The sequence below is a fragment of the Harpia harpyja genome, chromosome 2 (genome assembly GCF_026419915.1).
Source record: "Harpia harpyja isolate bHarHar1 chromosome 2, bHarHar1 primary haplotype, whole genome shotgun sequence".
In the NCBI taxonomy this organism is placed as follows: domain Eukaryota; kingdom Metazoa; phylum Chordata; class Aves; order Accipitriformes; family Accipitridae; genus Harpia; species Harpia harpyja.
In genome coordinates, this window is record NC_068941.1 from 55,578,305 (window position 1) to 55,650,393 (window position 72,089).

Genomic DNA, 72,089 nt, shown 5'->3' on the forward strand with positions numbered 1-72,089 from the left:
AATTTGAAGAGTGTAATGCCGTATTGAGTACAAGCATGAAAATACCTGATTGAGCATTATACAAGGAGAATCATTGAAACATTTATATATAATGAAGTTTTGTTTCTAATGCATAATGATCTGCCCCTCAGACAACTGGCAATTCAAAACTCATTGTTCTTTTCAAGTGCTGTGCAGATTTTTTAAAGTGCATTTTAAATCAATCACCACAGTTTTCACATGAACTGCACTAAATCCTTTCCTCCTAGTCAGTCTGTCTCATTCCTCACAAGTAGCTTAAACTGTAGAAAGTACTTTGCACCTGCTGTTAGGCAGACTGTGTCTTGCAAATAAAACCTTCTAAAATTATATTGTAATAGCCCGCTCTGTAAATTAAGGTTGTTCTGTTGGGCTCAGTGAAGTTTTACTGATTTACAGCAGCTAAGGTTCTGGCCCTGTGGTTTCTCCAATAATTACTGAGATGTTCAGTCTGCAGAGACAGAGATCTTGTTCTGTTTTTCGAGAGTTTATTTGAATGTCTTATCTTCTTGTCATTTCAGAGTGTTCTTGACACATGAACCACAGAGAAACACAGCAATGCAAAATTCAGTGAAAACTGGTGACTGTCTCCTATTTCACAATGATAATATCAAACAATGAACCAGTACAAATTCACTAATATCTCTCAATTTGCATTATTTTTTTGTTGAATTAATCTGTTCTCTACATGTAGGAATAGCCAGTGGCAAATGCCTTAATAAGATCATATTTCCAGAGAAATGTTATTAGGCCAACAGATATCATTGGAAAAACAGACATACAAGCTTTTGTGAAGTAGAAGGTATGTTTAGAAAACTAAATGTAGGGGAGTTATTTGACTGGAATTCAGGGGGGTTTTCCTGCCCATTTTCTCATTCTTCATTTTCCTTCCATTTCTTCTTTGATGATAAGGCCAAATGAAAAGAAGCTTTGTGGTTCTACCAGTATTCAGCTTACCTACAATGGTCACTGTCTAGTTAGTCTTTCAGCTGAATACTAATGAGCATTTTCTGCCATTTTAAAGGTTTCAAGTATTCTCTCACTCTTTAGCATTCTGAGAAAGAAATAACCAAGAAAAGATGCAAAACCAAAAAACATGAAAGAACCAGTCCAGGGTTAATTATATGACAGAACTGAGGTGGCTGATCTCTGTGTAGTCTGTACGCAAATAGACCAATGTATTTTTTCAGTTTGCCCTGTGTAGAAGAAGTTGTCTTGTCCTTGCAGGAGATTTTCTCAGGAACTAAACCTAATCTGACAATTACAGATAAAAATGAAATAGTGAATGAAATGGAAAATTATATGGCAAAACAGTATTTTTGTTGCTATGCTGAAAATACATTTCTTCTCATTAACATGAGATTTTTTTACTATGTTTATAATTCAGTTTACTCTCCTGTTAGGACTACAGCTATTAGATCAGGGTACATGGAAGTAAGGAGAGCTATAAAAAGGGATTCCATATAAAAACACATTAACATATAAACTTCAAGAATAATTAGTACATTATGCTATTACCCTTTTATTTTTAGGATAAGAAAACTTTCTGCTTAGGAAGACACAAACTTCTCTAATCTCAAAAGACTAATAAATCATTGTTTAAAGTACACTGAGGAGTCTCAATTTGGCATCTGAAAAGAAGAAAAATTGCTTTGATTTTTTATCCCTTTTGATCTTTTATTTCTGCTGGTATTTTTCATATGCATTAAACAAACTCCTATTTCTCAGTGAAATGACAGTAACAAAATGTCCAGCCATTTTTCAAAAGTAACACTGTTTCTATTACACCTATCATCGATAATAAGTGTATTGAGAATAGCAGGCAGGCAGAGCGTTAAACTAGCTTAAAGATATATTAAGAAGATGTCAAAGAGAATACAGGGGAGATAAGCTTTCTGAAGCTATACACTAATAAACCCTTGAAAAGAAATGAAAGTAGGGGGAAAAAAATCATTATTACAAAATTCGTTTTAACAGAGGAGGAAATAAAGAGATTGGAATTTAGTAAGTACTAATAAATTGCTATGGGTGTAATTTGCCCATCAGAATAAGAACTGTGAAAGCCTCACCAGTCCCCTGACACAGATGTCTGGGTAAGAAATAAGGAATGGAGTTCTATAACTGTGAAATGCTGTTGAACTGAGTTCTTCACAGTACATCTTTGGGAAGGGTCACTTCAAAGAGAGTACCAGTTTTGGCATACAAAAAATTTGCAAAATATTGTGCTCCCTTTTACCTCGGGGGAACTGAAGAAGAGCTGCAGTATCTGAGAGCCCAAAATCTGATTCCTCTTAGTATTTCTCTGCATGGAAGTATCTTTATTCAGGCTTTGCATATGTTTTAGAGGGAATGTCTCTGAGATCAGCTTAGAAACACAAGTCTGAGAAATCAAGCTTTCAGGAGCAGAGTACATGGTAGCGTCTCCACACCAGACCTGAGAGATGCCAGAATGCTGATGTGGAAGCAGGAAGGCAGTCAACACAAAGAGTGTAGCCCCAGAAGTCCAAAACCAGTGGCAGACTGTGCTTCTGCTACTCTGAAGCTCTAGCAGGTCTGATTTTCCCCTACACTGTAAGGCTCCAATGCCTAAACCATTTTATGTTGCCCTTTTCACACTGGACAGGGGTGGAGAAAGAGGAAATGAGGTTGTTACTAAGCCACTGTAAAACATTACTTTTTGGTTTTAGTTCTTTACTACAAATAATTTCCCAGCTGATCATTAGAAGATTGCTATGCATAAAAAAAAAAAAAAAGAAAAGAGAAGGCGACCAGAAAACTAAAACACAACAGACCTCTTTGCAGACCTCTTTTAAAAATTAAATTGAAAAGGAATATAAATTTACAGGAAGTTTCTCTGTCACTTTGATTAATAATGTTTGTGCTTGTATGTACTACCAATTCATTTGCTGAGGTCAGAGTGTCTACGAGGATGGTATTGTGCATACAGAAAACATCTGCTCAAAAGCATGCTGATGTTTAGAAAACATTTATAAAGATTTGCTCCCCATGGACCTCTGTACTTAACTCCTTATGGATATTTGCAATCCATACTGCAAGATAGTCAGTCCAGTCTGACAGAACCAAAAGTAGTGTGGGAGTCAAATTATGTATGTTCTGTGTAATTATAAAATTTCAGAGTAATTATTACAGTATTGCCAGCTCAGATGATTCAGAATTTATTTCAGGCCACCCCCCATATTGTGTAGGTCTCAAAGACCTACAATCCCAGTGCTTTCAATATTGCATTTGCAAATAATCTTCCTTTCAAAAAGGGCTGCACTACTGCAACTGTGATTTTTATACAAAACTGCTTTTGAACAATTTTCAAGCATGAACTAATAATACTTTTATTATTTGTTATTTAATATTGAAGGATATAAATTGCTAAAATAAATCATCAGATCACATAGATCTAGACTTCTTAGCCTTGCTAATGAATTTACTGTAAGTAAGCAGCACTAAAATAGGGAAAAAAAAGAATGAGATGATAATACCAGATATGAGTTAAAATTCTGAATCTGGTCTTAGTCATAACAAAAATCTGGTGCTCTACTGTTATTTTGGAAATGTAGGTAAATTGCTAAAATAGCCACCCTACATCCAATATCCATGAGTAAAGGCAGAACCTGCCACAGGATTTCTAAAATAGAAAATCTTTATTGGATCTGGAAGCAGTATGGCAAATCTCAGCCTCCTTTGACTTCCACTTTCTTTTACAAGACTGAACTTTGAAGTCACAATATAGAGAAGAAGAATTAGAAAGCTCTCTTTAAAACTTCTAAAGGGTTAAATTACAATTTATTTCCTTTTTAGTTTGAGAGTCAAATGGCATACAAACAATTTGTCTGCCCTCCTCCACTACCAAACTAAATTTCCGTTGTTTCTTCAACAGTATCATTTTCAGTCACATGTTAAAATAATTACAATCAAAATCTCCCATTTTTAACTTGTTCATCTTCATTAATTTATGTCCTGAAAAGGTAATTGAAGTAACTATATGAGGTTCACAAGGCTTTGAGATAGACCCAGACAGAAGCCCATATCTGAGCAGTATAAAACATTTTTCTTTCAATGGACTTAGGAGTACTTGAGCATTAATATTTCCTGTCTTATTTAATCACTGCCTTTAAAGATCCCTAAACTCATATTACATAGGCAAGAAATGTTCTCTGCTAAAATCTTTTATAAGTTCTTATTTTAAATCTCAGTTCACAGAACATGGAATAAAGAATATTTTAGTTCAACCTTTCATACAGACAATTTAATAGCCCTTCTGTCACCAACTTTGTAAAATTGTCTTCCTATGGAGATACCAGTACATAGGTATACTACTCATTATACCTAGAAAATAATAAGTCATAAGTATTTAAGTGTTCTCCATTATATAATTATTTTTATTAGTATAATATCAAGGTCTTGACATTAAAGAGAAAAACACTGCTTCCTAAAAATAAACTCATTCTTTAGTGTCATCCTTACTACTGTATCTGGATGGAGCCAGTGTGTGTAGGATATTATGAGCAATAAAACATCTTTTATGTTGATAAAGTTTATTTTGAGTTACATAGCTTTGTGTTTTCACTTGACTCACCACCATGGACTAATAGGATGTAAAAGTCATTAGCATTTTAGTGGAGCTATGCACTCAATTTGATAATAAATCCTATCATTTTTACTCCAGACTGTCCTTGGCATCACAGTTATTATACCTTTCTGAAAAAATACACAAGACAATATTAAAAAAAAAAAAAAAGAAACAGAAAAATGAAAAGCAAATGTAAAAAGATTTTTAAAGACTCATTATTTATCCACTTCTGTAAATTTGCACATCCTATTAGGTATTGCAGTCATGCATATATATGGATGCATATTTCAGAGTTTGTTATAACTCATGTAGGTGAGATCCTTTTATAAAACATGTAGGTTCAGATTCTGAGGTCAGGAGTTCCCAGTCAGAACTGGGTTTCACTTATTCTCAGTCATTTCACTGTTTCAGCAAAGCCAAAATATTTTGCAGAAAAGTACACATATAGACAAAGATTGTAAGGAGAAGGTTGGTGAAGTCACATACCTCTAAGTCAGAGACACAGAGAAAGGAACAGAGGAATGAAGGAAGGAAAAAAACCCCAGATTTTGAAACTTGAAAGCTATCATGAAGAGAAAAAATCATTCTTAAGCCCTTTCTGCCCATAAAAAAAGCAGTAAAGTATGTAATTAGACCTAAGTGTTTTTGTAGACTGAGCTTTGTTATGTAGAGAGTGGAAGTATAGAACCACGTTGAATGCTGATATCAAAAAAGTAGTCAAGGACAGCTTAAATCTACATCTGAATTATTTCCAATGGTCACTTAAGTGTCAGGGAGGTAAGATAAGTTCATTTATAGCACATCAAAATTGTTCATTCCGAGTCATTATCTAATTAATTTGATCTAATTTGATCTACTTTGATTAATTTGATCTAATTAACATTTTCTGCCAGTTATAGTTTTATTGATTCTTAACTGAATCATTCAAAATATCTTACATGCAATGAAATTTGCCCAGAATTACACCAATTTACTTCCATTCATGCCCTACATTTTATTTTGATGGAATACTGAGATCCCAAGAATTTAGAGCCAAGGCCAGCTAAAGCTAAGATTCCCCAGAGCTTCAAATTAGAAAGAGAAAACTGCACACAGTTTGTGACCCTGGAGGCACAAGATCATGTCTCATTATTCCTGGTAGTGAATCATTTTGCTGATAATTAATATCTGACCTACTGTTTTCTTATATTTGACACATCTAGCTCATTCACTACCTACCAAACTACCACCACAGAAAGATTTGCCATACTACAGTGAGAACAAAAAGCAAATTCTTTTCATTTCAAATATTCCATTGGAGAAAAATATATGTTGCTTGCAAATTCACACCAAGTTTTGCCAGGAATCATGTGGGGTTATACAAGAACAAATTACCAAGCATTTCTTTGAAAATATTTCAGTACTTTGTAGTAAGTCCATATCAACTAGTTTATATTTGTATGGTAGCTGTTACTATCTACATGACAAATACCAGAAAAGAGACTGCAGATTTATTAACCCTTTGAAGATCGATGTATTAAAAATATGGGAAAGGGCAGACAAAAAGTGCATTCAGCACATCTGAGAGCTTTTTTGCAGTTGTGATACTGTAAGGTCATTCAGCCCCCTGAGGTAAAGATCTTCTCCCTGTACCTCACTGTCCATTTACCCCTCCTTGCATTTATGTAATGACTCTGTTACTCAGTTCTCACTTCTACAAGCTTTTGTTCTGCAGAGCTACAGGTTTCCAGCCTCATGTAAACACCATTCATTTAGTGACCCCAGACAAATGCCTTCTCCCACTGCCTTTGTAATGGCATTCAGTACTTTTGCAATGAGCTCATTTGCTTAGATTACTGGGTACAAACTTAGAAGCCTATACCAAGCCATTAAAAGAAAAAATCTGATGAAAATTAATTTGCTTCTTGGCTGATTTAATTTTGCAATTATTTATGCTCACAGTACTTTCATTTACCCCTTAGCTATGAAAGACAATCTAAATAATAGAAAAGTCTGCCTCTCGTAGCAAGTATATATGTGTATTATACACAGACATATGCAAGGCAGCCCACTTACTGAGATAAATATGTAAGTGCTTTACAATGAAAATTTTCTGAAGACCTGTCTGAGCATCAGTAAGAGTCACAGAAAAAGAAGACTGTGCTAAAACAGTGCAACTATTCAAGGGCAAATAAGCATACTTCTATGCCCATGAGCAGGAATCAGAGGTGTGGGTATTACTGGTATAATTGCAGTTGAGCTGGATTAGGAGACTATTTTTCTAGGCTCTTACAGTCCTTGTTCTACTCCTATAACAAAAGAAGAATCTATTGCTTTGCCAAAATAACTGTTTATAAGCAGTGAATCCCTCTGCCAGTTCTGTCAAACTGATTCATCAGGCTAGTGCGAATATTTTAACAGTATGGATGTTCTGGTTTGGATTTAAAATGTTATCATTTTGATAGAACTAGATCAGGGAGCAATTACATGGACAGTTATGCTGAGGTGGGGTCAGATCTGGATAAAGGACAGCAACAATCTGAGGGCAAATAGGGGTGGTAACTTTTTAACACATTTTGGCTGTAGCCACTCCAGAACAATACAGCTTATCAAGTAGTAACATGCAGCTCTGCCAGAACAGTTCACCAGTATTATTAATGCTATGAAGCAAAGTCCTTTTTATCAACCTATTAATCAAAATCTTTACCCTTCACAAACAAGTAGATAATTTATACATGAGCCCTGGAGTAAATTTAAGTCCAAAATTGCCTATATAACCCAGTAAGCCACAAATCCATGTAATTATCCAAAGTGCAAAAACATAAACCTTTATGGAAAATAACAGCCTTTGAACTTCATGCAACACTGCAAAATGAGTAATAGTCTCATGCTAATCTCAAATTCAGCTACTGTTTTACAGTCATCAGGATTTAAAAAAAGAAGCATTTTCATGGCAGGATGGATCTGTTAGGAGGAAGTTTGTGTTTGCCTGATTATAGTCTATATGAATATATTGATACTGTCTTCCGTCCAGTCCTATCACAATCTACAGACATGGAAGACTGATCAAAATCATCCTCCTAGCCAGATGTGGCCATAATTGAGTTTTTAGAGCCAAAAGCTAAGACCAACTCCTTTCCATTAAAAACAGGAGCAGGAATATTATTTAGCTATAAATGATCAATATGTAAATGTAGGTGTCAAATGGTAGGTAGATGAAGAAATTATATTTGGAAAAAAAAAAGATGTGGTTACACTTTGTGAATTAGCTCTAACAGGTTCATGAAGTAATTTGTCTCCTTTTGTTGCACTTTTATTTATTACTTTCTAGTAACATTTAACAAATGCATTTAATTGCATTTTCATCTAGCCAGCTCATAGATTATAGGGCAGAGAAAGGTCTAACCAGCTACAAAGCATATGTTGGGGGTTTTTTTAGGAAACTTTTTTAAGAAACCTGTGAATTTTGGAGTAATATGTATTTCCGATTTTATCATGAATATGTAACGATAATATCTTTCTTTTTTACATAATAGGGGTTTCTACATGTGTCTAGCACACATGAAATCAAACCACTGCTCTGATTTGGATTACATTTTTCACCTAATATAAATCACCCAGGAAAAAAGTAATTATAAGAAGCCTCTGAATTAGAGCATGAACCTGAGATACTTTTAATTTCCTGTAGTGCTGAACATCTGTAGCCATTAACCTAAGATTAAGTTGTGGATGTTCAGCTATTCAGTAACTCTGCGGTATAAGTTCAATTATCTGCATTGAGGTATACTGGATAAAATGCTGCAGCTGACAATGTTGACTTCCTTCTTTCTCTTTCTGCATCAATAACATCAATAAAATATATTTATTGCAGAAGAACATAATAATATATTTCTTGATATCACTGAAGTGCTTTGGTAATAAAATGTGCAATATACAAATGCTATCTAGGGAATATATTTTTATCAATAATAATATACAGTCATTGTACAGTGTAATCAATTTTTATTCCATTTTAAATCATTTATTGTTTTCTGTCTGTTTTTAACAAAAAAAGAAATTGATTCATTAAGTTATTGTCAAAATTTGAAAAGACCTGAAACCTTCCTTTTCTTAGCAAGATAATCAGTGTCCGTGGCTTTTATTAGCATGATCAAAGCCTTTACATTTATTTCCTTTGAGGTATATTTCATGTAAGATGAAGGCTGTCCAGTGACCACATTCAAAACCTATAATATAGTGGAAGTGGCTGAGCATGTAAATTTTCAAGACTGGTTACCATCACAGGTCTGTCAATTCCGCATTATGGGTTTGGCACTCCAACAGAGAGAGCAGAAATGTTAGTTGGAGGTCGGTGAGGCAAGAGGTGGCTTCCCAAATCTTTTCCAAATTTAAGCTTTCATTCAGTAGTGATTATTTCTCCAAATCAGTTCAGCTAGCCATAGTGGTTTCCATGTGATTAAAATATAAGAGAGAATATTTTTTTAAAGAAAAATTTCTCTTGAAATTTAGTTAAGCCATGATGTCCTATTTTTTAGCTTCAGACACAGCAAACTCTTTATTTCTCCCTTGTTTCCTATTCCTGTCACCGATAAATGATCCCACTAGATTAATTTCTGGGTCCTTGACCTTGTTTTAATTGGTAACGTGGAAATTTCCCTCTGCTGCTGACTTGCCACTAGCTTTGTGTGTGACTTCTGCATTTTATCCATTCCCAATCGTATTTCATTATTAATATAATTTTGTTTATTACAATTTACCAGCTATTTACAATGCTGTCTGCTGACTGGGAGTGGCATAAAGAGTTACAACTTTGAAACAGGTTAGGGAAATAAACAAGACTTGTTTGCATACATTAACAGGAAAAAATAAAGAGGATTAAAAAAAGAGTCTTCCTCAATTTATGAAAGTGGATGGAAATTGTTCTTGATCTGTGAACACCCTCTCTTATCCCAGCATAACAAGGTACCTGTCTTGTCAGAAGTAAGTTCCTAAATATGATTTCAAAGACAGGATTTCAAAGGGAGTTAAATTTATTTCTGAACTGTGTATAAAACAAAACCCTGTCAGGGTGAGATATAGCTCTGGTGTTCATGTTAAAGAAAATGGCATAGCATGTGGTACTGGTGGGGCAAGCACAGACAGCAGCTCCATTTTCAGTGAGATCCTATACTCTCCAACATTGTGGCGCAGTTCAGCTGCACAGATGAGGCGAATACATGGGATGGCTCATTTCTCATATTCACCAAAGAGGTGGTTTTCCAGCCTTTCACGTAGCACTGCTAAGTAATCTTCAAACTGGTTTCTGAAGCTGCCAAGTTAATGACATTTCATATGGCTTTTTGGTGGCAAAGATACCTTTTTCTTAATCTGGAAGCATCAACACTTGATATTTTTCATCAGTATTCTCCAAGCATCCTCCTCAGTAATCAGTTCCCATGAAAGCATCTGTTAAACATTGAAACAGAAGTTTCTGGCATCATACATTTTCTTTCATGATGAGACTATGTACTCTGCTGTAAACTATGTGGTACAGCCTGAGAGTAAATAAAAATAAGTGTCTTTCTAGCACACTTAGACACTACTGCTTTGTAAAGGCATATTAAAATACACAGACCAAAGGCAACTTTGCAAAACAGTACATTTTTTTCAAGACTTTTTCTTTTTTGTTTTGTAGTCAGTAGATCATCCACATCTGAGAGAGTGAAGGTGAGGGTGTTTTCTTTTCCTATCATCTAACCATTTTGTTTTCTACCCTATACATGTTTTTTTTTTTTTAATTAGGGCATCAGTAATTCTCATCCCAAGGAGTGGTTTTAATGGTTGAATGCTACTATATGCTTTATAGTTAAAATCACTGATAAGCTAAGACTGACAACCTTCTCTCTGTCTCTTTTTAATGTCAGTTTAGTATTAAAAAAAATCTAATTAAAAGTGGTAATGCATCATTAATATGTTTCTCTTTAACTAGAGCCTGTGATTTGAAGCTGAAATTTGATTTTGAAGCTGTTTGTCTTTTAAATAATTCCTCCTCTTTCCTCTTTTCCCAGTTTGTAGGAAACAGAAATGCATCTGGACCTAAAATAATTCTACCACACCGTGTTTTCAGATAGAGTGTGATATGAAGCCTCTCAAATTTAATTGTGTGTAGAAAGCATCATGCAGTGATCCTTTACTCCGGGTGAAATTAATGAAATGCAGGCTGCCTACAGCCACTGCCCAAAGGAGATGCCCCTGCAATGCCTATGGAGGTGCTGGGAAACCAGAGCCACTGGGTTACAGCTGATGGCTCAGGAGAAACTTGCTCTGGGGAGGTTGGGGCCCTGTGCAAGGCAAGAGGGCTCTGGGATCTGCTGATGGAGGGATTTGATAAACAATGGCCCGATCCTGCTGCTCCAGCAAGGAAGGTGATAATCCCTTGGAGGGAAGAAGATTTGACTTTGTAACGGATGAATATTCAAACTGCTGTAATGTTTTCAGCTGTGTGTTGGGCTGGGACAAGACCTGAAAGTGCCTCTGCTCAAACTTTTTTCAGAAAGGGCAGTAGACATACATAGGCAGGCACAAAGGAGAAACGTGGAAGGGGATGTTGTGGGGAAACAGCTGGAGACACAGTCATGGAAAAAAATTGCACCGCCTCTGGAGGACTGCAGCCCTTGGAGGACCCACACTAGAGCAGGGGAGCAGTAAGAAGCAAGGATCAATGGAGGAAAGTTAGTAAGAAGCAGGGAATGGAAGAAATAAACCATTACACCCTGACTTCAACCTCCTATGCTGCCCATCACTGCACCAAGGGAACTGGGAGGGATGGAGAGTAATGTGGTGAATGAGTGAAGCTGAGACATGGAAGAGGGGATGAAAGGTGTTTCCTTAAATGTTTTTTTTTAATTGTTTGCCTTCTCTTTTTTTCCCCAATACGTGAATCAGTAATTAAAAATATATGTTAATAGACAATAACTTCTATTAAACTATATTCCCTGGGTTGAGGTTCAACACTCAACAGATGTACAAATACAGACTAGATATTATCCCCAGCTATAAAAACAATTAACACAACATATGCAGTGCCCTTGGTGTTAGATTAAAATTTTCAGAAGAGATCAGCCTCTCTCATATCAGCTTTCCATTTTGTCTTTTCTAACTCAGCTTCAATTTGACTTTTCAAAAGTTACCTAAAATTCTCACATATTCACTCTTTCATTTTAATGCATATCACTTTCAAGCAACCACACATTACTTAAGAATTTCAAACCTCTTAAGTGGATAACTTGTGGTAATGTTGATTTGAATTCCTTTACTCCATTATCAGAGAGATGAATTTATCCAAGAGAGCTAGCCTAAAGGAGGAAAAAAAGAAAAAGAAAGGAAAAAAATGGTAAGACAAACAAGATATAACTTCATAGTAAGTGACCTGAAAAGTTCAATTTTTAAGCCAAATCCAAAATAATTTTGTAACAGAAGCAAATATTTCTTTTCATTACATAAAAATGTTCTTTTGAGGGGCACTTATACAACCTTTCGGAGTTAATAAAATTCCTTTAACTGTTTGACTATTACACCATCAGAGAATGTAAAGAACATCTCTAAAGCAGTATGGAAAAATATAGACAGAAGAGGACTTACTGTGTCTACAGAGAAGTGGCCTACATGAAACCTTCATTCCAATTGGCCTAATTCTTGAGTGGAAAATTTGCATTAAAGAAATGCATTTCCCTAATGCTCAGGGTAATTCAAATCAAAGGATTAAAATTTACCATATCAAGCAGGACATTTAGGTAGTTGGACTTTGCACAGTGAGTCAGTGCTCTGTGTTCAAACTTAACTATCTTCAAAGGGGCATTATAAAGATTAACAGATAATTTTTGTACAATGCTTAGTAATGTGCTGGTGACGAGAAATATTAGTTAGTGCTATTTTGCCTAAGTAAATGGTTAAATTAAAATATATCAGTTACACCACAGATGTAGTTTTAGAGTCTTGACAGACCTGTACATATTTGCACAAGATAACATGGGAATTTGCTCCTCAGAATCACCCTCATGGAAGAACAGTCACGGACTCTCTGTAAAGAGACTCAGTTTTCTTTCTGGCTCTAAGCCCAAGCTGCTTATAAAAGGGCCAGGATATAAGAAAATGAAAATCTGGTGCCACAGTTCTCAGGCCTCTCACTTGTGACAGTGCTAGGCAGCCAACTATGACCTTATACTGAGAGCTAATAAAAACGACATAAATTACCCCAGGAATTTTTAGACATTAAGAGTCAGAAGACCTTAACATTTGCATGTTATGTTCCATTTTAAGACATCAGGGTTAGAGTGCTGCACTATTTCATTGGCAAATTTCCATTAAAAATACGTATTTTAAGAACAGTTACCTTTCGGTTTTGTGCCTGATTTTTAACACTCAATAGCTACCCTTAAAAATACTGCAGGCAAAGCCTAAAGCTATTTTTCCACTGATAGTTTTTAATCATTTTCTTTACCAATATGTATTAATGAGCAGGTTGTAAACAAAAGGAATTTTACTTTGTTTCAATTAAAAAAACCAAAGAAACCAAATAGCATGAAAGGTATGCTTTACCATTTTGTTTTTGTGAAACATTTAAAAGGAAGACAAATTCACACAATGCTTCATCTTTGCTGAAAACCCATCTATAAACAAGACATATCTTAGTGTTAGAACTTGGGTAATACTTATAAATCAACTCTGTTTCCCCCTGTGATTCACAAGTATTGTCATTCTGTGGCTCACCTTGAGGAACTTTTTGAAAACCCACTCAGCTATCCAAGAGCAGAAATGTTCTGCAGGGTTATTAAAACCTTCAAAAATAGGATGTGTTGAAATCTTGAAATCTCTGGGGTTTTTCTAGGGTATGTGAACATTTCCCATTAATGTACTTTAACAGGATGGTCACAGCGATCCTCTGCTTAAAATCCAAGCATGGGTATTGTACCTTCAATTATGCAGTCAAAGAAGCTAACAGGGAAGAGAAGAACATACTTTCAATCAGAAACTGAGTATTTCATGCCATCATGAATATCTGAATAAACTAGATGAAATTCATCTGATGTAATCTAATTTTGTTCAAAGCAGTTGTTAATTATTTTAAAACCTATATTTTCTGTGCTTGGTAAAAATATTTTATCATTGTTTGAGGTATCAAAGTGGCCTACAAAAGCCACTTTTACATAAAATATCAAGATTTAAAACAAAACAAAACAAAATAAACCCAAACAAAAAAAATCCAGAACAAATATGGAGTTTTTCTACAACTTTAGGCAGAGGCTTGGATTTAAAAACCAGAACCTCAATAGCTGGAAGATCCTATGGCAGTGTTTGCACAGTGGCATAGAACTATTCCCATGGCAGGTCCAGTGCGAAAGTAGCTACCCTTCCATACTAAGCTCTCCCCAGATAAAGCTCAGATGTCCCCAGTGTTTTGTTTTGAGCACACTTCAAAAGGTATTTAGCTGCCTCGGTTTGGGAGGTTTGGGACCTCCATGAATTCCATTTGTCCTTGTGGTGATTGCACCAAGCAGACAACAAAAGTAATTTGTAAGGGGAGCTCTGGCTGGCTTTGAAGTTGCCCCACGCAAAGGCAGATAGCATTTGTAGGAATTAGTTTGCAGAAAGCAATCTGCACTTTGCAGTTGTAATGGATGGCAAGGTTTCTGTGCAAAGCAGCCTGGCATTTGGAGAACTAGCAAGCAAAAACTGAAAATATTTAAAAGTCACTAATGCTCCATTAGTGAAGCACTCTGTAAATAGCAAGTGACATTCCTCAGCCCCAGAGTACTGTGGTCTAAATAGGTGAAGCAGTCAAAGGGTGCAAGAATGGAAACACTATTATCCTTACTTTAGATATTAGGAATTAAAGTACATAAAGGTCAAGCAACCTGTCAAAGATCCAACAAAAATGGTCTAGCAAAGACATAAACTGGACAGGTTTCATATTCCTGGTCTAACTGTTAACATATAAAGTCATTCTAACTTCTAAAATACTTTAACACAGTAAAGTCAGTTGTAATTTTTGATTACTTTTTTTTTTCTTAAAGGCAAAAGATCTTAAAAACTGTTAGACTTTTGCATGATGTAAGATCACAATATTTAGTGTTTATTATTATTACCAAAAAATACCCCAAAAGCTATGAGAAACAAAAGGAGTCAGGGGTCTGCTAGGTTGTGGGAAAAGAAGGCTTAAGGAAACTGTATGAGTTTTACTCCACAAGTCGAACTGTTGCAGTGGATAACTAGCGTAACGAGGTATGGAAGAAGTGTTCTGCAGGGAATACTGTCACATAAATAATAACAAAGTATTTAATTAGTGTCTAATATGAAACAAACAAGAAAGAGATGAGATCTTGGCCTGACTTTCTGAGTGTAAATAACTTTGCTGATTAATTTATAACAGCTGATTAACCAATCACACTTTTTCTTTTACACACTTAAACTAGGTTGTCTTTCTTTTGGCTTAGTCCCTTGTTTTAAAACTAGAAAATAGATTTGAAGAAAACTAGTTATTTGTTTCATTTTGTTGTGTATCATCAAGACCTGTTTTGATACATGCAGAAGAGCATCATGAAGTTCCTTTATCTAACTCATGCAGGTGACATATTTCCAATTAGAGTCCTGGAGTTAAATAATATGGGAATAATTCCTCTTTGCACCACTGAAATAACACTAACGCAAAGGAGCAGAACTACCATTCAGGCCTGGGTAAATATTACTCAGCTCTATGCTTTGCAAAAGACCCAGTCTTGTATTTCTGTGCATTGTCTGCAATCTCCTCTACTTAAAAATTTTGTTTCAACAGTCAAGGAGATAGAATAGTGAACATACTCTTTTACAGTTCAGAGTATAAAAATAATCTTGCAGTGTTAAAAAATAAATGTGTTCTGTAAGTATAACCTTGCCCTTTTTTACAAAGCAACTTCTCATTTCTTGTAACAGACTCCAAGAGGAATGTAATGGCATTGACTGAATTAAATATTGCCTAGCCCCGAGATGAGAGCAGCACAGGATGCCTTCTCCATTCCTGCAGGCTATAGCACATCATGGCTTGTGGGTTGTTAACATCTCACAGATTCAATCTGTTGCAGAGTGTAGCAAGACACCTTTCTTCAAACTACTGCATGTTTTCTTTTGTCCACCTTCTATTCACTGAATGTTGGGCAGTGAATAACCAAGGTTTCTACTGACATGGAAAAACACAAAACAAATTCTCTGTTTAAGACAAGTCTATTCAGCAGTGCAGTGGATATAAGTCTGAACTAATTTGAATAAAATAAATTGAAAAGCAGACAGATTCGGGTACTACTCACAAAAGCATACTACTCCAAATGAACTAATTTATTGTCTGGAATGTAGAGTCACCCTGAGATGCTGTTTTAGGTTCACTTAAAGCATCTAGCAAGCAGCATGGCAAAGTCACAATGTTGTCTGGCATTACAGAGCTTATGGCCTTGCAATAAAAATCTTGCTCTGATTTCTTCACACCGGAGCCTGCGTGGTGCCTTTGGTGATTTGTAGTAACACTGATCTTGTTCTGCGGGTTTCTTGCTTCTGCCACCCTGTTCACATAAACACAGAGTGAGACTTTTAGATTCATATTAATAATGCAGAATACTGGAGGAAAGGAGCATTCTCTAGACACAGTGTCCCACACCAACACTAGGAAGGATGAAATATGATCAAAGTGTAAAAATGAAAGAGAACAATAACCAGGTAGTGAACATTGTTTCCCACTAATTACAGTCATAAGCAATCTGTGATGTGCCAGGGCAGGAAAATGTCTTCCATGGGACATGTATACTTGTTAGCAAGCAAGCGTTAATCCAGTATAATGAGTCTTGCTCGAAGCTGTTGTGGGAAGCCCCATGCTGTTATCCATATGCTGGATGCCTCCCAGAAAAATGTTGATTGTGAACTTAGTGTTCCAGGAACATTCGGGGTTTTATGGTTTTCTCAGCTATAAGGCACCACTTGGCCTCACTATGGAATTTTCTGAAGCAGACACAAGAGAAGAAGCAACTAAGGACTAAGCCCCAGTGTAATTTTCACGAATGTACATTCAGAGTCATTCCATTGACTTCACTGGGCTTATCTTGGCTAAAACCAGAATTTTATTAGTAGCTTTTACAGACACAGCAATTACTAGTATCTGCAGCACAGATCCTAGTTACAGAGACTAAGATCTACTTCTAGAACACCCCTCTGTTGGTGAAAAATTGGGGTAAATGCTTGATCCCAGTCAAGCCAATAGGCTCTATGCCAGTGGTTTTAGGGGAGCCAAGTTTTTACTTCTGGACTGTAATAAACATTAACATGATTTTAGTTTGCAAAGGAGTAAGAAGTTATTCCATTTAAGTGTTATTATTTTCAAAATGAGATTCTTAACTGTCAGGTCACATTTTATTATTTCTCTGTATTTCTTTTAACTTTATTATTCTTATGTTGTAATGTGAATAAGGCTTTTATTTTTTTGCTTTTCATTCCCTTCAGGTGATATTTGTTCTTTTCTCTAATCACCTACCATAGATACACATATTTACTTATGTAATCTTTCCTCATCAGTCACCACCTCTGTCATATACACATACCATCAGTTCTCTGAACTTCCTGTGTAGTTAAAATGCATGTGCCATAAGAAGACAGCAAAATTTAACTGTAATGTAATATTTTTTCTTGAAATTAAACACATTGCCACCCTGTTCTCTATTCTATAGTTGTAGGATGCACTGTGTTCATCTTAGTTTAGCTTTTTTCTTACTTTTTTTTTTCTTACTTATTTTCAGTCAGCTGGCTTTTAATGTACTTGGCAACACTGAGATCCAGGAAAAATTTAAACCCAAAGCTGGATGGTATGCACAGAAGTAATTCACCTGTTGTAAAATGTTTCTGATTTTCTGCGTTTAATCTCACGTTATGTATCATGATAATAATGTCCATAGCTATGCAGCAAGTACACTCAAAGAGAAATTCTGATATTTAACAGGCTTCAGATCCTGAAAAGTTTTATGTCTTTGTCAGATTAATCAAGTTCAAGTGTGTTTAAATTACTCATTTAAGTATTTGTTGAGAGTAGTTTCTCTTTTTCTATACGAGTACATGTGTAATAATTCTTAATTGTAAAACATTTATCAATTTATGGAAAAAAAGCGCATAGTTTTAACAGTCTATGGACTCTTTGTGGTACATTTCATAGCTGGCCAATTGCCCAATATTGTTCTTCGAGAAACTTTTAAGTGGGAGAATAGCAGATGGTAGCAAGCAAAACTTGTATATCTAGAACTCCTATAGGGAAAACAACAAGTTTAAAAAAATTCTGGTGATGTTGAAATGTTGATCATCAATGTTAATTTCAGAAGCAATATAAGTTACGCTTACTCTTTAATTATTTAGAAAACATGAACCAGACAAGCATGTAAAATAAAAACATTAATTCAGTGTTGTGTTTTCTGCTAGTGTAGGAATTCCTGTGCTTTTAAACTACTTCCATCTACTTGTTGCCCTCCTGAAAAAATGCTTTAGTGGTGAGATGAAGACTACAGTGAGTGTGAAAAAATATTATTTTTACAGAAATATTGCTATAATTTCTATCTTTATTTTTTCCCAGAAAGGCGCACAAGTTTGTGCTGATTTCTTCATACAGAAACAATAATATTGCCAGGCTGGGCACAACACTGATTTCTATGTTCCAATACAATCTCTGTGAGTAACTGGTTTTGCATCAAGTATAAATGGAGATAATGAAATGAACAATTAAATAACTTTTCCAGACTGACTGGTAGCTCTCTGGTACACAGAAGTTGTCCCATTTCATGTGCTGGTTCAAAGCTAAAGGGAATTCTTAAATATATTTTTTCACGAAGGTGTTTTCAGAGAGCTGATGGTTTACCCTGGTACAGCATAAATTGTACCAACCCTTTTGGTTGTACAGGGAGTGCTGTTCTGTCTAGCTCAGTCACCAAGAGACAGATGTCTTGGCTCTGTTTCCCTTGGCTTCTCACTCCAAGCATGCGGCTAAAGCAGAATGCTTATTTACCCAAAACCTTCAGCTTTTTGCCTGGCAAGCCCCAGCAGGCTGCTGCTCTGGATTCACACGTCTGGAGGAATGGACTGGCCACTAACTTTCTGTCCATGCAGATAAGTAGAGATGATTTTGTCACATCACAACTCTCCCTTAAAACCCAAACTGTGAGGTTTCCATCTAGATCCATCAATAACCTACAAAATATACATTTTTGGTATATAATGCCAACAACACACATCTTTCGGATTACATAGCCTAATAAATAATGCCTGATAATGTTTCAGTCACCAGTCAAATCTTCTGTAGGATCCAGGTGAGCCCCACATTTTTCAAAATTTCACTGCTGAGAGCGCACAGCAGAAAAATACGTCACTTCTGTTACAAGAAGCTGCGGAGTAATGTGCCTCCATTGGCCTTACTGACCAGGATATCCATCCAAGATCCAGGTTTATTAGGCTTCTTGAGGGTGCCTGTTTCACCATAACAATGTAACAAAGATTTCAAATTTAATCCAGTAAAAGAGTCTGAGATGGAGTAGGAATGCATAATCCAATACAGAATGTATTTCACCAGTAAAGCCTCCCACACTGTTTGTATATTTTAGCCAATACATTTATTCATTTTATGTAAGACCTTCTAGTAACATGGATCAAAATCTGGAACTCTTTCCTTCTAGGAAGTTTTCTCATAGAGTAACAAAATCTTTTCTTATTTGTTTTCTTCTTTCTCCCTGAAGCTGTGTAGAAAACAATGCAACAGGAATTGCCTTTCTCTTTTCATAGCTCAGGAAGCCAGAGAAATGAGCTTAATCATCTTGCTGAGGAAAGCACAGAAGTCAGCAACCCAACTTTTTGGATGTTAACAGCAAATGTTTGCCTTTTACATATAAGATATCACACAGCCCTCCATCTCCAGCTACGTTTTAACAAAATAAAATAAGGGAAATACTAGGGCGGTGTAGCAGGAAATGCAGTAAACTATGTTCATCTTTGATTTGCAGTTTTACCTAAGCACTAAACCACTCTTTAAAGAGGAGCACTGTGTCACATCACCATACCTTAAAACACTGAACAGCACTAAATCAACACATTTTAAGGGAAAAAAAATGGCATTCTGAATGCAAGTAGGATTTTTAAAAGGCAGCCTGCTTTTTTTGTCTTTGAAAAAGACAAGCTGTTCATCTTGGGACAAGGCACCCTCCAACGATGCTATGGAGGTGAGGTGAAGTCAAGTGAAAGGTGTGTTTCAGGCATGCCTTCCCTCAGGCATCCCCTATGCACCTTTCCCTGGTGTCACAAAACTGGTGCCTTGGCTTCTAGGAAACCCATTCCTAAGTGTTAACTCCCTCCTCTGTGTTCAGGGAACTGAGCTACCCAGCTCTGGTCAGTGTATCCACTTCAAAGCCAGCATATGTTATCCCCTTTCTGCATATGAACTCAAGTAGATAAAAAAAAAAAAATACAGATGCAGAAGCACAACCACGGTGTTGGTTTTGGGGTGTTTTTTTAGTATTGAAGTTTTAGATTCATGTCTTTTTTATGATAACAAACATAAAATAACTTGCTAATTGAAAGAATAAAACAGTTTCCTCCTTGGTGTCTATGTACTTATAGCACATCCTGACCATTGAATTGAGACACAAAAGAAGAGAACAAAAAGACTTACGAAATAAAATGAAAGAAGATAGCAAAAATAAAATAAAAGTTTCTGCATTTTGCCTGAAGGACTATATTCTCCATGCCAGTAAGAGCACTTAGGGGGTCATAGACTATAAATCTTTTTACTTCAGGGAAAGAACCATCTTGAAGTTAACAAGCTCTCTCTATTTTAGAAAGACCTTTGCAAATAGATTCTTCTTGTTCAGTGCTGCAGGGAAGAGAGCATGTTAGTTAGCTATAAAGTCCTCAGGGCTGGGACAGTATTTGTCTTGTGTCTGTATAATGCCTAGCACTATGGTATTCTGGTGCTTGATGGCAGTTTACATTTTCTACCATAACTACTGGTTACTAACTCTGCTTTAGCTTCAACGAGACTGAAAATAAAGAGCTTTTCACTCAGAATGGGATATTTGAATAACATTCTCTGAGTGATAGACTGCCTGGATTCTGTTACTATCCTACACACTTTTGTCAGGCCTTGAAAGTTTTACGGAGACGTTCCTTAATACTAGTGTGAGTTGTGACATAGACACAGTGAACAGGCATTTGCATAGCAAAGGTAAGTCAAGCAGATGGATGCAGAGTGATGGACAATGCAAAGAAACAGCAAGTCATTGTTAGTCAGCAGTGTAGGCAATGAGCTCTATCACTGAATCTTAACCACTGTCAAGTTCATGCATTGTTTACTATTGCTCAAATGACACCAATATAAGCAGGTGTAATACTGAAAAAATTAATCGGTTATACTATGAAAAAAACACCCACATACACTTATCAAATAGATTTTAACATTTCCCCCATGCTGTGCTTTCTGTTAAAAAGAATAATTAGATACATCTTAAATTGTACATTCTGTAGAGTTTATATTTGCATATTTATAGTATATATTTATACATTATTGTTGATATATTAATATAAATAAACTTATAAATTCCGTATAAACATTATTACAGTTATCCTGAGCATTACCCAGAAGGAAAACTTTATCTTCTACAGTCATTATTTAAATCCTTTAAACATTATTAAATGTTACCTAATGGTAAATCTGAAGATTACTAGCTGTATTTAATGGTATCTTTGAAAGTAATTTTACTCAATTGGAGAGATAGTGTTAAACTCCTGTAGAGAGCTGGATCTTTGATCAGGAATTGACAGATGTTGCACTTTCTTAAAGATATTGAGCTTATTTCTATTCCACCCTCATATAAAATAGAGCTATTTATTGTTATAACCTTCACAAAATGTAGCATTAAGAAAATGATACATATTTCAGCCTACTGCATCTGCACTTCAAAATGGTGGTGTTTTGAATAGTATAAGAACCAGGACCAGGACATGTGAATTTGTGTTTGCAAAATCACATTACTTTGGTTTGCTTGTATCTAAGATGGGCTTATGGTGTACAAAGTATTTTAATAAAGAGAGCTGAGCTTTTCTAAACAAACACTTGTTTACTCATGGAAGTGTACTGCAGATAAAGCATAACTTAAAAAAAGTGCCTCTACTACAATCACACTTGGGATGTTTATCTCTTACCCACCAATATATCCGGTCCTTTTTGGCGCCCAACGTGGGGCTCGACAACGGCAGTTTTGCATTAAACGTGCCATAGCTAGTTATTAAGTGGCAAGCTCCTGTGCAGGTCACGGAGCTTGTTGGCTGCTTGCTTATCTCTACCTTGCTGAGTTTGGGAACATGGTAACGCAAATAATGGCTGTGTGCTTTGCCCTGGCACTGATGGCTTTGTTGTGCTGCAGCAGCTATCTTGTGGGGAGAATGAAGGAACTCGGGAACATGCTAATACAAATAATATCTATATGTGCTTTGTCCTGGCACTGATGGCTTTGCTGTGTTGTGGGAGCTATGTTGTGGAGGAGATGAGGGAACACATCTCCCTCTTCCTACCGGGCATTGATGTGAATGGTTTTATTATGCAGGCTCCTGAGGTCCTTGTTCACCCTTATGTGAGTTGTTCAATACTAATAATTAATACTGGTGGTATATTATGGATATTGTGGAATCTGGTCTCCTCCTGGTATAAGAGAAGACAAGTTTCGGGTGAGGCAATACTGAAATGTGCCCTCAAGTGACCGGTCCCTGGGTGGCAGGGTATATGGAAGGATTTGGGCAGATTCCTAGGACGGTTATCACCTCCCATAATCTGGGACTTTACACCTGAACAGGCAAGTAACCCTGGCAAACTGACGCCCCACCTGATAGAAGGGTGCCTTGCCTATCCCAATGAAAACCAGCAGCTTCTCACACTGTACTGGGGCCTGGCCTATGCCTACCGAGCCATAGTTCAACACTCTCAGAGGACCACGGTTGAGGCAGGGACCCAGACTGCATCTGAGGACACCATGCTCGAGATAGGGACCCAAACAACAACAACTACAGTAATTGCCCCAATAGTGAAAAAGAAACAGTGGACAAGGAGATCAACAGGTCCATACCATCGATTAATGAGGGAAGAAGAAGAAGAGGAAAGGCTTAATCTAGAAGCTGGTCCTTCGATAAAGAAATTGGAGGAAGGAGTGAGGGAACTTAAACAGGAAGCGGAAACTACCCGGTCCCGGTCAGAACTTCGGGACTTGCAGAAAGACTACAGCTGCCAGCCAGGTGAGTGGATTGCTGCCTGGCTGCTCCGATGCTGGGATAACGGGGCCGACAGTCTGCAACTGGAAGGCAAGGAAGCCCAACAGCTGGGATCCCTTGCTAGAAACTGGGGAATTGAAAGAGGAATTGGAAAAGAGGCAGCAATTTGCAGTCTCTGGAGCCGGCTCCTCTCAAGTGTGAGGGCAAGATATCCATTCAAGGAAGATCTTGTGAATTCCTCAGAAAAATGGACTACCGCAGATGAAAGCATCCAGTACCTGAGAGAGTTAGCAGTGGTGGAAGTCATCTACAGTGATCTAGATGATGAGGAAGTCTCAAAAGATCCAGAGGATGTCCTGTGCACACGGGCCATGTGCAGAAAGGTGATTCAAGGTGCCCCAGCGTCATATTCTAACAGCTTGGCAGCAATGTATGGCACAGATATGGAAACACCAACTGTGGAGAAAGTGTCGTCTTGGCTCCAAAACTTTGAAGAAAATCTCTGTGTCTCCTCATCCCTACAGGACAGTGCCTTGGCTCTTAGGGACACTCCAAGAAATCAGTCCTCTCCTGTCCCGGTCAGAGGGAAAGGAAGCCCAAGGCGTATGCCACGTGGTACACTCTGGTTCTTCCTGCGTGACCAAGGGGAGGACATGAGGAAGTGGGATGGTGAACCCACCTTTAAGCTGGAAGCCCGCGTACGTGAACTGAGAGGGAAGACAGCTGTTAAGAAGGGGTCACCCAAGAAGAAGGCTGTCAGTGTCATTGCTGTAGAGGCCCAAGAAAGCAATCAGCGATCCTCCAGGCATAGAAGAACTGAAACAACCTCCCTTGATTCTGGTGAGGGGACTTCTGGTCTGGCACCGCAAGGGTCAGACAGTGAATACTCTGATGAGGAACAGCAATAGAGGGTCCCTGCCTTCGGCCAGGAGGAGGAAAGGGATGACCGGATATACTGGACTGTGTGGATTCGATGGCCTGGCACATCAGACCCACAGAAGTATAAGGCTTTGGTAGACACTGGTGCACAGTGTACGCTGGTGCCATCAGTGTACAGGGGCACAGAACCCATCTGGATCTCTGGAGTGATAGGGGGATGCCAAGAATTGACTATATTGGAGGCTGAAGTGAGCTTGACAGGGGACAAGTGGGAAAAGCACCCCATTGTGACTGGCCCAGAGGCCCCTTGTATCCTTGGCATAGACTACCTCAAGAGAGGGTACTTCAAGGACCCAAAGGGGTACCGATGGGCTTTTGGTGTAGCCACTGTAAATGCAGAGAAGATCAAACAGCTATCTACCCTGCCTGGCCTCTTGGAAGATCCCTTCATTGTGGGATTGCTGCAAGTTGAAGAACAGCAGGTGCCAATCGCTACCAGGACGGTGCACTGCCGGCAATATCGGACAAACCGAGACTCCCTGGCTCCCATCCATGAGCTGATTCATCAACTAGAGAGCCAAGGAGTCATCAGCAAGACTCATTCACCTTTTAATAGTCCTATATGGCCAGTGCAAAAGTCTGATGGAGGCTGGAGGTTAACAGTAGATTATCGCGGCCTGAATGAAGTGACACCGCCACTGAGTGCTGCTGTACCAGACATGTTAGAGCTCCAATATGAACTGGCATCAAAGGCAGCCACGTGGTATGCTACAACTGATATTGCCAATGCATTTTTCTCCATTCCTTTGGCAGCAGAGTGCAGGCCACAGTTTGCTTTCACGTGGAGAGGTGTCCAATACACCTGGAATCGACTGCCCCAGGGGTGGAAGCACAGCCCTACCATTTGTCACGGACTAATCCAAACGGCACTGGAACAAGGTGATGCCCCTGAACATTTACAATACATAGATGACATCATTGTGTGGGACAACGAGGCAGAAGAAGTGTTTGAGAAGGGAAAAAGAATAATTCAGATTCTTCTGAAAGCTGGTTTCGCCATAAAGAAAAGCAAGGTCAAGGGACCTGCACAGGAGATTCAGTTCTTGGGAATAAAATGGCAGGATGGACGCCGTCATGTCCCTATGGATGTGGTTAACAAGATAGCAACTATGTCTCCACCAGCTAACAAGAAACACAAGCTTTCCTAGTCCTTGTGGGGTTCTGGAGAATGCATATTCCAGGTTATAGTCAGCTTGTGAGCCCTCTCTATCGAGTAACGCGGAAAAAGAACTATTTTGAATGGGGCCCTGAACAACAACAAGCCTTTGAGCATATCAGACAGGAAATAGCTCGTGCAGTAGCTCTTGGGCCTGTCCGGACAGGACCAGATGTACAAAATGTACTCTACACTGCAGCTGGGGAGCATGGTCTCAACTGGAGCCTCTGGCAGAAAACACCAGGAGAAACCCGAGGTCAACCATTAGGGTTGTGGAGCCGGGGGTACCGAGGATCAGAAGCCCACTACACCCCGACTGAAAAAGAGATACTAGCAGCTTATTAGGGGGTTCGAGCTGCTTCAGAAGTTGTTGGTACAGAAGCATATCTTCTCTTGGCACCACGATTGCCCGTGCTACACTGGATGTTCAAAGGAAACATCCCCTCTACACATCATGCAACCAGTGCTACATGGAGTAAGTGGGTAGCATTGATCACGCAACGGGGTCAACTGGGGAAATCTAACCGCCCAGGAATTCTGGAAGAGATCATGGACTGGCCAGAAGGCAGAGATTTTGGAGCATTGCCTGAGTAGGTGGCTCGTGCCCAAGAGGCACCACCATATAATGAGTTATCAGAAGACGAAAGGTGTTATGCTTTGTTTACTGATGGATCCTGTCATGTGGTAGGGAACCATCGGAAGTGGAAAGCTGCTGTGTGGAGTCCCACACGACAAGTCGTTGAGGCCACTGAAGGAGAAGGCGAGTCAAGTCAGTTTGCAGAAGTGAAAGCCATCCAACTAGCCCTAGACATTGCTGAACGAGAAAAGTGGCCGGTATTCTACCTCTATACCGACTCCTGGATGGTGGCTAATGCCCTATGGGGGTGGCTACAGCAGTGGAAGAAGACCAATTGGCAACGCAGGGGTAAACCCATCTGGGCAGCAGCATTGTGGCAGGACATTGCTGCCTGTGTAGAACACATGACTTTAAAGGTACGTCATGTAGATGCTCACATGCCCAAAAGCCATGCCACTGAAGAACATCGAAATAATGAACAGGTAGACAAGGCTGCCAAAATAGAAGTAGCTCAGGTGGACCTGGACTGGGAGAGTAAGGGTGAGCTATTTGTAGCTCGCTGGGCCCATGAGACATCGGGACGTCTAGGGAGAGATGCAACATATAGGTGGGCTCGTGATCGAGGGGTGGACCTGACCATGGAGGCCATCACACAGGTCACTCATGAATGTGAAACATGTGCTGCAATCAAACGAGCCACCAGAGTAAGGTCTCCCTGGAACAGAGGGCGGTGGCTGGGCTTTCAATATGGTGAGGCCTGGCAAATTGACTACATTGGACCACTGCCACAAACACGCCAAGGCAAGCGCTACATACTCACGATGGTGGAAGCAACTACTGGTTGGCTAGAAACATATCCTGTAAACCATGCCACTGCCTGAAACACCATCTTAGGCCTCGAAAGGCAAATTTTATGGTACCCCGGAAAGAATTAAATCAGACAATGGGACTCATTTCCGAAATAACCTCATAAGCTCCTGGGCAAAGAAACACAGCATCGAGTGTGTGTACCACATACCCTATCACCCGCAAGCATCTGGAAAAATTGAGAGATATAATGGACTGTTGAAGACTATGTTGAGAGCGCTAGGTAGTGGGACATGGAAGCATTGGGATACAAATTTAGCAGAAGCCACTTGGCTAGTTAACACCAGAGGATCTGCTAACCGTCCTGGTCCTGCCCAAACAAAACCCCTACATACTGTGGGAGGAGATAAGGTCCCTGTAGTGCACATGGGGAAGTGGCTGGGGAAGGCAGCGTGGATTTCTCCTCCCATGGGAAAAGGCAAACCCGTTCGTGGGATTGTCTTTGCTCAGGGACCTGGGTGTACTTGGTGGGTAATGCGGAAGGATGGGGAGACCCAGTGTGTGCCTCAAGGACATTTAACCTTGAGGGAAAAATAATCTGTGATGTGAGTTGTATGTTGTAGGAAGTAATGTAGCAGGAATGACCTGAACTGCAGAGGAATGAACTTCGCAAGGAACCAGACAAGTGCATCGGTGACCCAAACCTAGCCGGTGTTGGTGCCCAACGATCGAACATGCTGCTTCTCCTGTCCTGACCACTCATCTTGACAAATGGGGCCCAAGTCATAACCTGTGTGTGAACATCTGGAGGAGTGGAAGAAGCCCATGGAATATCTCTCTCTTAAAGGACAGGGGATAGTAATTAATAAGAATGTATAAATCTGTATGTTGGGTATAAAAGTGGTTTAAGTATGTAGTTTCAGTTGTAAGTGTTTGTAAGAAGGGATTTCAGTAATGAGAATTAAATACAATGGCATGGTTAGAAGATATCTGTATTAAATTATGTGGGACCTGAGCATGACGCAAATGGTATGGAATAAGGGGTGGAGATTGTATTGGGTCTGGCTGAGATGGAGTTAATACTCCCCATAGCAGCCCTCATAGCGCTATGCTCTGCATCAGTAGCTAGAAAGGTGTTGATAACACACCAGTGTTTTGGCTACTGCTGAGCAGTGCTGGCACAGCATCAAGGCTGTCTCTCCAACATTTTTGCCCCCCCCTCAATGGCAGGCTGGGGCAGGGCAAGATCTTGGGAGGGGACATAACCAGGACAGCTGACCTAAACTAACCAAACAGATATTCCATACCATATGACGTCAGCTCAGATATAAAAGCTAAGTACAGGGAGACAGAAGGGGGGCATTTTTGTCTTCCGGAGCAACCACTACACGTACTGAAGCCCTGCTTCCCAGGAAGTGGCTAGACATCGCCTGCTGATGGGAAGTAGAGAATAATATCATTTGTTTTTCTTTGCTTTCACGCGCGACCTTTGCTTTCACTTTATTAAACTGTCCCTATCTTGACCCACGAGCCTTTTGTTATATTTTCTCCCCCCTGTCCAGCTGAGAAGGGGGAGTGATAGAGCGGCTTTGGTGGGCACCTGGCATCCAGCCAGGGTCAACCCACTACAAACACAAAGACCAGCTTCCTTCAAATGTATTCTGGTCATGCAACACTTGTTTTCAGAGCCTCCTGCTGCTGTGGAACAAGTACTTGTGTACACAAGATACAGAATACACTGATTGAAGCTATGAATTTATAGATAGGTTTTTCAAATTGTTACATAAGGTGATATTAAATCTGTAGACAAATCCCCTTTACATGAAATAAATGCTGTAAAAAGCATCTATTAATAATTCAGTTTTTAAATGGATTTCTTTGGTGATGTTTTCGGATTTTGTTAGAAGTGCTTCTGTCTATCTTAAAGCAATTTTTTAAAAATTATTTCAATTTTTTGCTACAAGAAAGATCTGTTTCACACACAGAGACATTTGATTAATGATCACATGCAACCTTTGCTTCATACTTTAAATCAAGCTAATTTTTTTTTTTTGATCACTATACAGTGGCTTTTTAAAATAACCTTTGAGGCAGGATGGATACATTGTAAAAATTGCAAATAAGAAACCTTCACTTTATTCAAATTAAAGCACATATGTACAACCACTAGTTATTCCTTAACAGTTGTAGAGGCTATTTGGCATTTTACTTCAAGACTAGATTTGCAAAAACTTAGAATATATACAAAATGAAATTTCATTACCCTTCCCAAAAAATATGTAATTCGCACCCCCAATTTGAAAATTCAGAATGAATTTGATATTGAGTGTGAGTCATGTAATTAAATGCATGTTTCTCTCTGCTGTCTTATGCTGGAAAACTAACAAAATAATCACTGATGAGAATCACAGCAGAGATCTGTCACTAAAGACCAAGACCAAGCAAGAAAAAGTAACTTAGAGACCACTTGTGGGACAAATATTTAACATCCAGCACAGTTAGTGCTTTGACTAGTGAGAAACATTTTATGGTAGCTTCCAGGGAACTATAAATTGCCTTGGTCCTGCCTCATGGATGGTGATGAAAAGTGTAGCATAGCTGGCTTTATAGCAAGAAGCTGAGAGGTGCAGCCTCCACTAAGCCTGGTAAGTCAGTTCCACAGCCCATCTGAGACTACGGCCAGCCAAAGGCAGACAAGTACACACACAGCTGAAACACCTGGTAAAACTGTGTTGTCTGAAGGTGAATCCAATGGATAGAAGAATTAAAGCATATTCATATGCTTAAGTGGGAATGATGCATTGATCATTTTAGAAATGCTGTCTCAGGAAACATGTCGTCACTGGAAACTGGCATGCCCACTAACTTGCTTGGGAGATTCTTTTTTCTCCTATATCTGATATACCACATCTTTCTGTGTCAACACACTGTACTATTCTACCTATCTGGACTTGTACCTTCTTACCAACACACCCTAGGGCTAAATCATCTAGATCTACATCTGCTTTTCAGCTCCTCCCACCTGGCCCCAGGAGCCCGCTTCCTCCCCCCTCATGTCACCAGGGCTCTAGAAAGGACCCTCAGGGAAGCTGCAGCATGGTCTGGACAGGTCCCCAGCCAGGACAATCAGGAGCACAAGGACCAGGCATGTCACGCTGTTCAGCTACTTGGTAATTAAACCTGTCATGGTTTAACCCCAGCCAGCAACTACACACCATGCTGCCGCTCACTCACTTCACCCCCACCCAGTGGGATGGGGGAAAGAATCGGGAAAAAAAAAGTAAAACTCGTGGGTTGAGATAAAGGCAGAACAGAAAGAAGAAAATAACAGAACAGAACAGAAAGGAAGAAAATAGTAATGTTAATGATAATAATTAATAATAGAATTGGAATATACAAAACAAGTGATGCACAATGCAATTGCTCGCCACTTGCTGACAAATGCCCAGTTAGTCCTCAAGCAGCGATCCCCCCAGGTCACTTCCCCTCAGTTTATATACTGGGCGTGATGTCACATGGTATGGAATATCCCGTTGGCCAGTTTGGGTCAGGTGCCCTGGCTGTGTCCCCTCCCAACTTCTTGTGCTCCTCCAGCCTTCTTGCCGGCTGGGCATGAGAAGCTGAAAAATCCTTGACTTAGTGTAAACACTAAGCAACAATGGAAAACATCAGTGTGCTATCGACATTATTCTCTTACTAAATCCAAAACATAACCCTATCCCAGCTGAAACTGGGACAACCTTACGGGGTTTACCAGACACTGGCGTGTACGCAGTCTATTAAGTTCTTAATCTTCCTTTTCTGGTCTACCTGTATCTTTCAGGGATAACCAGAAAGTCAAGAGAAACCATTCACATCTTTTCTTGATACAGAGGGATATTGCAGATGGAGAAAATATCTTAGTTTGGTACTATTGTGGTTTTCCTGCTGAAGGCATTTGGGCAATATTTTCACCTTATACCACAGTCACCCTGTGTGTGTTGGATTATATGCCAGCGTAACATCTGTTTGACTCAGTTAATCTGCAAAAACTAGAAAAGGAAAAAGAAACATCTCCTTCCTTCAGACAAACAAGAGACCTTTGATTAAGTGCAATCTCCAAAAGCCTATATCTAATCTCTAATTTCCTAAATCTTTCTAATAGTGGGTAGGTATATGGGATATAAAATAGGATCATTCATGAGAAATAGGCAAAACCAAAATAATCACGTTCAGACAGAGCCAGACTGAATTTTCTTTCTCTGAATTTATATCAGCTCATGCTTAGCTTCCAGACAATGGGGCTCCTGTGGCTCTACAAGACACATGCTTTTCACACGTCAGCTCTGTAGGATGACAGCACAATATATGGTTTTCTTATTGTACAATCACCAGCATGAAGACTGAAGCTATTCCTGCCTCCCATCTAATCTCTTCCCAAAACATTACTTGGGAACACAAAACATGAGATCCTTTGCTAGGGTTGCAGACCAGTCAAGACAACATCAACATTTAATTTTATCTCCTTTTCCTTCTCTTTTCCAACATATATGTAAACCACTTAACAAAAAGCATCTGGACAAGGTCTTGATGCTTCCTTCTCCCTTGGGATACTCCTACTCAGCCCAGCACTCTACCTTTAAAGTAACTCAACTAACATTAGTTAGTTGTATTTAGTCTAAATAACTCAAGTAACAAATTCATTTTGTGAGACAGAGCAATTTCCTTAGCATCAAAGCAAGGGAAAGTTATCAGTGAGCGCTCCCCAGATGATAACCCTATAGCTGTCAGCTTCTCTATGTGCTGACATTTCACAAAATTGCAGCAGATTTTGTTCAAATGTATTTAATTTGAAACTGCCTTAGTAGAACAAATGACTGGAGCTCTGGGATGCTTTCTACAGCAAAGCACTGAGTTTGACCACCTGATTTCAAATGCTGCATGACTCACACCTCTGTGGAATAGACTGAAAATGTGATGTTACTCTTGAGTGTTTAATAGTGCAGGAAGGAACATCGTGACAAGCAGTAGTCTCATCTGAAACTAGATGTTAAGCTCTGAAAATCCTTATTCCCCCCCCGTGCATTCTTTTATCTGGTCTCCTATTTTGTTTGTGTTTTCCTCTTTTTAACTGCCTTGTCAAGTGTATAGAGTCTCTCAAGCACATCTGCTTTCTTTCCCATCAAAGAGAAAAGGAAGTGAAAGATATTCATAACAGAGAAAGAATAATAACTACATGCATTATTATCAAAGTGGTGACACTGTTCAGAGCTGTACCGTTGCATGAGGCACACAGAGGATGTCTACATCAGATGGCAGAGCGCAGTACAAAAGCACCCCGCACTGCTCTGCCAGCCCAGGATGACACGAGCAGCAGCTAGCTCTCTGCTGAGCAACTGCGGTTGGCTCTGTAGGTTCATCAGGCTGCATGACAGGTGAGACCCTATGTTCTATTACTCAGGTGGTCCTTTCAGGATTGGGCTCAAACCCCTTCTGATTCTTAAGCAGAGTCAGCCCATGTTACTCCATTTTGCAGCACAGTTACATCTATCGTCCCTGCCCAAGACAGTAAAAATTTAAGTGAACAAAACTGAACTGATAAGAGGAAGTAGGTAAAAAAAATTCTGTTGCGACCTGGGGCTATGAAAAGAAACCAGATAGATAGCATGTCATTCAGACTTTTTCTTTCTGCAAGTCTTCCGTGTCTTCAAGACTGTAGCACTTTCAAGGGCCACGTCTGCATGACCCAGTGTGGTGATGTATACAGTTACCTGCACAAGCTACCTCTACTATAAAAAACATTGCAGTCATGTCAATAAGGCAGACAGATCACCCTCAGTAGCCCTGCTGAGTAGCAGTTCCTATTAGCCTCTGCAACATGGCTGTGTTATCACAGATGTATCCGTTAACACAGTTAGAGCTGGATCACGTACTTCTAGCCAGCACTGTGGCCTTCTCTATAGTTAGAGGCACCAAAACTAGCAAAATTCCTCCTGTATCTGAGAAGGAATATATATATATATATATATATATACACACACACACTACCATAGATTTTCTGTAATTGTAATTCTATTGTTATAGTCAACAAAACCAGTTAACCAATAAAAACAAAAAATCATACTCTAAACACAAATGAAAAATCAGAGAATATCTGTCTTCATTCATTAAAATCTCATTAGTTTTTCAGTATATTAAAGGTAAAATATTGCCTCATCAGAATGATGTTAATGTTTCCTTTAATAGGCTCCCTGACAGGGCTGTAACAGCAAGAGTGTCAAAACTGACCTTTTTTGCAGTGTCATGTTTTTAGGAAGAAAAACGTGTCAAAACTAATTTTGTCAATCAGAGTAGATTTATTAACCATTAACAAAATACTTTGATTTGGACTGCTTTTATAAATACCAAAATAGCAATGTGTCCCTCTTACACTGTGACTAAGGTGTTAGCCTTCACACAGAGGTACCAACAGTACTCTAAGAATTTCAACCGTAATAGCCATGAATTCCCACATAGCTATTTCTCCCACATGCATTTTTATCAAAGCCTGGCTTTATGTTAGAGTTTTAAAATCATTATGTTTTCTCACCTTTCTTCAAATCTGTCTTTAAGAACTACTTCTGCTATGAATCCCATAAAATCCGGCATTTGCTAAGCATTCACTTTGGAATTACTTTATATTATGCTAAAGTGCACTCATGTTATCATTTTCTAAAGCTCCCATTCCCTTTTTATTCTCCTTAATTTCCCTACGTGCAACCCTTTTGTACATTTTGTCAGTACCAAGAAGAACGAAATTCAGTTATTATTCGTGTATCACTCTAGTCCAGATATAAAATACTTTGCAGGCATGAGTACTAGCCAATGATTTTTATCTTGAAAATCCATTGTGCAGACAGAAAACGTCACAGGTTATAGAATAAACTTGGGAAAGCCAGTAACCTGCATTACTATTAATTGGGATTCCTATCTTGCATGGGTGACTTGGCAACTTGGCAGCAGTTCTAGGGCTCAGAAGTACAATCTAATTCCGACAAGCTACCACCGCGTGTCAGCAGAAGGTTGGAACTGCCACTGCACAGGTAGAGCTCATACATTTCCCCTGTTCCTGACGGCCAACAAGTGCACGCACAGTCTGTTACCATAGCTGGGATGGAGCAACCGCGGAGCCTTTACACTGACTTCTCCATGCAGCTCTCAGGAAGCAATCTGCTGTCCTCTTTTCCCTTTCCTTTCCTTGCCACCTCTTGAGCACTCACAGTTTGAAATGTTCCAAGGAAAGAGAGAGGAAACTTTAAACTAAAGGAGTTTAAAAGGAGAAAGAAAGAGCTACAAGTCTTCTGAACTTTCAGTCTGAATGGAAATAGTCACTTCTGTTTCAGCGAAACTGAGAAAACATACATAAATACATTTTTATACACATGATTATAATTTTATATGTAGTATACATTTATATTGCCAAAATCGTAGCATCAAAACAGAGAGAGAGAGGAATCATGTGCATACACTTTGACAAATACTCAGCAGTGAGCATTAAATACATTGTGATGTGATGTAGAGTCACTTTGTTCATATGTAGATGAGCAGAGTGCCTGTGATATAACTTTGTGTGCACAGTAGCTGTGCAGGCATCTGGAGAGCCACTGCAAAAAAAATAGAGAGTGAAATGTAGAATTTGGGTGTGGAATTTGACCATACAGAATCAGACCTTGTATATTGTATCTGGCAATCCTATGTGATGCACTGCCAAGGAATCACAGGAAGAAGACCATATGTTCACTGCACAAAGAAGGATACATGGTAAAAGGACACAGTAAGCAAAACCGGGCAAAGACATTTAACACCAGGCTTGTCTATGGTTCTGTCTGTGCAGAGAAATTCAGAAAGCTCAGTAGAAGAGAACCAGAGGGCTTATAACAAAATATGAACCTCTAACTTTTCTCTTCCACACTGTGACATCCTTGCATTCTCCCCCACATCAGTTTTGTACCCCAAAGTACTGAAAGTCGATATCATACTCTCCATTATCCTGAATCTCTACCACTTTATAAAAAATTATGATAAAAATTTTCCTATGTCTTTTCTGTGTTTCAGATGTATCAAAACTAAAATCTTCTCTTTTTATTTCAGAAGAAAGACAGTGAAACAAATGTGGAGGCGTTGAAGTGCTTTACAGGCACAGAAGCTGGAGTTATACATTTGTTTACAGACAAAACAGATGACCAATGCCCTTAAAACAAATACAATCAGCAGTTTCAATAGAACTTGCATGTTAAACTGATTCATAGCTTTGCATGGTATAATGACTTGATTGCCATTTGTTACAGAGGGACATGAGATAACAAGAGATGCTTTATCTTTTCTGTATTTTTTTCAGACAATAGCATTATTTGTTAACAGGGTTTGATGATAGAAACAGCAAAGTCAGCTACAGCATGGATTAACATGAACAATAAACACTTCCTGAATGTTTCACTCAAAGCCAAAAGATAACAATCATGGTTTTGAACCAAGGGATGGAGGTTTATAATCAGTTGGAGGGATAATTTCCAGAATGCCTAGAAAATGCCAGTCCATGATAGTTTAAATTAATTATAAATAACAAGTGATAGACTGTTTGTTTGTTTTCTAAAAATAAAGAAGTACTTTGTAGGTGATTGATAAGTTTAGCTTAACTTGAATGTGAAAAACTACAATGCCTGTTGAAATCTAGATAATGATTAAATTTTACTGGAAAGAATTCAGATATGCCATTGTTTTTGTGTATGGGTAGAAAACAATGTAAAAAAGTCACAAATATAAAAGAAATTGATGTAAACTAAGTAACTTCTGAAAATACATTCATTCAGTTAGCCACATTTAACCTTCTTAAAACTGGCTGTATACACACAAGCTGAGTGAAATGCTCCAAGTCCCAGCAAAAATAAAAAATATTTTCTCATGTGTTTTCTCCCAGTAAACGAGACATGCTTACAGTTAAACCTTATCCCGTTATGGTCACAGACATGTGGGAAGGAGCCACAGCTGGTGACTTTACTTCTAATGCCAAGGGCCTGGACTGGGTAAACTGAAACGTGACTGTAATTGTTACCACAAGGAGTTTCTGGTCATAGTTACAGATCATCTCTCAGAAAAAGAGGTGAATGCAGGTAAAGCAAAGAAGTGTGCTCATGATACATGCTGCTCCAACATTAGAGCAGCGATGCAGCCGGCACCAATGTGGGACCTTGCAGGAGGGGAAGATGGCTTTTTTTTTGAAGTAAAAACTAAAATAAAACAGATTTTGCGCATTGCTTTCTTGCAGTCTCACAGTCACAAGCACCGGAAAAGCGTCGTGTTCAGTATGTCTGTCTGTCCAGCTACTGGGCACCAGGGCAGGGGTGGGTGTTTAAGTGTCCAGCCAGCCATTGGGTTCTGTAATGCTTGTGTCCAGCTGTTAGGTACTTTGCAATGCCCTGGAGGACATGGGAAGCCAGCTGCCAAGTCCTCCTCACCTCCCCAGGCTATTCTTAGGCTGGCAACCATGTGCAGGTTTCAGGTGTGCCTTTTTGGACCCTCTAGGAGGTGACAGTGACCTGTGTCTCCACTGTGTCCCACCTCTGTGGATCATCAGGGTTTGTTCACTGCTCTTTGTCTCCAGATCCATCTGTCCTGGGAAACTGCAGGTAGATGGGCTGGGATCTTGATGACATGCTAATGTGGATGCCAGTGATGCAGGCTGTGCTGAGACCCCTGTCCCTGCTGTGTGTCCCTTCTGCTGCCTCCCACACCCAAATCTTCCCCTTCATTCTCCATTCCCACTATCTTAGTCTTTCTGTTACAATTAGCCACATGCTGGGCTTACACCTAGTCAGTACAAACATTATGCAAAACAACCAGTATTTGCAGCATCATTATCAAGTGGTGCTGTAAATTTTGCCATTTTTCTGGAATATCGCACTAGGTGCACCAGAACACCTACTATACAGGCAGATTCTCCCACACGTTGCAGTCCTTTTGCACTCATGTTGAAAAAATCTGATTAGAAATACACTAAGAAACACGTTTCAAAAGAAATATACTTTTTCAGGAGAACTTTCATGTGATGTGGTGATCCTTTTGTCCCAATCTTTACTGTTTGTGGATATGGGACACCACAGCACAGTTTAGACTTCTCTGCTTCTAAGCCATTCAGAACAACTGAAAGCAAGGGAGAAAACCATCTGGCCTGCTTTAACAGCCCTCAAATTGGCAACATGGTAAGAATAACATTTATGCAACCTTATGCCCTTCAGTCTCTTTCTAATTACCCTGCTGGGCAATACTGTTTTCTTCTTCTGATGAACTCACCCAGAGAATTTACTTAGGAAGAGCTATAAAGACCCATATGTACTACAGAGTAAAATTACATTCAATTACTGTTGGAAACATTTTACACTTACTGCTTTTTACAGCAACTAACAGTAATATTCTATCCCATAGTGACTCAGTAATTGTGCTTTATCACCTTCCAAATGCAGTTCATGAGGGTGGGGCATTCTGTATACATCGAATCTCTACAAAAACTTCCTTACTTATTGATATGTCTTCTAAAAGATAAGTGCGAAGACAGTTACAGATGTATTTGTGCTTACACAGAAATGTTACAGCAAGCAATTCCTCAATCTTGTGTGACGACAAAAAGATAAGTGGACTCCAAAATGTCTTTATTGCCTTTATTTCCAGGAGTCAATCTGCCCCAGATATTACGAATCTGTGCAAGACCATTCACCAATACATCTGGCTGAGATTAAGATGCTCTCAAAGATTATCTGTGTATAGCAAAATCTGAGACTCTCTAGATGAAAAGAGTTTGCAAGTATGGCAAAGAAGAACATAGTTGAACATGCAATATAAAAGAAATCGTTGCTGTTCAAAAATAGAAATATTTCTCTAACATCAGCTTGCCTCATATTTAAAATAGCTCAATATGTAGTCAAAGCTTAGGTAGCCGTAACTATTTTGGGCTTTCCTTTCTTTTCGTTTCTTATTTCCCTATTCCCATCTGATTGTATACAGTAAGCTTATCAACAGAAACACATCATTTCTACTGTCATTTCTAATGCTTTGTGAAAAGATGCATTCATTCTTAGCCTTGTTGTCTATGGTAATGAGCTTAATGAAATCTGTCTAACAGCTTTTGAGCCCACTGGCATATGTATATCAGCCAAACCTTACACAGAAATAGAGACCCGAAGGAGTTACCTTCCTGCAAGTGAAATGAACAGGAGTGGCAGGATGTTTCAGAGAAAGGTTTTGAGAGTAGTTTTTCCAGGTGCCTTCAGAGATGTAAAAGCAACAGCATGAACTTTTTTCTTGTTAGAGACCAGAGAGTGTACACAGAGAAAACTATAACAAAATCGGTCTGAACTTTCAATCAATCTTCCCATGAAAGAGGATAGGGATAGCAGGCTTCATTAAACCCATTGCTTACAGGACGTGATAGTTATGCTGAGGAAATTTTTCCTAGCATCCTATTATACCTCTGTTTATTTTCTAGGCCAAAACAAGTAAGAGAGATTCCTCCTAGTAGTACTATAATAATGGTCCAATCCAACAGGAATGCAAGATATTCTCTAAGTAATTTTCTTTTTGATGGCTTGTGAGCTTTAAAATAGTCCAAACAAGGATTTCTTTACACATCTTTGGAGACTGCTATGCAGCCTGATACAATTTGGTTTTGAGAGGAAGCTTTCTGTTATTTTTTATTACAATATTATATCATTATTCCTACTCACTAAGTAAATGAAAACTTTCAAGAAATTTCTAAGGGCACCACACTCAAACAGCTAGTATACTATCCTTTTTAAAGGATTTGTTATATTAAAGAAACTTAATGTCCTGGTTTCAGCTGGGATAGAGTTAATTGTCTTCCTAGTAGCTGGTACAGTGCTATGTTTTTGGATTCAGTATGAGAAGAATGTTGATAACAGACTGATGTTTTCAGTTGTTGTTATGTAATGTTTAGTCTAAAGTCAAGGATGTTTCAGCTTCTCATGCCCAGCCAGCGAGAAGGCTGGAGGGGCACAAGAAGTTGGGAGGGGACACAGCCAGGGCAGCTGACCCAAACTGGCCAAAGGGGTATTCCATACCATGTGACGTCACGTCCAGTATATAAACTGGGGGGAGTGGGGGCTAGGAGATCACAGTTCTGGGGCTAACAGGGCTTCGATCGGTGGGTGGTGAGCAATTGCATTGTTCATCAATTGTATATTCTAATCCTTTTATTATTACTGTTGTCATTTTATTAGTGTTATCATTATCATTATTGGTTTCTTCTTTTCTGTTCTATTAAACCATTCTTATCTCAACCCACAAGTTTTACTTCTTTTCCCGATTTTCTCCCCCATCCCACTGGGTGGGGGAGGAGTGAGTGAGCGGCTGCGTGGTGCTTAGTTGCTGGCTGGGGTTAAACCACGACACTTAAGTTCACAAAAATTATTAATGACAGGTTGTGCAGTCTATGAACTTGCTTGTCAGAGATTTTTTTTAATTAAAAAAAGTATGGAAAACTTGATGGCCAGCAATTTCAGTAATCTGAATTTTATACTCTGTTTAGATAGTTTTACTGAGAATTAGTTGTATCAGTAGTGCAGCTGGGACTGATCCTTAGAAGATAATTTCCACTTGAGATGCAGTCTTGCCAAAACAATCATAAAAATATTTATTTCAGCTTCTTTACAATATTGTGATGTCACGTAAGACTACAAAATTTTTCAGTGGCTGTGATACATATTGCACTATAAGAAATAGAAGACCGCGTGATATAGTAACACCACACCTAAACTAAAGTCTTGCTTTTGAAAGTAAAGGCAATATTTGACTGCAATTACAGAATGAAAAGATTTTTTAAAACAGATATTCAAACATGGAATTTTTTTTCTTTTTCTTTGTTGTGGTTTCTTTTTTTTTTTAAACTGGCTTCTTCCTCTTACATTACTTATAAAAAATACCTGGAAATAAAGTGGCAGGAATGAGGAAGTGAAAATGGTAACTTCTCATCAAATGAAATGATTTGCCCAAAATTACACAAGTGATCAGTATCAGATTCAGAAGCACAGATCCCCTTAGTGGGGTTCTCCCGGCAACCAAAGCAGTGTTAGCAAACCACACCTCCTCTCCAGTTACCTAAATAACAATCTCAACCCTTTCAGTGTCTTATGTTAGAAAGCTTTTCTGTAAGACTTCTTATCTTTTGGAAGGTTTTGTTGTGTTTGAAATATCACAAGAAGATAGTTCTAATAAAGTTCTGACAAAAGAAGTGGGAAATATAAAGACACAGAAGTGTAATTCCAGCAGTATATTGTCAGAAAATATATTAGCTCTGGGAATGCCCAATGTTGTAGCTCATCCTTTTTTCACCTGCACCTTTTCACTTGTCTTTGATGTAAGTGATCAAAGTTTGATGTAAACAAATCTCCGCAATAAAGTGTTTTCTTGATGTTCCACTATTTTATGGCTCTTCTTTAACTTGTTTATTGACTTGACAAATAGTTTCAAACCACAAAGATTTCCCTTTAAAAAATAAAACACCATCGCAGTAACATTCTAACTCATGTGGGGAAAAGAATCACTAAGTGCATTTAAAACTAATGGAAGGCATTTTTAAATCTCTTCATGAACCCCAAACTATCAACAGCAAACTCATAATTGTACTACTTTTGAAAAAACTACTGATGGTACTGCTCATAAAATCTCCGCCATGGATCTATTAACCAGTCACTGGTTCTCTCCACCAGTATTCAGATAAGATGATGGATGATTTAGGTTAGATATTAGGAAAAAATTTTTTACTGAGAGGGTTGTCAAACATTGGAATGGGCTGCCCAGGGAAGTGGTTGAGTCACCATCCCTGGAGGTATTCAAAAAGCGAGTGGACAGGGTACTCCAGGGCATGGTTTAGGGGGCATGGTTAATGGTTGGACTTGATGATCTTGAAGGTCTTTTCCAACCGAAATGATTCTATGATTCTATGATTCTATGATACATACACTCTGCATCTATAAGTATTTTCGATTAAAAAAAAAAAAATCCCAATCATTCCTACTTTCCATTCACTAGTTTGCTCAGCAGCTCTGGTATGCACAAACTAGGGTTCCTTCAGAGGAAACTAAACCAGAAGCTCTCCTCTGGCTATATCCAAATGCATGGCATGGGCCTCATGGCTAGTGGGAATATAAAAGGGGGAGTTTTCAATGGGTTTGAAACACGTGATTAGTGGAGATGCTCAGTCCAGGGATTGGGCTAAATCTGAAAGTCAAACTCACAGCACCATATAGTGTAAGTGTAGAGGCCTCAGACACAAGTACTTCTACCTGCAGAATTGTTGCTGTTGAGCCAGGTTACTATTTAATGCTTACACAGCCACATAGGACAATAACGTAAAGCCACAGTAAAAATTCTGAGTGTGGTCCAGCGTTGCAAATAATAATGACACCTACTTTTATTGTAGCTCTTTTCAATGTTTTTCTGCAATTGCTTCACAGAGGATGACAATGTCACACTCCTTACTCTAACAATGTAAACAATGAAGCACACAAACAAGGAGAGCCAGCAGCCCAGGGCAAAAGTGGCAGAACTGAAATTTGAGTCCAGAACTAATTCTAAATCTCCTGGGCTCATACCAGAAATAGTAAATTGAACTTGAAAATTACAATTTCAGGCATAACAGTGTGGTGCAACAACTATGTTACTGGAAAGTATATGGGGGTTTTAGACAAATTTTCACTAAAATAGTATATAAGATAAGGAGAAACTCTTCTACAAGTCATCCAAACCAGTTCACAAAAAAAAATAATCTGTACACTGTCAGAATAACCCCAATTTAAATTAAAACCTTAAAGATTTCCTTTTAATCTTACAGGGGAATTTGCATGTGAACTTAGAAAATATCTTTTTTATTTTAACATAAAATCACCAAGAATTATAGTGTTTTAATAAAATACACTTACTTTAAGGTATTCTTTTTATAACTATTTTATACATTGTTAGTGTGGGTTTTTTCATCTCTAGTAATGTCCTTCTTTGTTTAATCCCGTATTTGTTATCCATGTAAACACAGTGTACAGCTATCTCCAGGACTACCAAATGGTCAAGAAATTTGGCCTGTTAGCATGTCATCCAACAGATTTATGATAGAGCAGTGGTAATCCCTTTACAACATGTATCTTCTGCAAACTGACAAGCCATTTAATTTGTCAGCACACCATATCATTATTGATAGCTTTGTACATCTGTAGTTGCTGGGTCATATAATGTAAATGTACGTCAAATTATTTTGTGACATTACTTTCTTCAAATATGATTTTGCAAACTGACTGTTCAATTAGAATTATCTTCTGAATTAATTATAATAATTATATAAGAGCTTTTGCCTTTTTATAAATCAAATACCTTTCATCAATATTATAATCTTCCCAAAGAGACTGCATTTAAGACTGTCATAATTCCTTAAGTTATTATATTCTTTTTTTAACACTATGAAACAGACAAAACCAAAAATATTTTGATATCCATATTTCTATTTTACCTATTAACAAAAGAGGAACTCAAAATGTGAGATACTTGATTGTGTTATAAGCCAACAGCAAAGGTTGTATTCCTGAAAAAAGGGACCCTTGAAGACATATAGGAACTGATCTTAATGGTAGCAAATGATGATATTTATTTTTGCAGGATTTCTCTATAGTGCCTGTTGCTTCATAAGTAAGTTGCTTTGGAATTCATATTATATTGAATAATGAAAGTGTTCATATTAATATAAACTGAATAAATGGTGTAATAGACAACAGTAAATTACTGCTGGAAAACTAGCTTACAAGTGTATGACTGATGAATTGTTTAGTTTTGTTAAAATTAAGGAACAGATGGAAGTGGGAAAATCTGGAAGTAAAATTATTTCTTAGCACACATTATTTATATTACCTTCGTCTATTCTTCTCTGCAAGAGTGATCTTTTATGTAAAATATTCCTTTGAATACTAGGAAAAGTAGTAGTGGGAAAAAAGTCACAGAAAAGTTGAGGTGGGAAGGGCCTCTGGAAATGGCCTAGTCCAAACTCCTTGCTCAGAGCAGGGTGAGCTACAGTAGATTGCTCAGGGTCTTGTCCAGCCAGGGTTTGAATATATCCAAGGATGGAAACTTCATAACCTCCCTGGACAACCTATGAATCCTCACACATAGAGTAAATCCAAAAATTCATTGTCCTTGAATTTCAATCACAGAAGATGTTATTCATTTCTCATCTAAATATCTGTAAGTGACTTCCCAATCAGTGCCTTTCAAAGCCACAGTCTGATGTAAAAATCAGTTTACCAATGTGTCAATAGCCAGCATGAAATCAGATAGGGAAGTTGTATTCAAGGTTTCTCAATCAAATAAGCAGGAGGAATTTGTTTTTCATTCATGCGAGAATGTAAGTAAGTAATCTGAAAGGTCTTCAAAGGATAGCTTTTTATAGGTGAATAATTGAAGTTGTGGCACGTTACCAGAGACAGAGAAATGCTAGCACTGTCATTAGGACATGTTTTATACATAGAGATCAATGGTTCCCAGCTGGCATGTCAAGAAAAGAAGTGGTCAGGCAGCCACAAAGTGGGCTTACAAACCCACCGGTTCAGGAGCTGCTTTTTTCCCCAATACCTCTGCAAATGTCAAGAACATTCAAAGGAAGTAGCTAGTCCCATTTCCACCTGGGCTATGAAAATTAGCCAAACGGGAGCTTCTGGAAAGATCAGGCCATGCTGCTCTTCTCTCTTTGTTAAGATTGTACTGTCTGGGTGCAATCAAATCCAGAACTCAAAAAAAGGCACTACTGAAAAACTGCTATATGTGAAGTAATATGTTAGATCATGCTTGGTATGATTTGTGTCTGCTGAAGGAGACACAGTAGACTCTATAAATGCCTCCAGATGAATGCTTTGAAAACAAACCTGAAGTAGTACCTTTATGTCATCCAGCTGAATGTAGTTATACATAGCTTAAAAAATGTGGTTGTATGTGTATTTATATACACACACATATATATGCATGTACATGTACACACGTACGCCCACACACACACACACACTCAATTAGAGGTAAATTACATCAAATAGCTTGGTAATCTGGGGGGGGGTTAGATGTGTAGGCCTTGTGATCTCCTCAATTTATGCATATATATAAAGCTTTTTTCAACAACTTCCATAATTTCCATACAAATATTATCAAAACACCTAAAAGCATTTGAAAGTTTTTTTCTTAAAAGAAAAATAAAATAAAAATGTTCACAGTTCTTCTGAACATAAGCCATTTTGGAATTGCAATTCTGTATACGATACCTGATGTCTGTTAAATTTAGTCTGTGGTGGAATTGTGTTCCCTTTGCAACTGTTGTGCGTCCAGGGAGCTTCTGTAATTGCAGGCATTTGGACTAAAACCTGTATTTGAACCACATTCATTCTCATCCCGATTTGTTTTCCAACTCCAGTGTGGTGTTGAAACTACACTTAAACTGAAACCACTCTGAATGATAGGTTCTCTGTAAACAGTGGGCTGCTCTGGTAATGCGATGGCTATTGCGTACCGTACCATACCATACCATACCGTACTACCATTGCAAGAACTTTAAATGAAAATACTCTAACATCAGTGTTTGCTTGTTTTATAAAAAAAAGAACAGGAAGAAGTGTGTTATTTATGTTTTCTAAAAAAAAAACATACAAGCAATTTATTTTCTGATACAAACTGAGGTTTCACAGAAAAGGCCTCCAGAATCAGATTTTATACCTATGACCAGGAGAAATATATCACAGTATAAAAATGTTTATATGAAGCATCCACTTCTAATCCTCTTTTTCACTAGTGATTTTAATATTGGAAACAGAGGAAGGAACAAAAAATCAGGTGCATAATTTTAAGCTCTATTTTGAGCGACTGTCAAACTAGTGTCTAAGATTGTACATAATCCATACCTGATGTCTTAATACAGAGTCAGTTGTGGCCTGAAAAAGAAATAAAGCAAAAGAATAGCAACAAAGAAAAAAGGGAAAAAAAAGAGGAACGTGGATGAAGAAATGGAACACAAAGTCCTTCACTTGGATTTTTTTTTTTTCAATTCCTTTGGACTACAAATCAATTTATAAAAATTAAATTAAATTGACACAAATGTAGAAAAAAAATAACAGGCTGAGGAACAGAACAGAAAATAATCAGGTTATGTGACGAAATTAATAAAACATTTTTACACCTTGTTTTCTACTGAAAAATCTTGGCAGAAGCCAAGTTTCATTTCATATAGCAGTACAAAAGATCTGGTCAAAGGCCCATTGAATTCGATATAATTCTTGCTATCCACTTCAATGAGTCATGTATTTAACCTTTAATGATTCAAATATACTTAAGGCATCCTAAAAAAATGGTTGCTTTAATAGATGTCAGCTACAAAATACAACCTGTAGTGACCAGGTTTTCTTAGGCATCTAGAAGAAAACCTAACACTGATATGAAGAAGGGAGAGAATGGCCCTCTTTAATGAAGTAAAAACCTGAATATCCAATTTAATAATAGTTTCTTCAAATTTTAAGACAATTTGAATATATTACTCAGGATTTCAGCTTCTTTCTATCCCATTAGAAGTGGTAAGTTAAAGAGAAAAAGCAAACAGTGCTTCATTTTGCCAAGTTATACTTGCAGCTATGATGCCATACGTATTCAGAGACTTGACTATTACAGTCTGCCATATAAACACCTGTTAGCTAATCTTATAATTAAAGATCAACAAAAACATTCAAAAATGTTAGGAACCATATGTAAGTTAATATATATCAGTCAGATATAATTCTTGGAAAAGAGCAAATAACCACTATTGCCAGATGCAATTTTTTTTCACAGAGGACCGGCATTTCAACACTTGCAATAGTTTTACCTTAGCAGAGGAGAATATTCTCACAGTATAGATGCAGAGTGAGTAACAATCTACAGAAATAGTTCAAACTAGGAAAATGTCACAAATGAAAGTCATCCAAGACTTTTATGAAAATACTACTATATATAAAAATTTAAATTATAAGAAAGAATTCTCAGAGTGCTCTTAGAAGATATGGATGTTGCTCTGACTCAACAAAACATTTGCAAATGTGTTCAAGTCTCTCACTCTTCAGAAAACTACCATATGAAACAAACATGTTAGCTGAATATTGCTTTGGAAAGCAATTTGTTAGCAGAAAAGTATTGAAGGGAAAATTGAAACTTTTTTAGCACGCCTCACATTATCTACATCTGCCAGAGCTTCTGTGCTGCGTGCCGGTTTTTGTAGTGAGGACACAGCAGAGAACAGGAGAATGAGGATGAGGAAACCAGGATGCCCGGGAGGCACTGCAGCATTTTGTTAAACAAGAATTAGTCTTGAACCGATTCCCAAGCAACATGAACATGATTATTTACAGTATTCAACAACGTTTGAACTTTCCCCAAGCCAAAGTATTTGCTTGCCCTGGAGGATATTTCTGAAGGGAAGAGGGGAAGGGAGAAAACGGAAAACTTCAGTTGCAGATTAAAAGATACTGAGGTATGTTCTCTACTAATACCACTTCCAGTGAATATCAGCTTATTTATAAATGAGTTTCATCTTTCTAATCTCCTTGAAATCTACTGTTATTGCCACTGTCTAGTCTTAATGACTTCATTTCAGGGGGATTACTTTTGTCCTCAGTTTCCTTTCCTCTGAAAATCATTACTGGTCTGTGCAGGGACAGGTAATGAGAAGCCCCTGATGTGAGAGCAGATCCTCCCACCAGCAAGTCAGCAGAGGTCATCAGTCTTGTCTACATTATAGGAAGATGTGTCCTTTTAGAGACTTCTGTCACAGCAGTCTATATCTTGTCAGTTCCAGCTCCAGGAACAAAACAGGGATTTACTTCCAGCAGGTCATGAAAGGCTTTTTGCGGAAGTACTTACAGCAAAAGCATATCATGACAGAGAAGCACTTCCCACCAAAAGACATTTCACCACAGATACTTGTTATCTTTCTTGAGTTTATCTTCATAAAGGTAGGAAAAGAAATATCATTCTATTTGTGGATTATATTCAGACTTTACAGCCTGCCTGATCTTGTTTCAAGGGACCAAGCTTCAAGATGTTTTCTTTATCAAGTGGCACTTAAGTCTGACCTGCTGAGATAAAACAGAACTTTGGTAGGCTCTGTGCAGGCAGAAGTAATACATTCTTATTTTATGTGTAATGAAAGTTTGTACAATGAATGTAGATTGAACAAAGACGTTTTGGATTTTCCCCCTATTATATACCAGGACACGGAAGTGGTAAAAATGATAATTTTGCTTTTCTATATGTGTTATTGTAATTATGGAGTTTCCATTATCATTTCTAAAACAGAATGTCAGCAACTTGATTTCTTCTTTGACCAATAATCCAGCACGTCAACTGTTCCGCAAACAAGTAGCTCCAGGATCTGAATTTTTACTATGGTTTGCACTGCCAGATTCCTGCTTAAGCTCTGACCCTCACCTTCCTTAATGAACATGAACTCATTCAATATGACTGTCATTCTTGCAATCTTATTTCCTCAAGTAAACCAAAATTAAAGGTGTTGCTAACATCACCTTTTTTCATTCTCCTGCCATTTTCCTCTAAATTCTTTCTGTATCTCTGCCTCATACGCTGTAAGAGAGGAGTCTATTATAACTCTGACACATTTGTGATTTTAATCCAATCATTATGTCCTGTGCATGAATCCATCCAGCTGCAAAGTAGAACATTATTAAAGAAGTTAAACAGTTATAAGATTTCCTGCTCAGACATACTAACGCAGACCCAGTATAAGTCTTGTCTGAATAGGATGTATCCCTACGTTAATACAACAGCCAACTTTTACATGAAGTTCAAGTTAAGTTCCGCAAAAAGAACAATATTTTGGCCTCCATTTATATCATTGCAAGCACCACAAGTTTAATGGGCTTTCACATGTGTAAACAGGACAGACATCTGGGCTGAATCCAGCTCTGGAATAATAGCTCCATTGCCTTTAGTGCTGGCTTTCACCCAATATGCATAAATGGGGACCTGAAGGAGATTTTTCCTAGTATTTTAAGATTTTATATCAGCTGTTTTCCAGCAGGATTTCTGGAGAGAACAAGTTGGATAGATTTTTTTTTTTTAGGCAAATCCTGCTTTTCAAACAATGGTACTGATGTTATTTCTCTATGAACATTCTAACTTGACATCCATAAACTAAATCCTGTGTGTTTGGAAAAAAAAAGGAAAGGCACTTTTCTACAATGAATAGAGTTACGGTTTCCTAAGTTTTAAATTTTCAGGAGTCATTAGTGACTTGGAGTATGAATGTTCACCTTCAAAATTTGTTAGAAATCCAGATTTTCTGGGGATGGGGCCTGTTTAATATATTTCTAACAGAGTACCCAAACCACAGCACAAATAATCACTTGTGCTTCTGGAAAGCTACAGCCAATATGTCTTTTCCATTAGATTTTTTTTGCATAGGTGTATGAGGTTTTAGTAGCTTCTGGTAAATGTTACTTATGGCAGAGAGTGTTTGTTCTAATCCAAACCAATGTGCTATATAAAGGTTAGGGACAAAGATACTGGAAAATTCTTCATTCCTATGATTATACTCTAATTTTAGAGCAAAATAGCTGCTTTCTGTATTATAACAGTGCCATATACTACTTTGAGGATCGTAGTAAACAACATAAAGCATTTCCACTCCTCTATGTTACAAGTATATGAAATCTCACAAAACAAATATCACTTGTATATTACCTGAAGTTTTTATTTAGAAAATCTCCCTTTGCCGTTGTAGCATTTCCAAGTTATCATCTCGGTCACTGAGAAGCTCAGTTTTCAAAGAAAATCACTAAAATGCAGGCAGTTATGTGTACAGTCAGTACAACTCTAGAAGAAGTTCATTATTTGAACAGTCTTGCACATATGCAATAGCCATGTACCACTGAATGTTCACGTCTCTAAAAAAAAAAGCTATAGGCTATATGTTACCAGACAATAGTATAAAGGAACAAAACACAAATAATACAACAGGAAAGACATGGCAAATGTACTTAAAAACAGGGACTGCTCTTGTAATGGAACTTGAACTAAAAATGCACTGATCTGGTGTAATTGTACTTATATTCTCCCTAAGCACAGACTGGAGTACTTTTTAATAAAACAACCTTGAGCTCAGAACTTCTTCAGAAAAATATCCTCAACAAAATGCAGGGGGAAATGAGAAAAACTCTTATTTGTCTACTAAATAGATGCCTTAAGCCAAGCTACCCAGCCCAATAAAGCACCCCTTTATACCCTTTCAACAGAAAAGAGGAAAGCAACTAGGTCATTACAAAGACTGACAACTTGTTTTTCACAATCCTCCTTACAATGTTTCTTCCAGGGACAAAGTTTCAGTGAGTCACTCACAGACTGGAACATGGAGAAAACTGAAAAGAAAGACAACAAAGGTGGAACCAGAGGAGAACAAAAACCAATGGCAGTGAATGAGAATGAGAGCAAGACCAGAAGCAAGCAGTTCAAAAGTTTTAGAAGAAAATGAAAAAGAAAATAAATTGCTATTTTGGCAGGAAGATCAAAAACAGCAAGAAGGAATTAGGAGCTCTCATTTGATCGTTTATATATATCCAGTTTAAACCACTGAAACATGCAAAAAAAAAAATTGAATATATTGTAGATAGCAGCTAAATGGAGATACAGTATATTAAAAGACAAAGGCAAAACAAACAACCCCCCCCAGTTTCTTCACTAAGAGAATATAAAAAATACTGAATGTACAAGTAAGATATTCATACAGTTCTATATATTCTTTTATATAGGAAAAAAATGGAAAAAGAAATTCAAAAGATGGCCTAATTTGCTATGAAATGCAATGGAGTAATAAACATATGAACTTCCATTGTAAAATCCATTATGACCTTGTTCATTTTAATAAAATTCCCAATGCTTTAATAAACTTTTCTGATTTCTTGCAAGCAAAATGGGAAAAAATGTTAATTTATTCAGCAGTTTCAAGAAACCAAAATTATTTGCAACCAATTGGATAAACAATTTGCAACAAAAAACAAATTTTTTCTGCATATTTCAAACAAAACATACTGACTGTTACAAAGTAATGCTGTCATTTTGAACTTAATCTATGTAAAAACAGCCAGCAAAAACCCCAAAACCTTAAAAATGTATCAGTCTTAAAATTAACTAATGTTTATGTTAGCTAAATAAAATTGCTGTTCTAACATTCATACATGAGAAGGATCGAGTTAATGTGGAAAAGGTTCAAAGAAGAGCAGCTAGGTTACATTGTAACATGTAACAGCCTTTAAAATTCATTAATGTATGCTACTTGTTTATACATATCATATACCCTTCACCGTAGTCATTATCAGCAATATCATCATTGAGATGGTTGCAATTTAATTCACTATGTGAGATGTTCTGCCAGTCCCAACAGTTCAACACTATGTACCTTTTTCATTTTTCTAGCATACCTACTTTCCTACTTTTGTACATTTTTAAAAAGAGGTTGGCGCTTTAAGAAGCCTTTTCAGTCAAGTGCTTCATGACTTTGCCCTTTCAGTTATTCGACCAAAAGCACATTTCTCAAAGCTTTCTATGGAATTTACCACAAAAGCAGAATTTCAGAATGTGATATTATATGAGAAAAACAAAACAAAACTAAACAAGATTGTCAGTGTTTGGCTTGTACCTGTACTATCCCTAAGGACTCAGATTTAAGAAGAAATGAATTTGTTTTCTGTGAGAAGAGTCACTGTGGGTGAGCAAAAGGAATAATCCAACAGCCTGGCTCACTACGGCTGGTCGAGAAGTTACAGAGTTCAGTTTGTAATCTTTCTCTGTGCCATCCTAGCTCTGCAGCTTAATTCCAACATACAGCACACCTTCTCTGGAGCTTAGTCTTGCTTAATAACTGTCCACAGTAACAGAGAGAGAAGCCACAAAGCTGCAGGAGCAGCAATAGCAATCCTCCCTGCTAAAGGAAAGCAGCTGCAGATACTGTTGAGGGAGTGTCTCATGTACAATACCAGCCATGTAGTGGTTATGTTTCAGAGCAGAGTAATGGTGTTTAAGCGGTTTTGCTTTCTGCTCCTCATCCTCCTCATCCTTAATGAAAGGATAGATCAATAGAAATGCCTTCACTGTGAAAGAAGCATGAGTTGTGTTGCAGTCATCTACAGATCAGGATCATCTCCCAGGAGAGTCCTTAGTGAAAAGGCATAACACTAGAAAAGCGAACAAGGAAAATGGACATTAAAAGGGGTAAACTTTCAATAAATATGTGCAAATTCAATGTTGAATGATAGTTGCCTGCTTTTGCAGGGAGCCCAGGCACTGTATAAGCACAAGGTACAATCAAGGCAGGAAGGCCACAAGGCCAAGTGGAGGCTGACACCAAGTTTTGATGCTCTACAATGTATTGTTCCATGGTTTCCTTGTGTAAGACTGCAGAGAGGACAGGCTTTCAGAAGGGCATAGCTTCTGGGCTTCCGAATAGATTTAGCATTCTCAAATGGATTTAGAGGTCTCAGAAATCCTGCATTTTCAGGAGATATAAAGAAATGCCAGCTAGTTGTTGAGCTTGGATGTCTGGACTACAGACCAACACTCAACAAATGTAATCCACTCAACATAACTCAGGCACAGATGATCAAGTAGTAGGTCTACAAAAAAGTTAGTCTGAATTTTGATCAGTTGTTCAGGAAAAATAAAAGGAGGAAACATAAAAAAATAATGAAAGTATTGTGATTTTTTAAAACTGACTTTTATGATGCATCACTGTTAGTATGCTTATATTCAAGGAGAATGATCGTTAATTATCACATAATGGAAAAAATGGATTAATACCTAAACACTCAGAAAACATTTTCTTACTCACTAAGCTCTGTATTTGTTTTTTCTGGAAGCTTTTCTCAGAAATATTAATTAAAATAAATTAACTACTTGCTTCAAATATGATTTCAGACTTTTAATGGTTCTGACACCAAATACCCTTGTTTTATGGCACAATAGGTACATCTTGGCTTATTTTTATTATGACAAAACCCCTTCTGTTCTCTCCCCTGTACTCTATATAATGGCATCCATTATTACAAAAGAAATGACTCAGCTCCACTTACCCCTAGAGGAAAGTTTACACATTCATAAGATCTTTTTACAAAATGTTTGGTTAAAAAGTGAAAATGCTGCCATGTTTCATAAATGGGAATATAATAGTTTTAAAAGGCAGTTGTTGTGCTAACAGTTTGCTCACTTGAGAATGTGACTTAATTTCCTGTAGAGCTGAGTTGCAAAATCTGAGAGAATGCAATGCTTTTTTGCCATAAGAAAGTACTGTCACTTCAAGTCCTGGATTAGCAGAGGCCAGGTTTCTCTGTCATATCACAAACAGAATAGAAATAAAGAATATGTCTGTCCTGGTTTCAGCTGGGATAGAGTTAATTGTCTTCCTAGTAGCTGGTACAGTGCTGCGTTTTTTAGTTAGGCATGCAAAGAATGTTGATAACACGCTGATGTTTTCAGTTGTTGCTAAGTAGTGTTTAGTCTAAAGTCAAGGATTTTTCAGCTTCTCATGCCCAGCCAGTGAGAAAGCTGAAGGGGCACAAGAAGTTGGCACAGGACAGAGCCAGGGCAGCTGACCCAAACTGGCCAACGGGGTATTCCATACCATGTGACATCCCATCTAGTATATAAGCTGGGGGGAGTGGGGGTGGGGGGATTGCCGCTTGGGGATTAACGGGGCGTCGATCAGCGGGTGGTGAGCAATTGCACTGCGCAACATTTGCACAATCCAATCCTTTTATTATTACTGTTGTCATTTTATTAGTGTTATCATTATCATTATTAGTTTCTTCTTTTCTGTTCTACTAAACCGTTCTTATCTCAACCCATGAGTTTTACTTCTTTTCCCAATTTTCTCCCCCATCCCACTGGGTGGGGAGGAAGTGAGTGAGCGGCTGCGTGGTGCTTAGTTGCTGGCTGGGGTTAAACCACAACAATGTCCTATATATGATTAACAATTAAAAATGTCTTGCAAACACTCATCTCATTATCTTATTGCCAACACTGATCATTATGGATGCAATCAAGAAATTGCATAATTTTTCTTCCCTTTATATATCATTTCCCTGTTTTCTCAGTGTGACAAGTTAAAAGAAAACTGCAACTTCACGGCAGTTGAAAATACTGTTTGTAAAGAACTGTTTGTAAAGAGGCTATAGGGTTAAATATTGATCTTTTTATTTCCAGTTCAGTAGAACTGTTTATATAAGGGAACAAGGAAAATTTCTATCCAAAGCTTTAAAGCAAGACTGATCTTTAAAGGAGAAAATGAATTGAATGCTCCATATGCAGTATTTGTTGTGTGCAATGAAATCCAAATATCTCATTTGGAACCAGACTCTGACTCATCTTTATACTTATGGCCTTGACGCCACAGCTGTAGCATCACTGCCAAGCAGTAATTATTTCACCCTCTCTCTTCAATGAATGTGAGAGGCAAGGTGCTCCTATAATGGTCATTATTTAATTCTTAGTTTAACTACAGCTGGCATAAATCACTCCCCCACCCCCAAAATGGGAGGATATATTTAGAAGAGCTGCTTACTGTAGGATAGAGTCCTTTCTGGTTTTCTTGCTGCTTTTCTTCTGTGCTGGAAAACATATGGGTTGAACTATTCTTAGCTTTCAATACAAAAAATATGAAAGTTAATGAAAACCTGGCACCATCTATTTCAAATTATAAAAGAAAAATATTGCACTGTAAAAATATAGAGTGTCACTTCTATATTATGTTTAGTCTGGCAGCAGGCTCCTGATAGAGGCCAGTAACCATTGTTTCAAGGTAAGATACAAGACAACTGAGATATAAGCTACTATAGAATTACTTTCTACCTCCGGTGCTTTGATGCTGAAGATTTATTCAATTATCATGAATACTTTCTTACAGAACTAAATTTTATTAACAAAGATAGCTGCAGACAATTAAAGTTCAAGTGGAAATTGAAGTTCATGTTGATTAGGAACATCAAATGACAAGCTCAGAATGAGGCAAATTATTAGACTATAACAAACATCCATGAGAAGATCAAATATTTTTTCACTAATTGACATCTTTGGAATAACTAATCTACCTTTGCTTAGAAGGCAAAAGTCTTGTATTTATAAATCAGAATACAGATCAGAATTCATCCTGGCAAGGTATGAAATACAACTGTTTCCATTTCTTCATCAACAGAGGATAAAGGTCTTTTGAAATTATTACTCATATAAACTGTGTAATGAAAACAAATTTTTGCATGACATCATTGAAAAATTTATCATCTATAACTGAGCTGTATGAGTTATTCTCTGTGGAACATACTAAAAACAAAGAACAAATTTTGAATTGTTCTGTTCCACAATGCAGGCCATAAAGTCCCTATTCACATACTAGTAGTAACTGCAGCACTTGATGTTACAGTACCTATGACGGATAAGAGAGTCAACACAGTTTAGTTAAATTATTGTTTCCTAGATAACTGAGGAGGAGTAGTAGTAGTGGTGAAAATGGGACTAACATAGGTCTCAGCCAGCCTGTAGGCAATGTTAGAGTAAAGGATGTTCCTGGAATTCTCCTTCCCATGCTTACAATGCATTACAAAATATTGGTCACCCATCCTTTTCTTCTGAGAAGTAACCAGAGGAGGACTTGGAAGTGGTACTCAATTTTCCATAACTATCTGAAAACCAGATCATTCTCCAAAGTAACAGGAGAGCTGGTTTAGGCTTATTCCTTACTTGAAGAGATTCAAGTCCATCCATCTTCCTTTTCCAGAAGAGTATTGTAAATACCAAGATAGAGGACAACCAGGAGAGCTCTATTAATTTCGGGATAGAAGATTCTGGGGTCTATAAGGAAAGGCAACAAAAGTGTACAGCTTAAGACACAGCCAGGAGATAGACACTAGAATCATAAAAATGTTAATGTTTGTTTCTCACATTAGCCATGTATTATAAACTAGAGATATAAAACTAAAGAAAATCTGAAAAATTAACCTGAAAGCAGGCATAAGCATCAATGTTTATATTCTTTCAATTCAGTGACCTAACTACTGCATCATGTGCCTTCTTTCAGTGTCCAGAAATTGATTTTATTATTATTTATTATTTTACAAATGATAATAATTTCATTGTAATTTAATTGTCAGACAGGATTCACCATACCATTTCTCAACACTTTTGCTTTATTGTGTCATCAGTAATAGAAATCCCATCCTTTTAATGTGAAATAGAGGGACACCAGTTAAACTTATCAGCTGTATCATAGGCAGTTGAATAATTACAGTCAAAACATGACTTTCCCTATGAGAAATTTATTACGTCTAACAAAAAATGTTTGTTCCTAAAGTTTATCAGAGGAAGTTATATGTCAGCAGACTGCCTACAGAATTGCTAACCTATTCCCTATCCGTATGTATCCAATATTTTGGTGATGATAACCCTTTTCTCTGTTTTTGACAACATTCATTCTATCTGTTAGTATGACAGTATTGTGAAAAAAATTGTTCATGTGTTGCTATGCCTAGCTTATTTTGACCCTCCTGTGGTCAAAAGGTGTGAGGCTGGCCAGCCCTTCAGAATTAACAGTTTTCATGCACCTTTAAGTAGTTTGTTTTTAATAAAAATGGGGACAAGAAACCTCCTTGGAACAAAAATGTGAAATCTGTTCTACAGAATGAGGGTATTAGGAAGAGCTTTTGCAGGACAGACTGTCACAGAAGAAACTAGAAATCTCTTAAAACATAACTATCAAAGGAGCTGCGTGGGAATAGCTGCTGGTGAAGAATATAGTTTCTGACTAAACCTTACCAGAAGGTGATTTTTTAGTTGGAAATTTTCACGTGGGACTTTTGAGATGTTCCAGGAAAAGCCAATCAAATCTATGAGCTCACTCTTAGCAAACATAAGGTAGAGTGACAGATGCTTTAGTCCAGAGAAAACACTTGTTTAAGACTCTTCATTTTCCTGACAAAACTCATGCTGCCTTCAGCATAGTCTGGCACTTCAGACCCCATGGCTATAAACAACCCCAAAATGGTCAGCTAAAGAAATGCAAACATGGAGAAGAACAAACTGGTTTTAGGAATAGGAGAACAAAGAGATCAAAGGAGTAGTATCTAATATATGTAAAAGAAAACATAAGTCATAAAAATCAGGCATAAAGCGAAGTTGCAGACCAATGAAGAAAGAGCAAGGTGTAGTAGTATGGTAGCAAATATATAAAAACAGCCCCAGTCGGATACTGAAGTGAGGGAGAAGAAGCTATCAACATCGTATTCCTCCCAACAAAGGACTCCAAATGATGAAAACTTACTGCTACACACACACATATAGAGACACACACTAAGCTGAAGCCATCAACCTTAGGACCCAGAGGAGCAGTAGAAAGGTGAGCATAGCACAGGGAAATGAGTTAGATACTAGAAAGTGTGTGTATAACAAATTTAACTGTATTACTATTACTGAGAATCTTTCTTTGCAGAGATATTAATCTCCTTATTTTCTTTTTCTTTCTTTTTCGGTAATAATCAGATCTGGACTAGTAGTGATTCCTGGACTAGGCTATTATGATCTCATATATACTAATGAATTATTGGTTTTGTGTAAGATATATGTTACCTTTTTGCAAAGAGCAAGATTTTGAGGATACCACAAATTACACCAGTGAACACAGTAAGTAAATTACCTTCAGATTTCTTAGTTTAGAAGGTAACCTGAAACACATGAAGTATGAAATCAAGAACCAAGGAACTAGAGACTTACAGTGTGTCAAGAGACAAAGAGGCACCTTAGATTACTTCGTACAAATGGAAGAGCAGTGCAAAAACCTGAGGGAAAAACCAACACTGAAATAATGTGAAAAACGTCTATATGTTGTGATGTTATTGTATTTCTACAAAAAAAAGTCAAAAGATTAAACCTGTCAGCAGTTTATTTAAGGTTTGTGAGTGATCCCTGGGTGACCACAACAAAAGAAGTTAGGGTATGTCTATAGCTATAGGTGGTCATGACATTTTCAGACAAATATGCAAAATGACTGCAAGGTAATGATTGTGCTATTTCTGCGGTGGGTCAGGAAATACAGCAAACTCTTCTTCCTGTCATCTGTTGGTCATTGCCTTGCCCCTCCTCTACATAAAAGCAATATAAAGTTCTCTTTCAAAATACTTTCTTAGATTTACTGCTATACCTACATTCATTACCTTTTCCTTAATCTCTTTGTTTTCTAATGAGATCACACTTGGGCTTTTTTATTTAAAGACAATAGTCATTTTATTAGCTTTTTGTTTGTTTGCTAATCATCATCTCAAAGGGAGCATTGCTTAACATATGTAATAATTATAATTCTGAGAGTGGATGTCCCAAAGCTATTGATGTGGTACAAACGTCATTGCTATACTAAAACTGACTACCTTGGGGAATGAGTCTGGTCCAAAGCACTTTTAAAAATTCGTCTATTTCTTGTTGACTTTTGTCAGTAGAACAAAAGAGTCTAGTCCAGACATGGAAAAAGAGGAAATGGAACTTCCTATGTATTTTGCTTTCCTTGGGTTTCTACAAACCCTCATTGAAATGAAGTGTTTCAGCCATCATCATCGTAGAATCCAAGCACTTTATAGTATGTTTCTGAAGAGAAACCTGTCAACCTATCCCTATCATACAGGTCTGGAATTGCTACTGTATTTTTCCAAGGAAGCTTTCTGAGAATTGGATATATGTGGAATTATTCACCCAAGAACAACTTTGGATCTTTAAAAACTCTAATTATTGTCAACCTTGGACTCAGTTTTTGATAGTAAAGCTTTTTAACTATCCGAGATTGTGCTGGAATCTCAGTTTATGGATGCTCAGGGATTTGGTACCAATATCATGTCTGGTCCTTATAAGGTTCTGAAAAACAGGTATTATCTTCCTTTGTGTCTTGATGTTAAATCCAATAAGATTTGTCAGGACACACTTCACCAATAATCATAAAAATAGGTAAGTAAGTCTCTTGATCAAGTGGCTGATATTTTTCTTTAAAATATGGTTAGCAATAACATTTTACTTAGTATTCAACTAGCTAAAGAACTCGAACTAGAAGACAGAGATCTCATTTTCTCATCCTTTGAGGAGGCTAAAATGAAGAGAGTCTGAAACTCCAGAGACATGAGCATATAGAATTATAAAATAGAATCATAGAATCATTTAGATTGGAAAAGACCCTTAAGATCATTGAGTCCAACTGTTTCTGAAGTAATAGATGCCTGTTCTCCATAAAACTATTCCTTTCTACAAAACACCTTCAATGGATAAGAAGAACCCAGAAATGTTGAGTATCCCAGCAGTTAGAATAAAATTAGTTATTCCCAGTGTGCCTTATATTTTCGGTCCTAAGTACCAAATAATCAATTTCAAAGCATATGTTGATTTTAACTGTCATTAAGTTAGTAGTCTTCAGTGACTAAGTCTGCTCCGAATAAGAAAGAATATACACATATGGTTTCCTTGGAAGAGAGCACACAAGGAATTATCACTCTGAGAAAATGTTTGCATGCTGGTTTTCCTCTGTTCCAGGAAAAAATAATTTCCATTAGTCTAACTGATAATTTGTTACTACTTTTCCCAAACTCTTTTCATGCTTGCATCAGTCTTATGTTTGAATGTTTTCCAATATAGCAGGAAAAATAATATATTTCAGGAGATTGCTCTCTCATTACATTCTGTAAGTCATTAGAAATATACAGAGCATAGGGAGAAGTATCAATATATCGACAAAGAGGAGGCAGTTTTATTAGATTGTTTTAATATACAGAAATAACTTGCTGTATTTTGGAAATATAGGCCCTGGAATATAAAAACAAAAATCTAAAAACTCAGTCAAAATCTCTTTTTCTGGATGAAGGGGAGAAGGGAGAATATTTTAATAAACTGCATAGATGGGAGCTCTGGACTTATTTTCTGTAGAAACTGAAATTTTAAATACACTTTTATAAAAACTAATCTGCGAGAGCATTGTACCAAATATGTCCTGGAAACAAAAAGGATCTTCTATCAAAAAACTCACCATAATTGCAGGAGACAATTGAAGAGAGGCAAAAAAGTATCTATCTCAGACATGAAGAAGAAGCTTCTTGCAATGAAAAGAATGGTTTCAAGTTATCAGCTGTAGAAAATTCAACAGAGATTTCTGGTCAGCTCAGGAAATGAAATTTTCTATTACTGACAATAAAGGCATATGAAGGTTTTCTTGTGAGAAGAGAAAAGAAATGTTTAAGGATTCTGTTTTTATTAACATAGATTAAACTATAAATTAAGATACTATTTTGAATATTGAAAAGCATGAATAATAAGTATTATAATGAATTAAACCCTTTCAAATGGCATCATCTATTAAAATTTGTACACTTTCGTCCATCATTTATTACTGTGGGTCAAATTCTACTTAATCTTTATTCAGAGACACTTGTCTCCATCATTATGAGTTTTGCTCAGCTGTATTGGCACGACCAATTTACTTTCATGTACAGCATTCAGCTCACCGTCCTCTATTAAAAACCTGCTAACAGTGCTGCTTGCACAGAATGAGTGATACCAGCAGCCACGTTCTGAATGCAGTTTCTCTATCTGATACACAAAATTCCGTATTTGTCTCTCAGCTCAGAACCTACAATGCAAAAGGAACTCTGATGTCCTTCAGGATGCTTTCCTTAATCCTGGTCCTCAGGATAGTAAGCATTCTGTTTACTTTTTTGTGCGTATCAGAATAGTTTTATATGTTCAACACAATCATGTGCCAGACTGAGGTGATGTCTGAGTGTACCATCCATATATGTGCAAATGTGACAGGAATGTTTCTGTAAAGGGTATGGAAGAAGGGAATGCCTAAGAAGTATCACCCCTTGGAGAAGCAGCCTGGCAATTTCAAGTCACGGCTGAATGGTTCAACTCACATCTCTTCTAAGACTGCCTAGGAGAGATCCTTTGCTAGCATCTCTCGACCTTGCATGACTATTAGATGTTAAAAATATTCATTTAGCATTATTCAAAGGTCTGATTTCTGTTAAGGCAATCAAGAGATGATCAAAACCTTGCATAAAACTCATTCTATAACAAACGTCTGGGGGTTTGTCCTGAAACTATAGCTGTTTTCCCAGCAATGTGTCCTTAATAAGAAGGCTTCCAATGGCATTTTCAAATTGCAGTGAACACAGCTGAACAAAAATGATAGATTTCTAGAGCTGTACATAGCCTCACATTTAGGGGTCTCTGTCACACAAGGGGTTGCAGGACCAGCCCTAATCCCGGCTCCTGCAGGGAAGACGAGTTAATAATCAGCATGCATGTCCCTTACATGTCAGCAACTGGTGTAATATCTTCTTGTCATAATCCTAAAGTGCATAGCTAGGCTTTTCACATTAAACTTTATATAGTCTTATATCTTCTCTGAACAAAATTTCAGCATCGTATGGAGATGCATTATTAAACATCTAGCCAGAGCTTTTCAGGATCTTGAGGATAAGTAGTTCCTTCTTTGATTTCATACACAGTTCTTTGGAGCTGATAGAGATGAACATTTATGTGTGGTCAAGGAAAGGCAAGGATTCTAGCAATTCTGATTTGCACTAACACATTTTGTTAGAGGTCTTTTTTCTTGCAGCTGTAAAAAAGAAGCAGGTATCTACAACCTGTTCATACTGGAAGAAGGTTTATGGTGCCCATTTTTACCAGTGCAGACTACCTTTAAATGAAGTAATTATGGTATGAGGAAATATCCATGCTTTCTGTATCTCGTACTTGTCCTTTCCGAGGCCTCTTACTAATTCCCCATGCTATATAATAAATATACAGAAAGCATTCTCTGTAAAAAAGCTGCTTGCCTACCTGGTATAATATGGAAGTCTAAATCAGGCTAAGAAATATAGAAACCTATTCTGCTGAGGCAGATCCTGAACTAGCATAAACCGGTCTAGCAACACTACATGGTGAGTAACCTACACAGCCTAGTCAAGACTAACTTACTGATTCTAACAAAACAAGTGTTTTTAACAATAAGTATATGAATGCCTGATTTTTCAGTTTTCTGGAGCTTTGTAAAAATGCTTCCTTGATATAAAGTTGGTAGGTCTGGTTAGAGATTACTGCAATCTAACATAAAGCTTCAGTGCCCCACCTGCATGCTCAGAACACATGTACTGCGGTGGTTATGACTAGAGAGATGCTGCAGCCCCTCAGCACACCCCTCCCAATAAATCCACCATTCTGTATTGCCTCTGGAGAAAACTCTGCTGTGGAGAACACCAATGGAAAAGTAGTTAGTCTGTTTTGTTTGTTAGTTTTCTGGAGATTAAAGGAGAGATTGTGCATTGAAACAGGAAAACAAAAGACTGGGTTTTCTTATGTTCCTAACAATCCTTGACTGCCAGACCCTTCCACAGCCCATAAATTGGTTTAACCCCTCCACAGAGCCCCATGTTTCCAATTGGTCTTTCTGGGACTTGTCTATAAAGTGAGGACCCTAGCTAAGTTTTGGGCATGGACTAACATCTCCTCTTGCATTGCATTTTATTTTCCAAGTTTGGGATTTACCTTGTATTTAATAGCAACAAAGGCATTGTTCGTTCCTTCATATGAGGATAACTGTGAGATTTCATTGGGTGTCTTTCCTGAAGCTGGCGGATTTTTGCCTCTAGGGAAATAATTGAACAAAAGTAATAAGCACATAAGGAATATTCTGTGTTAGGATAATGCCACCACACAGAAAAAGCATAAGTCACTAAATAATATGCTTTAGAAAGGATTTTTTTCTACACAACTGAGCTTGTATCAAGATTTAATTAAAAGTGAATTATTCCATTTCCACTTCCTTATATTATTATCTGTTGATGTCATTGAAGGCTCTTTGGAGATCAGATTAGTCAGATTTCACAGTATCAGAACATCTTAAATCAAGAAGTAAATTTAAATCTAAACATATTAGTTGGTGAGTGGAACTGGATAGAACTGTAAAGGCAACTTTTACTTGCTTTTAATGACAACATCTAGCCCATACGTCACACTGGCTGGTGAGTTCAATGAGTCCGATGTTGTGGTGAGTAGTCATGGATTACTAAGCAAAGGAGAGTTGATTAACAGAAGAATTTAGCACACGGCAGTGGGGTTTAGGTTCCTGCAATGGATAAACTGTCACCTAAAGGAGATTTCAGTATTGTGTGGAATGGAAAATACTACAGCTATATTCTCTAAAAGAAAACAGACACCATCTCTTTACACTGCTGTACAGGGAAGCCTACAAGTCTAACCTAGGGTACAGGTTTGGGGTGGGGAGGGGAGAGGGGCAAGAATATGACACTTGAACCTCAACTGACACTGGTAATCATAGGAAAACTTCATTATTTGTTTTAATCTGAAAGGCTTTTTAAAAAAACCTGTAGTTTTCTTAAGTACATATTTCTTTTAGAGACTTACACCACTATACGAAGACATGGGGGAGGTGGGGAGGAGTTACTTTCTTTTTATCATACTTTTCTCCAGCAGGCATTAAGAAGAAGCTGAGCAACGTAGCCATTACTTATCATCACTTGAGGTTTTTCTAGATGTGTGTACTGGAGTGGATTTACAGTTGATATGTTAATGTGAAAGATATTTGGACTCCACCTAAGGCCAGTGTCACAGCAAGATGTACACTGCCTCATTAACATTGTTTATGCAATGACCTGACAATTCATTTATACTTTACCAATGCATTACCATTGCTAAACTGTATTTTTTCTTGTGTAGTTTGTTCCAGGTATAAATGTTAGCTATTTAAATTGTTATTAGTTACTTTCAAAGGTATATAAACTGTTGAAAGGGTGTTTATTCAACTGTATTTGAACTATATTAGCATATTCTGCATCATGCCAGGTAAGTTTATATGTAAAGTAATAACATTTACCAAGTTACTAAGGTGGTTTTTTTGTATCTCCTTTCCTGCCCCCTTCCGTTACACATCACTTATTTTTTCTAGTCTCCTGAGATACTAGATAAAAATAACCTGGCAATGGATCATACTCCGAAGATTTTCATTCCTGGTTTTGATGCCAATAGGATTTGGGTAGGAAAATCACTGAGAAGCAGAAGATTGTGAACAATGCTTGAAAGTCCTATCCAGTCCTTGTTCAGTCCTTATCCTTTGTGCTTCAGAAGTTTTTAACTCAGCTTCTGTCACATCTGCCAAATTGGAGTTTGTCACATGCATTATCACTGCCACACTGAACTTAGCCAAGGGCAACCTTTAACATCAAAAGGGTTAAAAGGGATATTAGTCTTGTGTTGCCTGACCTAAAAGCAGAGACATCAGACCTCCAGGGAATAGAATAGACAAGCAAGAAAAGTGTGTGGTATATGAAGGGAAAAGTCAAATAACCAATTAATCCTTGGATTTCTTTTCTGGAAGTTGATGACCTGTTCAGAATAGGCAAAGAGCCTTTTTATTCATCCTGTTTCAAGACATGAACATTAGTTTGGCTTGTCTATAAGAATTGAGAAACCCCTTAAAGTAGAGGGTCTAAATGAAGCTCCCTCAATGCTGTGTGCTGTGACACAGCACCTTTACTAAACCTGGCTGTGACAAATGGTGAGGCTCTGAACTTTAAAGGACAACAGACAGGTTTGAATTATTATGCTCTACCCAGTTAAAAATAAGGAGAATAGCCTTCTCATCCATAAGAATCTGCCACTTCATATAATTAAATTATGGCAGACTACATACAGCAGGTGTATTTTAATTAAATTTTTCCTCTATTACATCAGGAACAGTATGCAGTCTCTGTGGATCTTCTCCACCTTATCCCCCCCCCCCTTTCTCCCCCCCCATCTCTCTAAGTAGCTGAGACACTCTCTGGGAAAAGGTTAGACAATATCTGTAAGTAGGGTCTAGAATTTACTAGAAGATCTTTAAATAAAACTAAGCCATGGGAAAATATGCCTTTTGATGAACAAAGATGTTGTATTTAAACAGTTAGTTCATGGAGTAGAGAAAAGATGACTTTTGGTCCTGATCTATAGATTTCATTTGGCAGCATTTTCTGAAATCTAAGTGTGAAATACATATCTTAGAGCTAGTATAGAATTTAGTCTTTGAAATAATTTTAACATATTATTTAACCTTTTTCACAGATAATTTAAATACTTATATATTTTCACTAGCTGATTTATTCACTAACATCTACTGGTGTTTGCAAGCTCATCAAAAAGTAATCTCATACATACTTTGCCTTGCTGGTTGCTAGGGATCTATATAGAAAATAGAATCCCTATTATGCTGAAAAATACAAGACAAAGAACTTCACAGCACATTAAATACATTAATCTAATGTAAACCTGGAAGCTATATTTTAAACGTAAGCAAGGACTTAAAATAAGTTTTAAAGTGAATCTATTATGTAGTATAAATGGAAAAAGAAGTAGGCACTACAATAGCATCACAAAAGAAACAAACTTGAACACAGAAATACAATCATAGTTTTTGCCATATGCCATAAATTAATTTCTACACTATTAATTTTGACTCATTATGACAATATTTCCTTTCTTCTTTTTAAATTTAATTTCCTTTCATTTCTTCACTGAATCTCATCCTTTCTAATTTTTGTAAATGTCCCTAACTTTTAAGGAAAAATAAATAAATAAAGTATCCAAAACCCCTCAAATAACCATGAACAAGCAAGCTGGCATTTCACAGAAATTCTGTTTTTGTATATGACCTGTATTTTTATGGTAATTACAATGATGAGAAATCAGGATGTGTGTTTAAAGTCTTTTTTTCTCTGTAATCCATTAACTAATTGTGATCTCCTTTTCTTTGGTTTCTTGTTTTGGGAGGGTAGGACTAAAACAAGCCCAGGAAGAGATGTTGGAAAAGCTTGTCTCATAACCAGAATAATTTCAAACATATTTTAAAGTTTATTTTCATTTCTATCGCATGGAAGTTCAGTTTATTCACACGATAGATTTACAGGATGAACCATTCTTGAAATTAAATATTTTGTAAGTAAGTGAATAATAATAAATGACCACAAGTGGAAGTGAATTTAAAAAAGTAAAACTATATTTTAAACCCAAAGCAAATTCCAAAGATAACCATTTCATTTACAGCCTGATTTAGTGCAAGTTTATTTTGAACTGTTCTACAGAGAAAAACAACAACAAAAAATTGTTTTATATTATAGTGTCCCACATGATCCAGACTGTTCACTGCAGTTTTGAAAATGAGTATTTTGGAATTCCTAAAACTGCAATGTTTCATTCTGATTTGTTGGAATGGCCTGAAGCACTGTGATGTGAATCACTTAAGAAATGAAACTTCATTTTCCTGTGGTGCACCTAATGTGCAATAGGTTCTGTAGAGCCAGACCGCCCGCACCCCTCCTTACCCTGTGAGACAATATGCACATCAAACTTTGCACTGTAAGTGACATTATGGAAGATGAAGCACTGCAGGGATGCTGCCCCGTATGAAGGACAGGACTAGAGGGGTTACTTGCCTCATAAGGAAATCCATGTACCATAAGAAAATGCAGCCTGTTGTTTGAAGTCCTTGTATTAAATTAAAATTCTCTGCTTTGGCTCAAATAAAAATTAAAATGAAGTATATGCTAATGTTTGAAAGGATAATATATTTTTTGGCATTATAAAAAGCTTCTCACAGAAATCAGTCTTCCAGAAGCTACATTTTCTGTTGGGAAATTTCAGTGGAAAACTCATATCCAGCTCTTGTTATAAATAAACTTCTTAGAAGCACTCAGGATGTGTTCTGACTGATGCTTTACGTGGCTATAAGAAATGTACTGGACTGGTTTTTTTAACCCATTTTATTCCCGAAAGCCAAGCAGAACAGTAAAATGCCCTTTACCGTGAAGCCCTGAGCAGTCTGCAGGGTGCCTGGAGAACGTGGGGCTGCCATGGCCTGCCTGGGAGCGGACAGTGGGGCTCGTGCCATGCTGGCAGACCTCCCAGGGTACCAATGCCATGGGGCTATGCGGCAAAGTACCTTCTGGCATCTTCTCACACTCATAAACTGTATCACCCTCTGCAATCCTGTTAATATGTCTTAGAAGCAACAGGGCTACCCTGAGCCATTACCCTTGAAAGTGGGAGTATCAGCCTTTGCATTGGGAAATCAGCTGTTTTTCCAGGAAAAAAAAATATCTGCCTGTGATTTGTTGGATTTGCTGAACACCTTATCTACCTGAGACAAAATGCATCAGTGCTGATAACAATCAGCAATTGGCACTGCTGGCCAAATCTTGCTTCTGCTTCAACAGGAATTTTGGGACTGGGGAGTTTTCTTAACAAAATTGAGCAGCTATGATAGGTTTCTCTCAGTATTTCTGGACTTGTAGAGATGAAATAGAAAATGCCTGTACCATACTGACACAGCCAGTTAAAGGAGGGAGAGAATGAAAGGTGGAACAAAGAAAAGTTGAAAGAACATGCAGAAGGTTCAGCTCTTTCTTCATCAGAGCCCACAGATACAGGAGATTTCTCTGGCAATGAGTATGAATATTCCTGATGTCAAGGTCTACAAGACAAAGCAAAGCCAAAAAAAAAGATAATTGACTTCCCTCACACATTGAGTCAATGTGAGACTCCATATGAGCATTCTTCCATGGAATAAGCAGGTTGGTTTGCTTTCGGTTTGGGGGAGGAGTGGGAAGGTCCATTTCCTAGAGCACCTCCGAAGAAATCAGCTTGGAGTACTCATGCTGCAGGGACTGCCATTGGGACTGCAAGCCAGGTACAGCTCCCCACGCTCCTGACCTGCTGCACGCTCTGAGGTGTCAGGGGAGCTGGACTGGAAGAAAAAAACACACTGAAAAAGGTGTAATATGGGCTATTGTAATTTGTCATTGCCCCAACACCACTTTATATATTCCAGGTTCTACATATATATCTTTGGGGGGGGGACTATCTTATACTGTGCATGTGACACATTAGATTTATTCTTTACTTCTTCACTACTGAGTTCAGGTTACTTTTATGTTTTCTTTCCTCCTTTCCAGCCCTTACAGATTTACAGCCTTATGCCAGCTCCCTTACATCATTGCTGCTATTGCCTTTGACTTCCACCTGATATCTTTGCTACTTTAACAAGATACTTAGTATTCTCTTTCTACTTCAGGATAATTGATTTGAGTTAGTTGTGTACTAAAGAGTGCATTTCTATCAATCAATCTCCACACCTGCAACAACTTGATCCACCATGTAGTCAAATGCCATTTTAACATTTTAATAAATCTTTCTGCATGAAAGAGTGTCTTTTAAACTTACTTTTATGTTTCTGTCTCACTCTACTATAAACCGTTTGGTTGCCACCTCCATATATTCTGAACATCCCTGACTTTGGCTGGATTAATCCGATTTAAATTTTATATTCACTTGCATGATGGCTGAACAGACCTGGTATGGGACTGGGGTAGTTACAGTAAAACATTCATGTTGATTGCTCAGTACTAATGTATAATAAAATATTTGCACAGCAGCTACCAGTCTATTTTGTACTGCCATCAGTATTTGCTGGTTTTGTATTAATAGATTCATCTTTAATAGATTTCTAGTTGACTTGAGGAAAAAAAAATCTTTAACTTGCTATTTTACACTCTCCTATCAGTCTATTTAAACATTTGCATTGCAGCATCACTGTGTATCTAAATGATCATCTGGTGCTTACCTTCCACACATGTGAAAGCACTGCATCAAGAAAGACTAATAGTAATTCTTAAGCCTAGTTTGAGAAAAGCATGTCTAATCAATGATACTGATGTACACCGCTGAAATATTCTGAGGTATACTAAAGCATACTGTAGTATAATTTTAAAAGGCAGCACAATTTTAGAAGATTTATAACCCTATGATTAAACTGGTTTCTGCTTTTTAGTTGTAAGGAATATCTTGTCAGTATTCACTTCCTTAATACAAAAATAAACCTGAGAATACCTACAGTATTCATCTTATACTATTTAAAGTAATATATGTATATTTTAAATATACTTCATAGTTCTTGTTCCTGGCCTCTGGACTCCCTTATTCTATTCCTGTCCTTCATTCCTTCATCTGCATCCTATTCTTCTGACAGAACTGATAATTTAGTGTATGAAATAAACTTAGGGATTAAATATTTTTGTGGCGATAAAACATATTTGATTTGGGAGTATATTTTAAAATTCAAAATGTTAAGCCCTTCTTCCAAAGACTTGCTGCCTTTTCCCCTTTTCTTTGGTGCTGTATTGTCTGTAATTTATGAACCAGATATTTGAGAGGTTTGAAAGCTTAATAGTCTGAATATATAAACACCCTCTTACAGATATGGATCATCCTAAAAAGTTAGAGAAAAAAAGCAGAGTTAAAAATTATTAGGTTAATTTAAATTGAACAACTGATCTTGTTCTCCATCACAGTATTTACTGTTTATTTTCTCAAGAAAAATACTTGCAGCTTTAGAGAATTATGTTCCCCAGTATCTCAGAAGGAAGATCTATTGCAAAACTTAAAATAAAGCACTTGCACGCATGTTTCATGATGTGGTGTTAATTAGACAGTCATGGGAAACTCTTGCCTAATTCAGAGCACTGGGTTAACCACATATTTCCAGAGGGATCTATGTCCTTAATTTGGCTTTGTTACGTGAGCACGTACTTTAGATTGAAACATCACTGTTAGATTATATCACCATCTACTATGTTGAACAGTTTCTTACTTTGAGATTAGTATCATTAATTAAAGGTATTGTGAATGAGAGTAAAGTTATTAAATCTGGCCTTAAATTTTGGTGGCATACATATGAACTGGAGCAGCATTACAAAATGGTGAAACAGAATACAATTAACACATATAGATGACATATATAAAGCACCTTGACCTCCCTTTCCTGTGCTTAGTGAGGACTGTATTTGAAGGAACCATTTAGATAAAGCTATGGAGATAGCTGTGCTCATGAGAGGTCTTCTCTCTGAAATGCTTGCATTCAATTCTGCACACTAGTCTTCAGAGACAGCATGAATCAGGGAGCAGAAACTTCACTGTAATTAAAGAAGATACATCAGAAGAATGAGCATCTTCTTGACCTAATAAAACTGTTTAAACAGTTTCCCAGAACCATTAAACTGTTTCCCAGAAAATAATAGGAAAGATTTTAATGAAGGGCAGTGTATGGCCACAGATCTCTATCTTACCAAGGGTATTGATTCCCCTGCCACAGAAAACCTATCATTCTTCATTTGTTATGTATATATACATATTTCTACAAATGTATTGCAACAGAACTGATTAAGGCTGAATTTGTGGAGACTTGGGTTTCCTGAATTTTAGTAAGGATGGCATCACACATAGTCTTCCCCTTTGTGGTCCCTTCCTCTCACAAAGCTGGCAGAAACTGCACTACTCCATGGCCTTTACTCTTTTGTCACATTTGACTGAAATGTATCAACACGTACAGAAGTTATGAGAGCGGAACAGCAAAGTTACACCCTGCTAGTTTGCTGCTTAGGAGCTAGATGTTAACTGAATGGAATAGAAACTACTGAGGAGAGTTTTAAGACTAAAAAGGGTCCCTGCTGGTTTTTAAGTGACACCTCATTAGAACAATGTTTTTGTGAACATTTATGTTTACAAAAAAGAAATAGCTTGATAACAAAATGCAGACCACTTGTGAGAAGAAAAAACAATCACAAGTATATTAGAAATACTCTATTACATATAACTGGCAAGTCCTCGACAATGGTTATATTTTCAAATATATTCACTTTCTTTTTTCAGTCTTCAACTTTTCAGCTCCTTCAAACGGTTTGTCAGACAACTTAATAATGTAGCAAACTGTTCAGTCTATTAAGAGTTCAAAGTGCAAAAAGCAAGTTGGTGTTCTAATTCATTTTTTTCAATATATGACCATTTGATTTTATCACATCTTCATTTTTATTTCCATTTAAAACAATGCTCCCATATTATTTTTTCTCCTTTCACATACTCTTTTGGGTTTGTAAATAAATTTGCCTTACTCATTCTATAATAAGTGTTTATAAGTAAGTCCAGCTGATTCATCTTATTTTAATTCAGGCTTTATGACTGTATCTGTCTTACTGCCTCTTCTTCTATCATATCTCTGAAACTCATCCTTTCCCTCTTTGTTGCGTTCCTTATTCAGTGTTTATGTCGAGTTTAGTGACCCTAAAGCTTTGTATGATCCCCCTTCTTTCCACTACCATTTTCACCTTTATTCAGCTTTCCCAACCAAAACTATCCAAAATACTGTCCATTGTCTCTTCCTTTTCTCCTCTGCACACTTCTCTCTCCTGTTAGCTCCAGTTTCACTGTTTGGTTTGGTTCTTTGCGGTTTGTTTGGGTTTTTTGTTGGTTTTGGGTTTTTGTTTTGTTTTGTTTTGTTTTTTTGACTACAACTACTTTTTTTATCTCACTGTGGAGCTTCTTAGAGAAAAGGTGAGCATTACCATCTTCACTCTGCCAGCACTACTACCCTTACTCAAGCCATCTCTCAAAGTGGTTGTTAAAGGGAGCAGCCTAAATCCTGTCTCAAGCAAGAAAGCATTTTAGAGAAATTCATAGTAAGGGTTGCCTGTGAAGGGTGTCATAGAAAGGGATTCAAGCTCGTCTGTGGCCTTCCCATGGAGAATGATGGTCTAGGCTTTCTCCCATTTAAGTGATAAACTCTGCTCTGTCCACCTATTCTGTCCCCATTGTCCCCCCTTTTAGTGCTACTCTCTCCTAGAAAATGTCTTCTATGTGTGAACAGCATGGGAACCACAGTTATGGTAAGCTACACTGAATCAGACAAAACAAGCCCTCCAACTGACTGTGTTCTTTTGTCCTATCCCCTAACTCCATATTTAAAGCACTGTTAAGGGCACTTTGATCCACAGAAAGCATTTCCCCTGCCACCCAGCCCCCCGATTTCAATGAAACTGAAAGGCATCTCTTTTAGGTTTCTGTTCAGAATTAATGGCTAACTCAGAATTGAGAGATAGCTGATGATCAGAGAGTAAAATGTGTTTTTAATGAAAATTAGGCATGTTCAGTAGTGATGAGGTTTTTCCGATTGCAGAATAACCGAGTATAAGAATTTATGTAGATAAGTTCTCGCTGGAGTCTACACATGATATGTGTTGGGAAGCTGCATAAGACATATGCCTAGCCCTGTATCCTTAGAGGCTAAATGTAATCCCATGCTCAAAGTTCAATACAAATATATTTTGATTCTTAATAGCACTTGAGAGCCTCACTCATCAATTTAGCTCTGGTGTCAAAGAAACTGCAGTTTGTCTCTGAATCTGCAGAATCCACATGCTTCCACAGAGCCAGAATATTTTAGGAAAGTGTGTGATGACTGGCTCATGACCTGGAGCACTCTGACAATTTTATGTAAAGCAAGTATGTAGGTCAGATATAACATTAAAATGAAAATCACTATCTCATAAGTCTATTATTCATAATGTCTACAGTGGTCTCTCACTTCATCCATGTTAAGTAACCTTTCTTCCATGAATGGCTAAATTCACCTTCAGGCAGAAACCAACCATAAAAGAAGTCAAAACCAAAAGGTTAGAGAAAGTTATGAACAGTTATTTATTATTTTAATGTGAGTTGATCATTTAAAAGCCTAGAAACACTGATTTAGAGTAGCTATAAACTCAGTAGTCCCAAATTTACATCAAATTTTAATTTCCAACTGATTAATCCATTTAAGACATCTCCTTTTGTAGTGCAAACAAATCTCTTGATTCTCCAGCTTTGCTCTATTGCACTGTCCTTGCTTACATTGCCTTGGGCTGAACTCTGAGCTTCATCACTGACTGAAGCTTATGTTCCTCCTGTTAGGCTCTCCCGTATGTCTTCTTATTTCCCTGCATAATTCCTTATCATTTCTATTTTCCTTCTCTGCCTTTTGTTTAACTAGGCTGGCATGATGCTATCACAGCCTTATGTCTGCTTTAGTTGGGAAAAAGCCTCTCCTACAATGCTGCAGTGAGCCTATGACAGACAGAGAAATGAACGGTCCAGTTTCTGTCATTTGTCTTTTTGGTCATCAAAAACCCAGGTTCAGATTCAAAAGAAACAAACCTCAAAACCCCAAGAGCTTCCACTCATCTCTGTTATTTCTCTCTTTTTACTCAGAAAAAATGACTTCTATAATCTGTAGTATAACTAAGTGACTGTCGAGCTTAATATTTTCCTCATAAAAATTTTTTACAGCCTACAGGAAAGGGAATAAGGGATATTGTTAAAGTAGAGACTTAATGAGTATATTCCAGATATTTCAATTATTTTCTCCTCCTTGTAAGTACCATTCTAAAGCTCTAGAGGCATACCTAAAAAGTACCATTTTAAAACTGCAGAGGCATACCTAAAACATCTGATGTGTTAAAGAATCTGTTAAAGAATCTGCCAAAGAATAACTACTTATCTGCTTCTTTATTTCAATTGATAGTAATTTCTAATTATTTCACTAGGTCAATGTTTGGAAGAACAGGGTTGGGGCTGTAAACATAAGGTAAAATACAATTATCCAAAACACAGACACTTGGTTTGGTATGGGGGTTTTTGCCAAATATATAAAATTATAACATTTATTTTAATGTCATTTCAATTTAACTCTAGCACGTCTTAAGCAAAATGTTCAACTCCTCAGTAGTTACAAATGA